We start from the raw sequence: 72,089 nt of genomic DNA on the forward strand, positions 1-72,089 counted from the left end.
AAGTTGCAAAGCAGCAAGTTTTTCCAATCTAGAAAAAAAATCTTTCCCTTGCAGTTTTGATTCATCATATCCTTGGTTATATGATTTATTGCAGGGCTATTGAGAATAAGTGAAAGAGGTCTAGCTCTAAATAAGCTTAGTATAGCCTTGAAATTCTATGGGCCCATATATTAGCAAAATATGTCCGCTATTTTTGATATTTTGAAAAGAAACAAAAATATTTTCAAACAAGCTCTTTCTCTGGTGGTCACCTTGGAATTATTTGTTTGATTTATAGTTTTAAATATTTGGTGTATGACAACTTATACTTACTTAAGATGTGACTTCCTGTCCATGAACTATTCTTTGCGGTTGATTGTTTATGGCTATGCTGTTTGACCTATGTAATTGGATGGATGAGTAGGGTTAAGACCTCATTCAAATACTTAGCTATATTAACTACTAAAGTAGAAAAACAGTCTTCCTTTCTCCTTCTTTTTTTATATTATATTTTGTTATTAATTATGTATTATTTTTTATAGTGTGTATTTTTGTGGTTAGTTTTGTGGTGTGTGTTTGTTTCTATGTTGATTTTTTAGTTTCATTATTTCATTTTGACAATTTTTTGTAAGGTTTATTGTGCACATTTAGGAAAACGACAAATTAGGAACAAATTTAGGAACATAAATTCATAAAAAAATTAAAATAATGTTTTTGTGGTGGAAGTAAGGTGTGAAGTTTATAAAATAAATAGACATGGAAATACTTTCTTCAGTGTCTTTTACATGTATGTTTGAGTCTGTGGTTAAGAGTTTTGTTCTGGATCTGCTGTGAAAATTTCATCTACTCTTGCCACACTTCCCATGTGTGCTCGTTGATCTTTCTTTAGAGTCTTTGGTAGCCTATTACTAGCTTCATCTGACTCTATACTTTCACAGAAAGCCGTCCATGAGGTTCTCTTTGCTCTCCTTATTTCCTTTCCAGGAGTTTTAAATCTAATTATAGGGGAAAGCGTGCATCCTGAATTGTAAGGGAGGAGGACTGTCTGAAAAACAAATGGATGATTTTCAACCTTATAAAGTCCTTGGAGCTGATAGTATATAACCTGTAATGCTCCAAAAAGGATGGGAGAAAGTACAAACCTATAATATTGGTAGTACAAAGAGAAGCCTTGCTTTAGGCTATGTCCCCATACATGGCTTAAGGCCAGGGGCATTTTCATGCCTAAACAGGGAAAGAGGACTACTCAAACCCTGGCCTTACAGAATGATTACGATAACCTGCTTTCAGTTGAAAGTGATGGAACAATTGATTTATTGGTTTCTGTAATCTGGAGACAAAGTACAAAACATCCAAAAAGTAAATGGGATTTAAGATAGGAGGCTCTACAGACGCTGCAGTTCACTAATTGTTGTGGCGGGTATAGCAAGCCTTAGAATGTTGAGACTATGCCTTGAGCATATTCCTTGACATAGAAGGAGCATTTGGTAATGCTACTTTTGAATCCATAGGAATGGCCATGAGGGAAGCAAGATCAGACAGACCTATTCAGAAATAGAACTTCCATATGTTCAAGAATCCAGAAATAGTTGTTCAACTAAAGGGAATAAGAAAAAATCAAAGACTATTCACAAAGAATGCCCACAGAGGGGGGGATTTCCCCATGTATTGGAACCAGGTCATGAAAAGCCTGCTGAATTTATTAGAACAGCAATCCCAATATTGCCTGGCATGTGTAGATGACCTACTATGTTTACTGAGAGTAAACTATCTGAGGATACTGTCTAAATTAGGACAACACATGCTGGACAAAATCCAAATATGGTCACAATCATAAACTTAGCATCTGAAAAGAGTGAAGTAATAGTATTTACGAAAAAAGAAAATGGCAATCTTCCTTTGCTCTAAAATATATAATCACCCATTATCCCTGAAAAAGCAGGTGAAACACCTAGGGGTAATGATTGATCACCTACTGAGCTGGAAAGCTCATTGTCTTGAAAAGGCATGGAAAGCCAGAACCTTCTTAATTCAATGTCAACGAATGGCAGGAAAGAACCAAGGCCTGACCCCCAATAATATCATGTATTTATATAAGACGGTAATTTAGACTGATTCTGTTATATTGAATAGTGGTTTGGGTGAATTCAACTCGAATTGCAAGCCACAAAACCCCCTTTATAAGGATGTAAAGACTAGCATGCCTAATGGTTACATCAGCATATCAAGGAGCCGCTATGGCATCCATGGACCTTATCCTGGTACTTCTACCTGTAGAAAATTTTCAAGAAGAAGAAGTAGTAAAAAGTACACTTAGACTACACTTAAACAGTCAATAAACCCAAAGACAGCAGAAACAAAATGAGAAAAGAAAGACCGTGTTTGTAGCTATAGCTCATTGCTTCAGTGCGCGGAGCTGCATGTCAAATGATACTACTGTCAGAACAACAAAACAGGAGATCCAATTCCAAATTTTCATGAAGGACAGAAAGGAAGTGGAGCAGGAGATAAAGCTGTTCCACCAAAGTAACACAATAATCTACTATACTGATGGTTCGTGGTTTGATGGAAAATTGGGGACAGGAGTAGTAATACGTCAGAATACTCCTGATGTAGACAAGAAGGTAATCAGTCATCACCTGGGAAAATTTGCTACAGTTTTTCAGACTCAAATGTTCGGAGTAGAATGGTCAGCTGGAAGCCTGTTGGAAATGGAAAGTATTGGAAAAGCTATTTGCATCTTTACTGAAAATCAAGCATTTCTTAGAAAATCCCATTTTCCTAGAGTTGTTGGAAGACAACAGAGAGGAGTTGGATCAATGACAGAGCAGAAAAAAATTTGGATAGGAAGATGGGATGTAAAGAAACGAAGGAATTACTCCCGAAGTTCAACCTCACTCTGACTAAACATTTTTCATGACTAAAAAGGTCTGAGAAGCCATAACGGTAATTTAAAATTTCGGGAAACATCTTACTCAAATAGGAATGGATGAATCCCCATCATGCCAAAACTGCAAGATGGCCACTGTTGAAACAAGAAGGCAACTGGTAGAAGAATGTTCAGCTAGGATTAGAAACCAGCTTGGGATATTTAATAATGTTATTGCGAAGCTGGAGGACATAGTAAGGGAAGGAGAAAGTCTGACAGCTGGCAAAATATATTTGAAAGTGGGAAGGCCAAACCCATTGTTGGTCCCTCCAACCATACGTTGAGCATAGTCTTTCGGGTATAGAGGCAAGGGGCCTTGAAGGCATTATCAATAACGTGGCTGGTGAAAGACTGTTGAGGTCCTTGTAAATTAGTCTTTATTTTCAGCAGACTAGTCAAGGACTTTTTGCCTCTAATAAAATGTTTATTTTTCGGTAGGTTCTGCGTTTTCAGTAAAGCACTAGTTTTTCTGAACTCTATAGATATAGGAAAATATTATAAGTCAGTCTATTTGAGATAGTTTTGTACGTATATATTGAATAAAGTGCAGAGTAATAACCTTTGTTTGTTTTAAATTTTAACTTTGCTCATAACTTGGTTTTTAAACTAATGTTGGTGGTTTCTATAAAACTTAAATAAATGCTAATGACGGAATAGAGAGAGCATAGCAAAAGCCTTAAGCCTTTAATGTTGCTCTAAACTGCCATCCTCTTTAGAAATCCTTGTTTTATTATATACTTTTTTTTTACATTTATAATTGAAACAACTTTGTTGGAAAATGAACTAGACTTAGGTAGTTGATCCATAAAGTATTAGAAATAAAAAATGATTTAAGAAGTAGTAAGACCTTAATAGAGACGTGAAAGAATATGGATCGAAGTTGTGCACCAACATCAAGAAGAATAAAATGCCATTAACAATTATATTATCAAGGATAATACCAGTTTCTTACTTGACATAGTAACAGTATGGAGGCCAAAAATTAATTTAATGACACATTTTTAACCAATGAGCTGGTATTTTCTCTTTCATTTTATTTTACAAGCTATAGCTGATCTAGCAAAGATCAGCTATAGCTTTACCTTTAATTGTTTGAACCTTTAAACCCTTTTGTTTAAACCTTTTTACCTTTAATTGTTTAATTGGAAGTTGTTTTATATGGTTTCATTTGATTTTTTGCTTAGGATTGGTTGCATAATGAAAAATAATTGGTAAAATTCTAGTTAATTCACTTAATACCAGTTTCTTACTTGACATAGTAACAGTATGGAGGCCAAAAATTAATTTAATGACACATTTTTGACCAATGAGCTGGTATTTTCTCTTTCATTTTATTTTACAAGCTATAGCTGATCTAGCAAAGATCGGCTATAGCTTTACCTTTAATTGTTTAAACCTTTAAACCCTTTTGTTTAAACCTTTTTACCTTTAATTGTTTAATTGGAAGTTGTTTTATATGGTTTCATTTGATTTTTTGCTTAGGATTGGTTGCATAATGAAAAATAATTGGTAAAATTCTAGTTAATTCACTTCTTGCTATCTCGAAAAGGATTTAGGTTAGGAAAATGAAACTTTCAGGGGAGGGTGTAAAGGCTAAATTATGTCCCGGGAAGGTATTTTAAAGTACCCACCTCCACTCCTTCTCCCTCTAGAGGGCCCTGAAATTTTCCCACATGACAGGTAATTTTCAGTTACTAGTTGCTTTTTCTCTGCCTTTAGTTCTAAAAATGCAATTCCTGTTATTTGAGTAGAATCTTGAGCCGTATCTATGTTTTTTTTCAACATTTAGGAAATGTATTTGCATATCTTTAAAACCTTATAAAATGGAATAGAGCAAAGTTATGAAGCTGAAAACAATTTTGCTGTACTTCAATTAAGCAGAAGATCTATTTTGCAAGGTTTTAATTTTATAACACATATTTGTAAAGGTCATCAAAGGTCAGGGCCCTCTAGAGGGAGAAGGAGTGGTGGTAGTTGCTTCAAATACCTTCCCGGGACATACTTTAGCCTGTAGACCCCTCCCTGAAAGTGTCATTTTCCTCATCTAAACCCTTTCTGAGATAGCAAGAAGTCAATTAACTAGAATTTTACCAAATAATTGAATATAAAAGTAAATTTCTATGGTCTCGGAAATAAAAAGTCCTAATATTTGGGAGTTTCGTTTGTTTGCTTGATCAATACAAATTGCTGAGAAGTTTTGGATTTTAATCAACATTTTTACATTAAAAACATATTAACCCATAGACCTCTATCATATATGGGATGGAAGGCTGCCCCCCCTCATACAAGAAACTGAAAAATGTGGTGTAGAATGGTCGCTTTGTGTTTCTACCCCTTTTCCCTTCCCTGTCTACAAAAGAGCTTCCTTCTGTTAATTTTATTTATTTTTTAAGTGGTTTTCAGACCTCTTAATGGTACATCATTTTATTTAGTATGGTTACAGGGATGGGAGATAGACAAGATAGCATAAGATCCATATTTTTGACCATTCAACAACAAATTTAATTTGTGTCATATGCTTTATGGCTTTTTAAGGATATGTATATACTATATATGCCTTTTTGAATATATCTGCTGATGATGGTCACTGTATATGTGATCAACTATCCAGTATTTTTTTATTGTTTTTTCACTGTCTAAAAAAAGATTTATCCCTATTTGAACTGTTATTTACTGTTACGGATTATAAGGAAGGAAACGCCAGCTGGCTTCTAGAAAACACTATCCTCTATTTCTGGGAGAAAGTTATATTAATGGTAGATACGTCTTTTGCTTTCATGTTAATTGTTTGTTTTATCTATATTTTTTTTTCTCCTTTTTTTCTGGCAACCATTGGTAGACATTTAAAGGCAACCATACACATAGCTGAAATAAGTGTTTCCCATGAACATGCTATCATTAGGAGAGTTGATGGTTGCTGGGCTCTTGTTGATAAAGTAAGAAAGAAATTGAAGCAGGCCATTATAATCTAGGAAGTTATTCATAGCAACAGTCATTGCTCGCTTGTGCATATAGTTACAAATGCATGTCCAATCATACCCACCTGTATTGTGGAGTTATATATATAACAACAGTAACTGTTGTCCATTAAATTATGTCTTGAAGCAATGAATGACTGCGAAAAGGCCAAAACCACCAACTCCTAAGAGATTTAGGGTTAGAGGTAATCTATTGTAAAATGGGGTTTGTCAGTTCATTAGCCCCCCTCTTTTTAAAGGATGAATACTCATTTAACTGCTACAGTTGATAGTTTTATTATTATTTATTTGTTTTCACCAGAAGTATCTTTCTTTGCGAAAAAAAATTGGCAAAAGCTATTAGATATTAAAAGCTTTATTTTTAAGTTCTTTCAGCAAGTAAGAAATATAATTGATTTGGAAGAGAACTAAAATCAGAGAGAACCATCGGGAGAAATCCCTAAGACTGGTGCAAAGGACCCTCTAAAAAAGAAGACTTGGGCAAAAAAAAGCAAATTTTTCCAACGCCTTTTTTTTTTTTTTTACAAAAAGATAAAAACAGAACCTTCATCCCTATCTCTTACCGTCTACACTCATAGATAAATATGTACCCAGGTATGTTAAAAAAAAGCAAGATACTTGAATACTGATTTCACCAATTGATCATTTATAGAAAGTTTAATGTTAAGCCACCATACATTGCCTTAAATATGTTGGTGTTTCCCTACAAAGTGGGGGGGGGGGGGTTCCCCCTGTGTGCAGCTATGACTAAAAAGTAAATAATTACTGATATACATACTGGAGTATAATGATAGTATATGTTTGACCATGAGAGTGGTCAAAGTTTTATATACCCCTTAAGTTGAAGGCCCTGGTAAAGAGTATTGATATTGTTCATACCAGTTGCATAATAGTTATTGTGCATTGAAAAAATACCGCTTATTAGGGACCTAAACCCCTACTATGCATACTTGCCCAAAGGGACACTTATATTCAATATAGGGATGGACAGTCGTACCGTAAATAATCTTAAACACAAAACTGGCAACAATTTACGAAATCGTCGGAGTAAATCTAGGCCTCTTGTTGCCTTAGATGATAAAATTTTACTGTGCTTCATCCAGTTCAAAAATTGTTTCAAAACTTGTTTAATTCTAGAAAACAGTTATTTTTAGGAAACAAGATGGACAATAATTATGAAGTCTTGATATGAATCTTCTTAAATCCTACCATGCCATGGGTTGTCGAATATTGTTCAACATTCACGTCTTACGTTCATATTAGGATATTTTTTTTCCACAAAATCTTGGCATGGGTAGTGACAAACAAGGATTTTGCTTTACCGCAGAATTGCGGCAAGGTTAGTGACATCATTTCATCTTATTTGATTAATATTTAATGGTTGATCTTCTACTTTGTTTCGAATATGTTTTTCATCTCAATCAGAATAGTATTCCATGGTAAAGTAATTATTAGATTTTAGATTATAATGTTTTTATTTAAACACAAATATAAATACAATCTTAAAAAACAACACACAGGCCTATTGGCGTACTTCAAATGACATAATTAAAATGTAATATAATCAATAAAAGTGTGCTAAAGATGCTTTTTCAGCTTCTTTCAACGCTGGTAAAGTGGTCATAAAAAAAACTTTACGTGCTACAGCTTATTTAATACTATTATTTTTAATTTCTACACTGCAACAGTTAATAAAGACAGTTTAAGTCGATTTTTGTAAGAAAAAAAAAGAATTTGCCGACTATGTGTAATACTACCATCAAAACAAACATTATTGGAGGAATTTATCAACACAACAGTATAGCTAAAAATCATGTAATTAACTTTGCTAACATTAGCATCTAGAGAACTGAGACTATGAATGTATTTAAGTACAGTAGGACGTCAGTTGTGTGAGCTACGAGATCTCGAAGGTTCGCCTCTGCGATTATTAGCCTATTGCTTATTTGAGTTATTCGTGATGACTGAAAAGTTGAAAGCGCTGAGATAGTTGAAAATGGCTGATTAAGCCGAGTGTTTGCTACCTAAAGAACTATTATCTTTGGAATGAGTGTATGAGACTATATTCTATGTATATCTTTGTGCGAAGTGAGGATCATCGTGTCCTTTCTACCTGCAGCCAGTACATCTTTCGCTTTCTAAGGAGCCTCCTGCAAAGAGGTCGAAGCTGTTAGAGTCCTATTAGGTATCTCTGGAAAAATCCATGAATCCGAGTCACAAATACTGATAGAGCAAGTGTTAATAATTTTTATATATTTGTGTGCGTGTGCATTTGTTTAATTTTATGTATTATATTATTTTTCTTTCAGAGTATGAATGGATGTGAAGTTAATGCTAGGGTAACATCCAAAGGAGATGTATTCGACTTACCAACAAAAAGTACGTCAGTCAATCTAATAAAAGGATCAAATGAGGACCATCGTATTCTTTTCCATCCAAAGTCAGTACATCATTCGTTTTCTAAGGAGCCTCCAGCAAAGAAACGGAAGTTTTTAGAGTCTAATTTGGATATCCCAATAATAGGTTACTATTCAAAGTAACCATAATAGTCAAGCAGTGATTATGTTGAAATAAAAAATGTTTAATCGATCAGCAACGCATCGAAAGCCACATTTGCAAGACTATGCCGCAAAACAACAAAAATGACAAGTAAAAAAGAAAGAATAAATAAAAAGATTTAAGGGTTATGGAGCTGTAGCTTACTCTCTCTCTCTCTCTCTCTCTCTCTCTCTCTCTCTCTCTCTCTCTCTCTCTCTCTCTCTCTCTCTCTCTCTCTCTCTCTCTCTCTGTCTCTCTCTCTCTCTTTCCATCTCTCTCTTCCCCCCCTCTCTCTCTCTCTACCTGTCTCTCTCTCTCTCTCTCTCTCTCTACCTTTCTCTTTCTCTCTCTCTTTCTCTCTACCTTTTCTCTCTCTCTCTCTCTCTCTCTCTCTCTCTCTCTCTCTCTCTTACTCTCTTTCTCTCTCTATTAGTTTACATATTACATATACATATATATATATATATATATATATATATATATATATATATATATATATATATATATATATATATATATATATATATATATATATATATATATATATATATATATTTATGCATATATATATATATATATATATATATATATATATATATATATATATATATTTATATTATTATTTATTTATTATATATATATATATATATATATATATATATATATATATTATTTATATATATATTATTATATATATTATTTATTATTTATTTATATATAAATATATAAATATTATTTATTATATTATCTATATATATATATATATATAAATAATATATATATATATATATATATATATATATATATATATATATATATATATATATATATATATATATATATATATATATATATATATATATATATATATATATATATATATATATATATATATATATATATATATATATATATGTAGTTTATTTTATAGCTGGATTTATTATTTGACTACCATGTACATAATGAATTTGTAGTCATTTATTTATTTTGTTTTTTCTGAGGCCTTGGAAGATACACTCAAAGACAAAAGCTTTGAACAAAGTGTGTTGGAAACAAAGAGTGCTGAACGCAAGAAGTTCTATGAATTAGAGATTGGAAAATTAAATGACGAATATACCGCAAAGATTAGCTCCCTCACAGAGAGAATTCAACAAGGTGAGAAGCTACAAGAAGAAAAAGATGAACTCATCAAAACCTATAATGAAGAAAAAGAAAAGTTGGAGAAGACCAAAGAAGAAGAGCGGAAAATGCTGGAAGGAAAATTGGAAATTGCCAAATGTGAAATTACCAAGTTAATCGAAGAGGAAAATAAGATAGAGCAGGAGCATCTAGCCCAAGTTGAAGAATTGAAACAAATGTTGGAGAACAAGGAAAAAGCATACGAAGAAAAGATTAGTGAACTGACTGAAAAATTGGAGAAAGAGAAAAAACTTGAAACTGTGAGTGTTTTATTTTTCCTCGCATAAACTAAGTAAATGAATGAAAGGTCCTTCCAGGATCAAATTACAATAAATGTTTAGTTGTAGTTTTGAGAAAAATAGTTATAGTTTTTGTTTATTGTGGTTAAAGGAAAGTAAAGAAAGTTTCCAAATCCTTGCTCCCAACGCCAAAAGACGTATCTGAAATCCTCATTGGTTTACTTTTAAAGTTTCAAGGTTTTCATAAAATTAAAAATATGTAGAAAAGTATGAAAAATGTTTCATAGAATTAAAAAATATGTAGAATATAAAGAAGTTTGTAGCAGAATAACTTTGTGTTTTTGTGCATGTGATCTATTCCTTTGCCCCTAGTTTTCGAAGTGGGTTTATTCTCCCAGTCATGGTTGGTCCCAACTCCTTTCTTTCTAAAAATTGGGTGTATTTCAATGGGGGACTCATGCAGATCTTTTTAAATAGAATTTGAGATAGAAAGAATATTGAGAAAGCACAGTTTATAGCGGATTAACGATATTCTTATTTCTAATACATTTTGCCTCTAAATGTTTGACGTGTTACTTGACCTAGAAGCACTTGAAGCGTTTTATTGTTCCAGATAAGTTGTGTTTCTTCCATGAAACATACATATGCACCCAGTTCCTAGTCCCAAAGTGAGAATATCAAATGACACTTTTTGGGTTCGGGGATGACTCTGGGTTTTATTCTTCTCGTATGTGCCTTTTGAAATATAGCCTCGTTTGTAAGCACCTACAAAAGGATTCTTGAAAGGAAAATATCTCATTTTTGATGAAAAAACTTGTCAAATCTGCCCTTTTGCTGTAAGCGTGACAATAGTGTCTTTTAAGCTACGACGGGTCATGTGGCTACATAATTGCCTTTCTTTGTCACTAGTTGACTCAGTGGGGTCAGTACCTGTGAGCTTTTTCAGCTTAAAACAATGCAAAAATGCAGAAGATCTTCCCTGATTTTAGAAGGAAGAAAACTCCTTTCATTTTTTGCTGTCTTGTATTGGTTTAACCAATTTATTTTATATTATTTTTAAAGAAAATCGTCTATTTGCATTCGATTTATTAGAATCAATAGCTTTTATCTCATACAAAGTAGCCAATTAATTCAGGAATGGGGGAACCCTGACTCAGGGTTAGAATTTTGCCCAAAATTCTATCGATTCTCCTTATTGCTGCTACTCATGTATTCTATGGTGTATGTACTGTATGCAATGCGTATTTTGTGAATAAATATGAGTCAATTAGAATCAAACTAATAAGCGTGGGAAGGCTCTGGTCACAGATATGGTGAAGTGACTGAAGATTGCCGGTGAAAATGGGGCTCACAAGTCAATATCTCTTTGAATATAATTTTAAGGTCCATTTGTGCTTTATAGAACGAAAGTTTGATCATCATGAAAAGAAAAAAAAAGGGGGAAACAGCAAAAGAATAAAAGCGTCAGGATATTAAAATCTCCAATCCTAAGAATTGTGGAATATGCGGGGGGGGGAGTGGAAATATTAATATGCCAGCGAAATTATGTTAGGCAACATGAGAACCATTAGGATTAAGGCTTTGGTTATTGCAGATACACCGTTTTGATTACCTGGCAACATAAAGTGTCTTTTCGTTTACCCCTCTACTTAACCGTAATAAATTTTAGTTCCCGTAGGGGCTTTTAGCGTAAAACATGTGGATAGGTTAGGGAAATAACGTATATAGGCATAAAAATTTGAGATCTATTTGGGCCCATATCACATCCTGAAAGCTTGAACTTGATAACCCCAAACCAATCCCAAGATGATGCAAACACGCAATTTCGATAACCTGGTACCAAATATAGTGTCTTTTGACTTACCTTGCTACTTAGACGTAAATAGATTCTAATTCCAAAAATGGCTAATAGTGCTCGTTTGCTTGTATGAGCCAATATGATTAAGGGTGCCATCCGCGTTGGGAATAGGGATGAAACGGCGTACCTCCATACTCTCAGTAAGGATCTGGAGCTAAAACTGTGCCCATTGAATGGTGGCTGCTAGTTCAGCACTACAGGCCTTGAGCACAACATTTAGGCACAACGTGTTTGTGCTCCAAGAGAGCAAATTTCACTGTTTGAATAAAGAGTCCTAGACTATTTTGACAGTTATTTTAATAATAATTTCCGTTATTATCGACAAGATTACAGGGAATCTGACGTTAATAATGAATAAGAGCGCCCCTGTATGTATTCCCAATTTGGGCTAGAATATTTTCCCCCCTTTTCCAGGAATTCATCCAAACTCCCAGGAGAGTTACATGAACATTGTATTGGATGCGATGGTAGGTTTCAAGACTTCTTCAAGGGATTCTTTAATCAAGTTCCCTGTCTTTAAATTATCTCTTAAAGTAAAGGAAGTTGTCTTGCTGTTACCATTACGTGTACAACGAAAGCTTTTTTTGACTTGTATTTAGCTACCAATTGAGCAGCATTTTTTCATGCTTTTAACCATTGCTGGATTAGAGGTAGGTCGCTGATAATCTGCTTTTCAATTGTTTCAATTTTTATATCCTGTAAAACAAACTAAAAGTTGAAGCTCTCCTGCTTGAATTTTGATCTTTTTAGATTGGGTGGGCACCATTTCCCTTGGAGGATAAATTACAATATAGCCGCCGAATATGTACAGCTCACTTTCTTTGAGTGTAATCCGTTGATCAATAATCGAGAAAACTAATAAAAATTTGTCATCACCCGAAGATCCCTGTTTCATTTAAAGTCCTCAGCTGCTTTCCTCTATCCCAAAACTTAAAAGCAACATGACGCAACCTGACAATCAAGATCCTGTAGAAACGATATTATGATGTACGGTCTATCATCTACGAATATATTACTATTGATAGATTTGCGGAAAATCTATGTTATTATGCTGGATTAGATTTTCAATTTAAAAATAGTTTTGTATGAAAGAAGTGTAAACAGGCTGCACGGAGACATACTCATGTCTGCTTTGGATTTTTAATGAGAGAACTTTTAGTGGGAGAAAGAGAGAGAGAGAGAGAGAGAAATTACTAAAAATAGCTTCGTAAAACTTCACCCTTCATTTAAGGTCCAATCTATTTTCTAAGGATTTAAACATGTTTCAAAATAATTCTGAGCCCCAAATCTCTCAACTTCACTTATCAATAGCTTGCTTTTGCGATCAAAATACGTATTATTCCATCATTTAAATTATTAAGAATAAAAATAGCGTTTAATGCTTCAGGAAAATCGATTGTTCCGAATTTGAGAATGGCAGTCCATAGGCTGGACGTCGATTACCATCATTTATAAAATTTATCTCTGTTATTGCCAATGTCTCTCACCTATGTTGAAGTAAACGGACCTTTAAGAGTTCGCCCAGTTGACAAAGAACAGTGAGAGTAAATGAAGTAATTTTGAGAAAATTGTTAGATAAGGCAGTTAGATTCGAGAGTTACAGGCCTCATTTGTATCTGAGAATAATCCTATGGTCAATAACAAAGGATTAAGCTCTTAATTTGGGCGGATCTGTGATATAAGGGCGTTGAAGTTGAAATCTGGCTGAACACTACAAAGATTCGACCTAGCCAAAAGCGCGAATCCTTGATTTATACAGATATTGGATGAACTTTCTTCTGCTTCCTGAGTGTAGATATAGTAAGAACTTTTAGCTATAAAAGTTGCATTATTTTTATTCCCATAGAATGGAAGTTTCCAGATCAGATGAATAAACAAGTCGTTGTTTTTGTCGCCTCTATCGACCTCTCTGTTTTTTTAGGGACTTCACAACGAATGATATTAATATCTCTTTTATCCTTTGATATAGGCAGAAGTAATTATTCTGGGGCCAGAATCCATTTCTTTGACGCCTGATCCTTGTCACGAAGTTGTGGTTTTGACCAGCGATGAGCCATCATCATCTGGAATCTGTAAGTATACGAAATAATGCTATGATCAAACTTTTTATGCATGGGTTTCTTTCTTCAAGCTATGTCCAAAGACCCTTACTTGTAAAAGCGTTACAGAGCGTTTTCAGAAATACAAAAGTATTTATGTCTTCTTCTTTTTATCCATCAACCCTTCGGTGGGACTTTGTGTTGCACAGTTGGCACAGTAGCAAGATGGTGGGGCTGCATATTGATAGGGATTTGAAAAGGGAAAGCCTGTCAGCTAGACGAGTAGAATGTACACAAATCTTATGCTAAATACAGCAATGAACTTTTGATAGAGGGGGGGGGGTGGTTAATAGAAGTATTAGAAACCCGAGAATGAAAAATATATCTCATGGGAGTTCACCTCGCGTTGGTACCTTCACGCATACCATTACCTTCGTGATTCTCACTGGCACCCTTGTAACATCATTTAGTGTCAATTTAAACTCAAGGGACTGTCGAGTGGTATGGTTGTACGACCGTGTCGTCATAGAAGCCGTATCCGAAAAAATTCTTAATTTGTATCTAGACTGGATTTTTTCGTATGTGCCAGCGATTCTTTTCAAGTTTTGAAACGGCAGTTATGAATTTTGACTTAGAGTGCTTTCAATTCCGGTTCTTCTTTTACTTTTGAAGCAAGAAAAAATATGGAATAATAAGTTTTTTCTCTTTCATGCATCATCTGTTGATTCCCAAAGACAACTACACCATCAAAAGAAAGCTACACCTTAAGGTGTGTAAATTGTATTAAAAATACAATTTAACAAAAAGTATCTGAAAATAATACCCTCTTAGATATGATTATCACTAGCAAAATAATAACTATTAGCTTTAATAGAGGGTTTTATAAAAGATTTTAAAAAGATTTCCAGAGGCCACTCTGTCATCGAATTTGAGACAGTGTTACTTTATTAGACAAAGAGCGGCCAATGACCTTATACTTATCCTCAAAAAAGGGATGGAACTAAATGGTTTGTAGGGGTGTTGAACGGTATTTGAAATCAATGTTCATGTATTACTTAGGTACTCTGCTTTCATAAAAATGAAAAAAAGAAACAAATTTAAAATTTTCGATGATACTTTTCTTTCTCGGCGTGAAACTAGCTCTAGGAGAAATTTTTTTGACAGACACTCGGGCAGGGATGTCAAGAGCTGGGACTGGCTGCTATGGACCGAAACATGTCATCTGCATGTTTACAGAGGAAGGTTGGAGGTTCTTGCTTTGGCTCCGAGCGTTCAATGTAGGATTACTGCTTAAGTAAAGCCACTTTTTTGGAGGACAAAAAGTATTAAAAGTACCCAAAAAGGCCCAGCGGGTGGTATTGCTGATTGATAACAAAGAACCGTACAGAACAATCCTCTGATCCTTTCCTGCAATTAATTAAAAGAAAATTTTTTCAACAAGACAAGTTTTTCAAAGAAAGGTAAAGAGCTCCATAAAGGCAAGAATAAGCAAAAATAAAGTCAAAACTCCTTCCAAGCATGAAATTACAACAGATCGCAATCAATAAATAAATAAAACTCGAAATGAACTGAAGTTACGATAAATAGCCGAGTCAAACTCGAAACGAGCAAAAAATAACATGAGTAGAGCTGATAACCCATGTGCCTTCTCAAGGCCAGAACACAATTTGCGCCTTACTGAAAAAAAGCAAACAAAGAAATGACCGTGGATTGTCAGTTTAGTTGACATATAGGATATTTCATCCGTAAGGTTTTGATAATTTTTCATTGATTAAAGTAAGAAAGGTGAACACATTTCAAACGTATTTTGTTTTCAGTAAAGTGCAAATTGTGTTCTGGTCTTGAGAAGGTACAGGGGTTATCAGCCCTACTCATGTTACTTTTTGCTCGCTTTGAGTTTGATTCTGCTATTTATCGTCATTTCAGGGTAGTAAAAACCTAAAAATTCTTTTCGAAAGGATGAACCAACAAATAACTCACCGAGCGTCCAGAAAACAATCGCCAAAAGTGAAAAACATTATAGAAGATATACGAAAAACTTAAAAACGGGTGGATTACCCTGTCTTTGAAGAGGGTAAAATATTAGTACTCTATTTGCTTTTTAAAGGTTGGATGGCTGTTGCTATTTCTGGAACGACTTGTTTGTTCTGGAGAGTAGGAGGGAATGTAGATGTTTGTAGTGTATTCAATACTGGTTCCCAAATTCCCTTTTGTCTTACCTCCATCTCTTAAGATTCAAAGGAATTTATTGTTTCAGTGGCTTTTTTGAATTGTTTTTCCTATATTGTTTGGGTAACTGCTAATCTTTTAACTCGGTCGAAGTGAAAAAGAAGAGAGGGATTTTCGTAAAGGTGGAATGCTTGGGTTGAAAATTTGTCACCATCTCCCAGCTTTTTTGGGGGGGTAGGCTCAATTATTTCTTCAAGTTATATATTTAGCTGGTAAATATGTAATTATAGTCATTCCAATTATTCAACAATTTTGTTGGCCTAAGAAATTATTATCCTCAGATCATGTACTAGATTCAGGTATTCTCGACTACATTCAAGCTGCATGGGGAGCTTGGTTGTGAAGACCATAGGAAGTTTTGGGGAAAAAACAACCGTGCATGATAACAATATTTTTAGTGGAATTCAGATAATCCAGAAGCCTGAAAAATATTTTCTTTGGATTACAGGCTGAAAAAAGGGCTTCAATTCTATTCTCCATTCCAATAATAAATTTGGTTCGTCATAATTTTAGAAAGATCTAAAGAAAAAAATTGCTTTACTCACTTAACAACTTTACTTCACTAAAAAAAAAAGCTTTAGAAAAAATTTACTCAAAGTTACAAAAATAATACTTTTTTAGATTAAAAAGACTTTACTTTAAAGTCTAAAACTCGCCGGTACCGACCTTTATAATAGTGTTGTTTGTTAAAATCTAGTATGAATAATCATTTATGCTCTTTTAAATTTTTTGTTTTTACAGTGTTCATTTTATCTGTGTTCGCACCTTTTTTTTCTCTTTTTTTACCGCTATTTGCTCTATTCTTGATACCATTTTTTTCAGAAAATGTTTTTATTATTGTTACTTTGTACCTAAAACAGCTTCGAAGTGCTAATTTATTTGTTTCCGAATATTTAATGTTTAAAATCAATGTATCTCTGTAATGGCATTTAGCGATGCTGTTTGTCTCATTTGGAGCCTGAAGGATAAAAGTAGCTCTTATTTAGAGAGGCGTATTTTGTGGAGTTTAGGAGCTGTAATTCACAAGGAAAATAGCGCTATAATACGACAAATAATAAGAACCGCACCTTTTTTTGTTGCTTGTGAATAGAATAGAAGAGAATAGAATTTGATTTCCAAACAAAGTACTGTAAAAAAAAGATGATTTAAAATAAATCGATAACAATAAAATTAATGACTAGTTTTCTTGGCAATCACACAACTGAACAAGACTCTTGGGATGTTTTTCATGTTTAGCGGGGATGGGAGTCAGTTTGGGGACTTTTTGGAGTTGTATACGGTATTATCTGTTGCGGGCAGGAAGGTAGGGTTTGGGGATGACGGAACATACTCGTGGAACAGACAGGGTCTTGGTACCGGAACGAAGACACAGGAGGTTCCTTCTCTCGGCAAAAATGGTGAGCTTGAACTTACCTAGTGGGTAATGAAATGGAACCTTCCCTTCACCATTTATGATTCTAAGTGCTCGATTTTGGACATTTTCAACCATATAGATGTGCTCTGAAGAAAGACAAAAATACCACACTGGACAAGCAAACTCCAGTATTGGCCGAATAAAAGATCAATAAAGTTTGGGGAAGATCCTTAGGGGGGGGGGCAAAAAAATCTAACCAAATTTCTTAGAAGGGAAACGAAAGGGGAAGCTAGTTTTAGGATGTTTTGAACATAGGCATCCCGCTTCAAGTCAGCAGTGATTGCCACTCCAAGTAGTTTAATGCATGTGACAGACATTTTGGGAGGAATGGGGCCTGTGAAAGAAGGGGATGATTTTAGAAAATTAACTGTCAATAGTGACGATTTATTAGCGTTAACTTTCATCTTCGACAAAGAAGCTTCCTGTGTGACATCATCTAGTAATGTTATAATTGAGCTTCCAATATTTTATCGACCAACCTAAAGTGCAGACAGATCGTTCACAGACTTCCATTGCTCTGTGTGGTCATTCATGAGGCTATTAACCATTATAAGGAATAAAATTGGACCCATTAGGGTTCCTGGAGGACCCCATGAAAGATAGGAAGGGGTCGGAATAAACATTTTTATATTTAAGCAGTTAAGAAAGCAGTTGCCAATTTTAACAAGAAACAGATTCACTTGAAACTCCGTCAGGTTGATTACAAGGATATTTGGTCAATTAGGTCGAATGCTTTCTGGAGATAAATTAATTTCAGATTCAATCAAGTATCAGGGTTTTCAAGATTTTTAAGAATGGTGTCAAGAAGACTAACAAGGTTGCCACTCTCCTTTAGGTTTCCAAACTGTTGTAAGTCAATAAGTTAAAGAATCTCTGTCTTTAACCAATTAGCTAAGAAATACTCCCAGATTTTTGAGAAAACTGGGGTCAAGGTAATTTGTCGTACGCCAGTAAAATCATTCAGATCTTCCTTATTTTGGATTGAGCATGACGGACAACATCCGGAATTACTAGTACTATTAAAAATACTATGGTGTTCATAGTTTATCATTAAATGCTTTTATTAAATCAATTAGAATATTGATGGGATAAATACTAGTTTTGTTTCAGTCTCTGTATTTTTTCTATTATTTGCTTTGCTGAAATTTCCGGCATGTATTTTTTGGAGTTTCAGGGATTAGATGGTTTTCCGAGAGGGGGTTGGGGGGACGTTTGCACAATGCTTGCTAGGTGTTAATTTAGCTCATTGGCTTTCTGCTCAGGCGGTTCATCCGGGAAGGAAATCACGGTTATCGAGTGATAACGACGGTTATAGAGTGACCTCCTATTTCTTTCACTTTTTCGAATCATTTCAGACGTTTGCTCTATTTTAAGCAATTTAATTTATTCTTACCATAACGAGAAGCAGCACGACGTATTTCTTTCTTTATTTACGGAGGGTTAAGGCATTGTATTTCTTTCCAAGGTGAAAAAGTTTTAGTTTCAAATATATTAATCCTTTTGTTTTTTTCATTATTGAATGAAATAATTTTTCCAGCCGTTTGTAGCTGGATCGAAGTCGAATATATGTCGGGCAGTGGGTAGGTGAAGTAAATGACCCTACAAACGAAGCGAGCGGGAATTAAGCTGTTCGGACAGGAGTGGTAATTTAAAGGAGTTGAGGATGTCTGTGTTCCGCACTATTCAGCCACCTATCGGGTATGGTTTTGCGGAGTTTTTTTGTCTGTAAAATATCTACTTCCATCATCGGTGATTGAGTCGAAGCCCAAGTTTCTGACGAGTACAACACAACACTCGCTACCGAGGCAGAGTAGATACGAGCTTGCGTGAGACGGATGATCTGAAGTTTGTGGAATATTGGTCTCAGAAGTCGGCCGAAAATGGCGTTCGCCTTTGCCATCCTTGCTGATATCTCTGCACCTAGATTTCGGTTTGACCAGACAATTGAAGCAAGGTAGTTGAACTGCTTGACTACCTCAACATCTTGGCCACATACTTCTATAATTGACAGGGTGTCTTATCCACTGGCAATATTTTGGTCTTTGTCCAGTTTACGTTTAAACCAAGTTTTTCTGCAGCAGATGCTAGTGGCTCCAGGGCAGTTTTGATGTCGCGGTGAGATTGACGCAGCAGATGTTAGCGAATCCAGGGCATTGACATTTTCGCATACCAATGCAACATCGTCAGCGAAGTCAACATCTGACTGAATTCTTCCAGCAAAATCGATGCCAAATGGATGCGCCAGCAGTGTTTTGTTGAGAACATGGTCCATGACACAGTGGAAGTGATCGGGAGCAGCAGCGCAGCCTTGCCGAACACCAAGTCTAGTTTGAAAATGTGATTAGAGCTGGCCATTTACAAAAACTCTTTCCCTCTTATTGTACAGTTCTTTGAACAGATCGACAATTTTCTTTGGTAGAAAATTGGATCAGCCACAGTGACTGTCTGTCGACAGTGTCGAAAGCAAGGCAATGTATGCCTCCCTTTTATATTCTAGAGTTTTCTCTATCAGCTCTCTAATCGTACGGACTTTCTCAGTAAAGGACCTACCTAACATAAACCCAGCTTGCTGGTGTCGATGAAGGGGATGGAGGTACTTCTTTCCCGTTTGAGGAGCAGCACGACGAAGAGTTTGTCAGGTACCGAGAGCAGATTTGTTCCACGATAGTTATTATATTCTGCTTTACTTCCTTTCTTCTTGTAGACTGGCACAAGCAACCCTGTCTTCCAGTCTGATGGTATCATTTCACAGCTCCACACAGTATTAAACAGCACTTGTAGCCAGAGGGTCATTGATGGATTGCCATTTTTAAGGGGTTTTTATAGCTTTTAGCCGAAGCCTGATTTTAGCTGCAACAAGACGATGGTCGGTGTTCCCAAGCTTGGCACCTCGGTAGGTGTGACAATTTTGTGCAGACGACAGCCATCGCTGGCGTATGATGATGTAGTTGAACCTCTTTTTCGTTTATTCATTATTGCTATACCAGGTGTACTTGGCAATGTTGGGTCTCTGAAACCATATATTTGCAATGGTAAGATTGTGGGCGAGACAGCAGTTCAGTATTCTCTCTCTATTGTCCTTTAGGCTGTCTACTGCTACGGATCCAACTGCGAAATATCACAGGCCAGAGTCATTTGAAGTGCTAGTATTCATATCTCCTAGAAGGACGAGGTAGTCATGGGGAGGTACTGACGAGAGCTCAGAACTTAAAAGGGTATAAAAGTCATCCATATCGTCTTCCTTGGCTATGTTTGTGGGAGCGTAACAGGTGATGATGGTTATTTTTCCGTGTTTACCATCGAGCTTTGGTCTCATGAGCCTGGGTGCTACAGGTGTGAATGACAAGAGGGCTGACTAGTGCTGACTCTTCAGCTTTAGGCCCACGCCTCCTCGTTTTTGGTGACCACCAGACTAGAGCAGTGTGCGCCCTTCACCAATGTACTCCTCACCGTCACCAGGTAGATGTGTTTCAGTGATTTTATCTTTTTTTTTTTTTATTCTCTGGCTAATAGAAGCTTTGAACCGGGTTAGTTCAGTGTCACAACATTCCAGGTGGTCACATTGATGCCACCTTCGTAAAAGATATTCAGAGATAATCGTTCTTGGGTTTTCCAGGGTCAAGAAGGGGCTTGAGATGATATATCCGAGGCTGAATTTCTGATTCCATTCGTAGCAATAGGAGTTTCAGGAGGCTGGCTGTCAACCCAACTCTCCCCACGTACAATCGGTTCTCCCATGGCTAGCCAGATATCCAGAGGCACATGGAGGTCGCTCTTCATGTGCCAATTTGCATGGGAACTAACTCCGGACGAGCACCATTACCTCCCTTGTAAAAATGTTTGCGCTTCCTGCTATAAGAATGCCGGCATTTAGATACTTTTTCGTCGCAAAGTCGAGAATTGCTTGCAGAGCATCATGAAAATTACGGCGAGAACAAGCATTCTGTCCGGGTGAATAATAACATGAGCGAATGACCTAATCCTGGCACATGGACAAGGGTAGGAGATAAGCAATCCTTTGCGAAAATCATTACTCTTTCTCCCTTTTTCCGCAGTGGATGGTCAATTGGGGGTAGCTTTGTAAAATCCTGAAAACCAGTCATTTAAGGAGATCTGGATCTTTTGCATGGACTATAGTAATTGCTATTATGTCAATATGGTTCAATTTTGCTGTTGCTTCTAACTCAACTACCTTTTCAAAATCAAACTTTCGGCGTTCGTAAAAAGGAAAACGGGAAATGATGACTTTTTTCTATCAAACTCTTTAACAACAGATTAAAAAAAAGTTTTATTCTGGAGCAACTTTGGCGGGGTGTAAGTATTAAAGTTAATGCTAGGAGTGGGGAGAACATCACCTAAAAGTGAAATAATATCGTTCGGGGTATTGTAGGAAGGTTTGTCGTAAGGCTCAGTTTCACCACCCCGGACCGAGAGACTACTAAACCGGTTTTGTACTGGGAGGGGAAGAGGTTCAATTTTAGAAGTTGGGGATAAATTGATAGAGCTGCGGGTAAACGTTTCCTCGTGTTACAACAATTCTGCATGATCAGTTTCTTCTAATGGCGAAAACCTGTTACTAAGTGGGACGGCGTGGCTTGTAGTCGAAACGCGGGATGCGATGTCGGTAATGAAAAGGGTTTTCATGGGCGCATTTGGGGGGGGGGGAACCGAAAAAGGGGTTTATTTGACTCAGCCGTTGGCCCCTTCGTGTCGACAAGTTTTTTGGCACTGGCCCAGGTCTAGGATTATTGCTTGAAGCATTGCTTCCATAAACAATCTGGCTATGGTTTGGCAAATTATAATCGAATACTGGATCACGGTTAAAATCATTAAAACGAGACAAACAGTCAAAATACTTAAAAGGCAATGAATGACTAATCCGACATTTTAAATTGCTAGTACTATGAGCAAACCTGTACAATTTCTTGACACAAGCCATCATAGGGCAAAGATCCACATGTTCGAAATTGCAAGCTGTTGCTTTGCACTTTTCAGTTTCTATTTTGGGCATATGTATAGAAACTTGCAGTTCTCTTTTGCAGGGAATCACAATTGAGTTTTACTGTATAATGAGACTATATCCACAATTTGTCCAATTGAGGATAATCTAATCTTTTTGATGAACAAATTGACAGAATTAGTGACTAAATATGACCCGATAATATTTTTGACAGATTTATTTATTTAATTTGTTATTATGAGTAACTTATGAAATTGGATTAATATTATAAACATAAGATATTTCATTGCACCAAATACTAATATACCGTTGCATAAAATAGCAATCCTAAAACTTTGTTTTATTAATGTAAAATAATAAATTACAACAAACTCCAACACTTTTGCCAAATTTATCCTCTGATTAAATTTCAATTATAATTTTTTGAAATGCTAGGAAATACAAGCAAGTCAATCCAAACAATTCCGGGGACTATGAACATTGCCAATATTAAGCTAAGTTTTCACCGACTGTACCCTCATAGGAACCATATCCAGAAACTTTTTAAAACTGGATACTGATTTTACTTTTTTATATGAGCCAGGAAGTTTTGAAAAGTTCCTAAAAGGTGCTTAACGTTTTTCGCTTCAAGTGCTTCCAAATGTAGTTTTCGTTGGCTTTTGAAGTAGAAAACGACTTCAGATTTTTTTGATGTCCCTTCGATTTTTGGGAGGATGTTGCTTTATTTTGCGAGGCATTGGTGTGTGACCTTACGCTAATTTTTTTGATGACCCAACATAACAAATAACTAGTAAACATAATGAATCAGTAAAGTCTATTTTAACATTATGTGTTAATACATCTTATTTATTTATTTAATGTTTTAAAGATTAGTGAATATAAATAAATGCATCTAAAATGGGAATGATACACGCACATGATAATAAATTAAGAATAAACATAAATACGTGAAAAAATTGGATAAGTGATTACATCTGGAATTGACATAAAAAGTTCACATTGTTTCTTTAATTTTTTTTTCAATTTATTGTTTGACAGGATTCCTAAATATAAATAAACATATTTAACATAAAATGAGAAATGTGCTAATAAATATAATAATTTATTTAACACAAAAAAGAAATAAATAATTAAAGCAAATTGGAAGAACTGGTAACACGATATGGTATTGAAGTTTATAATTTTTCATTTGTAAATAATTGCAAATGTTTTAACTAATTAATTAAAAAAATATAATGCATATAAGTATGTTTTGCCCTATTTTTTATTTTTCAATGTCTGCTCTTAACTGATTTCAAAGCAGAAAGAGAAAAAAATTTGGAAGCAATAGAACGAAGAGTGGTCCTTATAGTTTTTGTATGTGTTTGGAGAGTAGGTATAAATTTTTTTTGCATTTTGTGGGGAGTGTGGAGAGTTTGACGATTCGTCAAATGAATTTTACGGAGTGCATGAGGGGGAAGAGTTGTGGATTGGAAAATTGGAGGGGTGTTTTTGTTTTATTAGTAATAGGAATCTTGTTCGGTTTCTTCGTGGAGGCATGACCAATCATGTGAGTGTTCTAACATGATTGTGTTTATATTAGCTCAAATTTCAAAAAATAAATAAACATAAGAAAACAGTTACTAGTGTTTCTCTATGTCGTTTTTATTGTTGTAATGACTTTTATAATTGTTTAAGTGATATTATTTTAATTGTTTGTATATTTTTTTTGCTTTTTTCTTTCTTGGATGGCCATGGCTCTGTTGGGGATTTTTTGTGTCAAATATTGTATATTTGGCACAAAAATACATTGTACAAGATAATGTACTACTTGTGTCATGTATACTATATTATGTTAAATATACTATATAATTATACTACTATTCTATTCTGTTATGTACACTTCAGGCACCTAATCTACTCAGCAAAGAAGTAAGGCTAAACTTCTAGAGGAATTGCGCCAAGAAAAGGAGGCTCGAGAGAAGCTTGAAGCATCTATGAAGAGACACATCGAGTGTTTAGATTCGGAACTGTCTTGCAGCATTTGCAGCGAAGTATTTGTTAAGGAACTTTAGTCTTTTAGCTCTATTTCCTGTTATTTTGGTTACTTTCTCATACATATCACTCATATTAGATAGATTCTCTATGTACAATTTAAATAGAGAAGTCTTATCTATTCATTTTAATATTTGAAAAGATCTGAACTGCTCCGCTTTCTAAAATCTGATTGGGTTCTCTGTGTACAATTTTAAAGCAGTGAGAGGATCAAAAAGTTCATGTTTGACAAGATTTCGAAAATTAATCGCTCTCGAAAAACGAGGATTTTGTCGAAATCGAAAAGTAAACGTTTTAACGTTCTGGTTGGTACAAAGCCCAGACACAAGGTATATACTGCAGATGTTAAACTTAGAAATGTTTTGGTAACCGAATGGTTTGACATTTGTTCTTGTTTGTCATCACTCTCTTCGAAAAATGATCCACCAAAGTCACTTGTTGGAAGTAATTTTTTTAGAGTATTTGTTCTTTACAAAAGAAATTCAAAAGAACGAAAAATAACTTATGTAACAATTATGATCTTTCTTGTAATTACTTTTTTAATCCTATGCTCAATTATAAATATTGATGGATAAGCATGAATTGACCGTTTGAATAAATTGATTGTTTGGTCAACTTTTCAACGCTGTCTTCCATTGTATGAGAACCACCATCACATATAGCTTGAAGCCATACTTAGTATCAAGCAGTAGCGAAGGGGTTCCAGTTTCTGTCGGAGCCCTATCCCTTCGAATCCCCATCTTGACACTTTTTGAAACTTATCAAGATGCAGGTGTCTTTTACATCATAGGGAATGTTTTCTAAACGATGCAGGAGTTTGTTGCGTCATAAGGAAATGTTTCCTGAACGAAGCTTGTGTTAATTGCTAGTAGTTTCTATTTAAAAACCCTTCAGGAGCCTGCCCAATCAGGATTTCCTTGGATGTTACGTCTTAGGGTTGGGGGGGTTATGTAAAAGGGAGTGTTAGAGTCCGCAAAAACAAGCAGGGGGGGGGGCTTATTAAGACATTTTTCTTCAAGATATTTTTCAAAATGTTTCAAGACATTCCAAGACGTTTTATAAGACATTTTTCTTCAAGACGGTTTTTAAGATATTTTTCTGCAAAACTTCTCAAGGTTTCTTTAGTTCTTACGTAATAGAGAATGCTTACATATGTTAAGGATGATGCATTCACATGTGACTTTTTTCAAGGCCCCATGGGAAATCCCCACTTGTAACTGAAGAGGACAGACACGTGGGATGTTACGTAATGACGATGCACCTGCAGGGTATTACATAATACTTTATAAGCAATTTTGTTTTTCTTTCAAGGCGTTTTTTCAGGGAACGTTTATTATCTTAAGATTTTTCCCCACATTAGGATTTGAAAGGGATATTCCCTCTCAATAGAATAGAGCGCCAAAAACTTGGAACATGAAAGCCTTTCTAATACTATGACTCGGTTAACACATTTTACATGATAGCCAACTGCATGCCAGGAGAACTCCCTGTGGCCACATACAAGAATAATTGAATGAATTGCATGTTCCCATATGCCTGCAATAATTTACATGCAGAGGGGTAAAATCGATTAATAAAATTTGGTTACGCTTGGTATGCTTCTGTGTATTAATTAATGCTTTTAGAGAGCAATATCGGATAATGTTGCGTGTTGCTCATAGTGCATTTTATAATAATAGAGTCTATTACGCTATTGGAAGTTGAATGTGCTATCAGGGGGGAAATAAAGAAGAGAGAGGCTACAAGATGCTTAAATTCTGTAAACAACTCCCTATCAAGGTTTTATCCTGAAATAAGAAATCTAAAAGACACAGACTTTGTACATCCTAGTATACTAGGTAGTGTAGATACTAGGTAGTGGTGTCTACAGAGTGTCGTGTTCATGTGGAAAATTTTTCATTGTCAGGAACTATGAACAACTAGGGGAACGATTACACGAACACAAAATGTCAATAGATAAGTCCCTGAGATTTGGAAATAAAAATGACAACTTTGATTCAGCTCTGGTCCACCATATATACAAGAATCCTGACCATTTAGTTTGTTTTGAAGAGGCAACTTTAATATCTACCGTAAATGGTCTACCGCAATCTTTAAAAAGAGGAAATTGAGATAAAAAAACAAAAACACATAAACAAAAATTTGGCTATAGATAGAGACACGGGAGATATATCCTAAAGACCAATTAATAACAACTTAATATTAAAAGACTATTAATATTTTCGCCCAGTTCAATTTAAGACAGCCTGTCTGCATATCTAATGAAAACCGAAATTGTAGACAGGCAAAATCTATTGCAAGGCAAAGAATATTTATTCAATCCAATTGGTAACTTCTCTTTCATTGATCTCAAGTTGGTTTTTGTCTTTTGATTCAGTGTCTTTTCTCCTCTCGTAGAGTTCGCTTAAGAAGGTTAGATTTTGTTGTTGTTGTTTTATTCCTCTTTCTTATATTCTTTGAGCACTGAGTACGATTTGGCGGAAGTCCTTGTCGAAATATTTGCTTGATTTTCATCTTCATATTTTGGCTACTGGCTGAGAAAATCCTCGTTTTTCACCTATTTGATTTTTCTCTCTTCATTTATTTTTTCCTTTCTTGTTTTCGTACGTTTGTAGAAAACAAATTTATAAGGCATTATTAAAAATATGAAAAAAGTATTTAAGGCATAATGAAGGAAAAACAAAACATAAAAAAGCTTATAGAGGATAAAATATAAGCATAAAGAACCATGAACTAAAGAAAGACGAGGGTCCTAGCAACCACTTCCAGAGAGGTTGATATTGGAGGTAAATTTAATCCATGTTATAATATGGACAAAAAATATTTACATAATAAATGTTCCCTAAGAAAAACGCCTTTAAAGAAAAAACATCTCTAAAAGTATTATATAATACCCCACGTGAGCATCGTCATTACGTAACATCCCACATGTATCTTCCTCAGTTATAAGCGGGGACTCCCAATTGGACCGTGGAAAAAAGTCACATGTGAACGCGTCATCCTTAACCTAAGTAAACATTCCCTATTACGTAAGACCTATATAAATCTTAAATCGTCTTGAAGAAAAATGTCTTAAAAACGTCTTGAAATATCTTAAAACGTCTTGAAGAAAAATGTCGTGAAACGTCTTGAAAAACATCTTGAAGAAAAATGTCTTAATAAATCTCCCCTCCCCCCCCCCCTCCGGACTAGAGGACTCTAACATTCCCTCTTACGTAACACCCAAAACCTCATGACGTAACATCCAAGGAAATCTGGATTGGGCGGGCTCCTTAAGGTTTTTAAAATAAAAATCATTGAGCAATCAACACGTGCTTTGTTTAGAAAACATTCACCGTTACATAACAGACACCTTCATCGTTTAGGGAACATTACCCATGATGTAACAGACACCTCCGTTTCGAACATTTTCTTAAAAAGTGTCTTGATTGGGATTCGAAGGGACAGGGCTCTGACAGGAACTGGAACCCTCTCACTACTCCCAACCACTTTTTTACATTACAGGATAGGCCTCTGTATTATCTACCTGTTGTCTGTGTAACAGAGTATATAACATAAACATAGAGTACTCCATCACAGGTAGGGAATCTTTTGAAATTAATATTAGTAGTACCCAGGTTTGAAGACTGTCTGATCTTCTTGTGATTATTTATCAGTTTTAATCTCATGATTATTTAATAGATATTGATAAATATGCATGAATTGATGTTATGCACAAATTGATTGTTAAGTCAAAGCTGTCCTACCAGATATCAGCACCATCAATGCAAATTCCTTAAACGTCTTGAACGTCTAATCTAATAGAAACGTCTAGTACCTGGCCTTTTTTTGACACGGCAGAATAGGCCTTTTGGACATCTGTTTTGCCTTCCTGTTTTGTTTGTAACGGAATCAGGGCTGTATCCAGGAATATTGTCTGGGGTGGTGGGCTTTTTGGGGCTTCAAAAAACGCATAAAAATGTCTTTATATTCTTTTTTTTACGATCTGGAGAAACATTTCGAAAGGGGGAGGGGGTCAGATCAATAACCCTCCCCCTTGATACTGCCTTGGATGGAATGTATAAATTAAAAATAGAATTGTTCACCACAGGTACAGAATCTTTTGAAGCCAATATTAGCAGTACTGTGTTTGAAAACTGTCTGCGCATTTAGAAGCAAAAAGTTCTATTTGATTGACATTATACTTGGCTACCTTACCTTAAACCGTAGTTCCTCCTGTGCCACCAGAGGCACCTAGGACATCCACAAAAGGTGTTTAGTCATATCAGATGTGTGCTGTAGCTAGTACGTCTTCCTATTCGGGCTGTAGGGATGCATGTATATTTGACAAGTCTCTTCTGTGTGAACGTCTTTGGTAAGCGATTTCTGCCCGTTCTCATGATATGCCCAAGATAACGCGACCTGTGTTGAAGGATAACGTCTATTATTAAAGGTAGCTGGACCTGTTGTCTGATGTGTGTCATTTCTTATCCTGTTAATCTGGGTTATATTTAGGATTATTCTGAGGCAGGTGTTTTCGAATGATAGTATTTTTTCTGCTCTTATTGCTGATTGAGATGCCAGGTCTCAGATCCATAAAGCAGCACTAACAGAACATTGATTTAAAACAATCGTAGCTTTAGCCCCAAAGCTTGTTTTTGAAATTTCCAAACTTGTCTGAGACGCCCTAGTGCTTGTCCCAGCCTAAGTTGGACTTTTCTTGTGTTTGAGCCAGTGTTTTCGACTGTACCACCCAGGTATCTAAACTCAACCATCTGCTCTATTTGGTCATCTCCGTACCTAATATCAAGAGGAGATCTACTGGTGGCCATGATTTTTGTTTTATTTGAGTCGATTTTTAGTCCAAGTTGTGCTGCTGCATCTTTAACACTATTTTAACGGTTTTCAGAAGGCTTTTGTCATTAGTAAAATCGAGATCTCCAAGTCTGGCTGGTTCACCAATATCAATCCCATATCCCTCACATTTATTAGGATGTGTAGAGAGAGAAGACATGTCCCTCTTTACACTTATCATTATTTTAAAATATTTGGTATTCCCTTGTCCAGTCTGTACACAGCATTCTGTATCTTTGCAGAAAGCGATGATAAGTTTAATGATTTTTTTCCGGTATACCGTAATGTGAGAGCATTTTCTAGAGTCTTGCTATATCTACTGAGCCAAAAGCTTTTTCAAAGTCAACAAGGTATAATTTCCTTCTCACCTCATTGGTTTCTTCCAGCAGATTTCCAGATCTTCCAGTATGCTTCAGGACACATGTGAGGTCATTACAGGAGTATTTTGGACGGAAGCCGTGCTGATGCTCGCGTAGCTGTATGTCAAGATGTGGTTTTATTCTCTTGATGATTATAAGAGCAAAAAACTTTTGTGGCATTGAAAGTAAGCAGATACCACGGCATTATTCACACACCATTTGTGGCATCTTTTTTTGTAAGTTTTACCAGTGTGCTTCTAGTCCAATCTTTAGGCACCTTTTCCGACTCCAACAATGTCTTGAAGAATTATATCTACAAGGTCATGCAAGGAATGACAGTAGTCTTAAGTATTTCTGCTGTGTTTTTGTCTTCGCCTGGGGATTGTCCATTTTTCAATCTTTTTGTCGCCTTACAAATCTCTGTGATATCTGGAGGGTCTACGTTGATTGGGAGGCTTGGTAACGGTATGTCAGGGATCGTTGGGAGTTCTAAAGGGGGAGGACGGCTTAGAAGCGTCTGAAAATGGTATGCCCAGACTTTGCTCACATCTTCTGAATCTGTTGCAAGACCTCCATTCGGGTCTCGTACAGGACCTTTTATACTCTGACATTTCCCAACGATTTCATTGGTTAAACAGTACACTGTCTTCGAGTCCCCTCTTCTTTTAGCTTCTTCAGCTAGTTCCGCTCTCTTCTCAAGTTGGTTACGTTTGCCCTTCCTAGCACTCTTTTTGACCATCTTGTCATGATATTGTTATGTCAGGTTGCTGAACATACGATTCTCGTACTACAGTTAGGAAGAAGAAGTTTTGCCTGCTTGCCTTTTTCAATGTAGTCCCACGACTCATCCGACACCCACTGGTCTTTTCTTGAAACCAAGGAGTTGTTTAGCATCTTTATTATAATTTTTCAATTTCTTATGACACGTATGATATTATGCAATGGCGCTCCCTTGATTGTGGCATTGAAGTCGTTGTAGAATTCTTCCTTTATTTCATCTTCTGCATCATTTGTGGGTGCATAACAAGCAATTAGTGTCATCTTTGCATGGTCTCTATTTAGCCTTATAGATATCAATTTGGGATTGATAACTTTCTAGTTAACGATGTATTTGGACAGTTATTTCAGAAAGAGCACTGGCTACTCCGTGTTCTCGTTTCTTTCCAGGCCTACTGTACTTTATTGTGGACCCTCCAGGTAACCCCGGTCTACTACTCCCAGCCTATCGAACCTCTGACAAAGCAAGAATGTCAATATTGTATCTTGTCGTATTGTACCGTTTAGTTGAATGACATTAGATATAGTTATTTATTTTTGTTGCTGTAGTGTGGGCTCCTCGAAAGCTAAATTGATTAACTTGACTTTCTGGATATTATTGTGAGATTTTATTCCCAGCTCACTTGACCGACTATCATCTTTATAGACTTCTAAAGGAAATCTTTATAGTAAGGATTAATACCATCCGTCTCCCCGTGCCGAAAGCGTAATAAAGGAATAATAATACAAATATTCGTATCTGCCAGTCGATTGGGGTTTTACTGTCATGTCAACTAATGTATCCTTTTCTACTTTTCATTTAGTTTCCTTTGTCAGTATATTTCCTAAATCGACTACATGTCCCACATCTTTTTTGAAAGAAGTAAGTAGAAGAAGAAGAAGAAAGTATTTCCGTAGGACAGTTGTCTTGTTTTGCCTCGTTGAGTCTGGATTGAATCTTGTCTGAATCGATTGCTGTGATTCATTTGTTCAGTTTATATCTTAATTCTTTCAGCTGTTTTAATCTCATTTCTAAAGGAACAACTTCTGGAAAATCAAAAATGTTCTTTTTTGTGCTTTCTCCTTTTCTTACAGATTGTTATTTCCTCCTGATAACAAATAAGTCTTTTTCTTCACAAATATTTAAAAAAGTTAATCAAAAACAGCCATCCTGGCTAGAAGTTATGGGCACATTTTCGAATTATAAATGCCAGGTGAGTATGGAAGTAAACTCCAATCTTTCACACGAGTAATATTTACAAAGCTAGTCTTGAGGCAGCCCAGTGCCATGAATAGTCAAACAGTTCGTGGTAACGAACTGTAGTAAGGAGCGGCCCGGCTCAATAGTAAACGAAACTCTAAAAAAGGGAATTTCGATGATAAAAGATATATCAAAAGAATCGGATATTTATGCTGATTTTAAATATATAAGTTTCATCAAATTTAGTCTTTGTCATCAAAAGTTACGAGTCTGAGAAAATGTGCCTTATTTTGGAAAATCAGCGTATCAGAGAACCCTATAGAAAAAATTTCAAGGTCCAATCTACAAAAATGTGGAATTTCGTATTTTTTGCCAGAAGACAAATCACGGGTGCGTGTTTATTTGTTTTTTTTTTTTCCCCAGAGGTCATCGTATCGACCAAGTGGTTCTAGAGTGTTGCAAGAGGGCTCATTCTAACGGAAATGAAAAGTTCTAGTGCCCTTTTTAAGTGACCAAAAAAATTGAAGGGCACCTAGGCCCCCTCCCACCCTCATTTTTTTCCCAAAGTCAACGGATCAAAATTTTGAGATAGCCATGTTGTTCCACATAGTCGAAAACCATAATAACTATTTCTTTGGGGATGACTTACCCCCCACAGTCCCTGGGGGAGGGGCTGCAAGTTACAAACTTTGACCAATGTTTACATACAGTAATGGTTACTGGGAAGTGTACCGACGTTATCAGGGGGATTTTTTTGTTTTGGGTGTAGGATTCAGGGGAGGGGGCTATATGAGAGGATTTTTCCTTGGAGGAATATTTCATGGGGGAAGAGAAATTCAATGAAAAGGGCGCAGGATTTTCTAGCATTACTATTAAAAAAATAAAAAAAACAATGACAATATAAACATGAAAAAATTTTTCAATTGAAAGTAAGGAGAAGCATTAAAATTAAAACGAACAGAGATTATTACGCATATGAGGGGTTCTAAAAATACTTTAGCATAAAGAGCGAGGTATTTAGGAGGAGATAAATACTTCGCTCTTTATGCTAAAAAAAATTAAGTAATTTCAACTATTTATTCTACGGCCTTTCTGATTCAGGGGTCATTCTTAAAGAATTGGGACAAAACAAGATTTAGTGTGAAGAGCGAGGTATTAACGAGGGGACCAACTCCCTCATATATATAATCAAAAATATAAGAATATAAAAGTTTGTTACGTAAGTTAATTCTTAAGTTACGTATATTTTTTACTGATAAAAACGTTCGTTAAAAATTAAAAGATCTAGTTGCCTTTTAAGTAACCGAAAAACTGGAGGGCAACTAGGCCTCCTTCCCCACCCCTTATTTCTCAAAATCTTCTGATCAAAACTAAGAGAAAGCCATTTAGCCAAAAAAAAAGAATTAATATGCAAATTTCATTTCAATAATTTATGTACGGAGAGCCAAAATCAGACATGCATTAATTCAAAAACTTTCAGAAATTAAATATAAAAAAAACAAGTTTTCTGAAATGAAAGTAAGGAGTGACATTAAAACTTAAAACGAACAGAAATTACTCTGTATATGAAAGGGGCTTTTCCTCCTCGACACCCCGCTCCTTGCGCTAAAGTTTGATTCTTTCTTGCAACTCTACTTTTTAAAACATTAAAAAAACTTGAGCGTAAGGAGCGGGGTGTCGAGGAAGAAAAGCCCCTTTCATATTCGGAGTAATTTCTGTTCGTTTTAAGTTTTAATGTCACTCCTTACTCTCATTTCAGAAAACTTGTTTTTTATATTTGATTTCTAGGATAAGCAGATAATTTGGATGTTTTCCAGTTATGAAAGTCATCTATATGTTACCAGACTAAGGTTGTATTAACAGGTATGAAGAATTTTGAAATATATAGTCTGGTCACAAGAAATGCAGATTAAGACCTAAATTGTGCCTACCTACAAAACTGCTTGTAACCAATTCTGAGCCCTAATGTTTTTGATGGGTCTGGTTTCTTATGGCACTTGGTATTAACCAAGTGACATAGCGATCACAAATTCTGTCGGTCTGTCCCTGTTTTTCTACTTTAGGCACTTCCAGGTAAGCTAGGACGATGAAATTCGGCAGGCGTATCGGGGACCAGACCAGATTAAATAAAAAACAGTCGTTTTACCGATTTGACCATCTGGGGGGGGGGAGTGGGGGTCGGCTAATTCTGAAAAATAGAAAAAATTAAGTATTTTTCACTTACGAACAGGTGATGGGATCTTAATGAAATTTGATGTTTGGAAGGATATCGTGTCTCAGAGCTGTTATTTTAAATCCTGACAAGATCCGATGAGGTTGGGGGGCGTTGGAGGGGGGGAAACCTAAAATCTTGGAGAACGCTTAGAGCGGTGGGATCGGGATGAAACTTGGTGGGAAAATAAGCACAAGTCCTAGATACGTGATTGACATAACCGGAATAGATCCGTTCTATTTCGGGTAGTTGGGGGGGGGGGGGGGGTAATTCTGAAAAACTTGAAAAAATGAGGTATTTTTAACACATGAACAGTTGATCGGATCTCAATGAAATTTGATGTTTAGAAGGATATCGTGTCTCAAAGCTCTCATTTTAAATCCCAACCGGTTTTGGTGACATTGGGGGGAGTTTGGGGGGAACCTAAAATCTTGGAAAACGCTTAGAGTGGAGGTATCGGGATGAAACTTGATGGGAAAAATGAGCAGAAGTCCTAGATACGTGATTGACATAATCGGAACGGATCCGCTCTATTTGGGGGAATTGGGAGGGGCGGTTTGATTCTGAAAAATTAGAAAAAATGACGTATTTTTAACTTATGAAGATGTGATTCGATCTTCATGAAACTTCATATATAGAAGGACCTCGTAACTCAGATCTCTCATTTCAAATCTCAACCGGATCCAATGTCATTGGGGGCAGTTAGGGGGGGGGGGGACCGGAAATCTTAGAAAATACATAAAGCGGAGAGATCAGGATGAAACTGGATGGAAAGAATAAAAAGAAGTCCAATATTCGTGACTGACATAACCGGATCGGATCTGCTCTCTGTGGAGTTTGGGGGGGCATAATTCGAAAAAATTGAAATAATGAGGTATTTGTAACTTACGAACGGGTGATCAAATCTTAATGAAATTTGACATTTAGAAGGATCCTTGTGCTTTAGAGCTCTTGTTTTAAATTCAGACCAGATCTCCTGACATTGCGGGGGGGGGGGTTGTAGGGGGAAACCAAAATTCTTGGAAAACGTGAAAATTGGGGTATCTTTATCTTAAAAATAGATGATTGGATGTTGGTGAAACTTAATAGAAGTATCTTGTGTATCAGATTCTCCATTTTTGACTCGAATTGCATCTGGGGACATAGGGGCTTGGAGGGGGGAAATAGAAATCTTGGAAAACGCTTAGAGCGAAGAGATCGGGATGAAACTTGATGGAAAGAATAATCACAAGTTCTAGATACGTGATTGACATAATTGGAACGGATCCGTTCTCTTTGGAGGAGCTGGGGGGGTGTTAATTTGGAAAAATTAGAAAAATTGAGGTATTTCTAACTTAAGAACGGGTGACCGAATCTTAATGAAATTTGATGTTTAGAAGGAACTCATGTCTCAGACCTCTTATTTCAAATCCCGACCAGATCTGTTGACATTGGGGGGATCTGAAGGGGGAAATTGGAAATCTTGGAAAACACATAGAGTGGAGGAATCGGGATGAAGCTTGGTGGGTAGAATAAGCAAATGTCGTAGATATGTGATTGACCTAACCGTACTGGAGTCGCTCTCTTTGAGGGAGTTAGGGGTGGGTTTCATTGCTTTGGTGACTTAGGTGCTTCTGGACGTGTTAGGACGATGAAAATTGGTAGGCGTGTCAGGGAGCTGCACAAATTGACTTGATAAAGTCGTTTTCCCCGATTCGACCATCGGGGGGGGGGGGGCTAAAGGGGGAGGAACAATTAGAAAAAATTAGGTAATTATAACTTGCGAGTGGGTGATCTGATCTTAATGAATTTTGATATTTAGAAGGACCTTGTGACTCAGAGCTCTTATTTAAATCCCGACCTGCATGAAGCCTCTGATTTTTCTTTTAAATCAATCTATTGATTCTTAGAATTTTGCTAGAGCTCATACCATATGAACTTTTGGCTCTTGGCTCTTTCGACCTCGTCACAAGTGCCATATGAGCTCTTAGCTCTTGTTTTTAAGTGCATTTGTAAATTAGAACACCTTGTATCAGCAACTATTAATGTATGAGTTTTTTTATGTTCTAGCGGGTTGTTCTTATAAATGTCGTAGATACGTGATTGACGTAACCAGACAGGATCCGCTCTCTTCGGGGGAGTTAGGGGGTGGGGTTCAGTGTTTTGGTGACTTTGGTGCTTCTGGACTTGCTAGGACGATGAAAATTTGTAGGCGTGTCAGGGAGTTGCACAAATTGACTTGATATTTCCCCGATTCGACCATCTGGGGGGCTGAAGGTAGAGGAAAAATCGAAAAAAATTGAGGTATTTTTAACTTACGAGTGGGTGATCGGATCTTAATGAATTTTGATATTTAGAAGGACCTCGTGGAGCTCTTATTTTAAATCCCGACGAGCATTAAGCCTCTGATTTTCCTTTTAAAGCAATCTGTTGATTCTTACAATTTTGCCAGAGCTCATACCATATGAGCTCTTGGCTCTTCCGACCTCGTCACAAGTGCCATGTGAGCTCTTAGCTCTTGTTTAAACTACATCATAGCACCGCGATTTTAAGCAAGCCTGGGAAATGACTGCTAGAATAACCTTTTGTCAAATATTTCATTTCTTTTTTATTCATCTTTCAATTCTACGAAACGTAAAATTTGAAGTAACTTCGTAAGAGAAAGAGCTAAATACAAATGTTTAGTGAAACACAGCACTGCCCATCTCTCGAGCTTACTTTAGCTGCATTAATACGATGAAAATTGTACTATTTCAATATCACGAGAGCTAGTCAAATGTAAAAAAAAAAATCACCTGAGAAAAAAAATTTTCCCCATACTAAAAAACTCCCTGAAAATAGTCCCTTTTCCGTTAGTCCACTTAAACGTATGACCTATTTTATTGCAAATGGTGTCTTAGAGAAGAAATTTTGAGACTTAGTGAAAATACTATGTTTTAATTTGTGATGTAAATTTATTTTTATTATGTTTTCTGCTTAGAGGCCAAAATTCTATGTTTTAATTTGTGATGCTATTTATTCGTACTATGTTTTCTTTTTAGCCAGTTAAACTAACCTGCCTACATACCTTCTGCCAAACGTGTATCCTGCAGTGGGAACGAAACCAAAGAGATTGCCCCATGTGCAGGGCTAAGTATACAACAATTAGCCGTTCAGATAGTCTTCTAGTATGCTGCATTGAGAATCTTATCGAATCTACGTGTACTCAAGATGAAAAACTTAAAAGGGCTGAACTTGTAGCTGCGCGTGTAGGTATGTTCTTGTGACTTTATAAAACAAAAAACTTACCTGTAAATAAAGATGAAGGTACATCATTATATCTATATGATTTGTCAGAAGATCCTTCACCCTTGAAATTTTCGGAGGAATAATTTAAAAAATTATGTTTATTGTTATAATTTATTATTTTTTTATTTTATTTTTTTAATAAATAAAAATAATGATGTTTATGCCTGAGCTGCAAGGAAAGTGCTTACAAACAATTTTGTTCTTCGTTGATTTTGATGTCACGCTTGGGCTACAGAAGTGTAGAAGCGAGGGAGCAAGAGCTTATCATTATATTTAATTTTGCAATTATTGATGCTTTTGGAAATCTAATTTTGTTGCACCAAGTAACGTTGCACGTAGCAATTTTGTTGCACGTAGCAACGTTCGCTTTGAAGCTATTATTTTGTAGAAACCTCTGTAATGCAAGGCAATTCATCCCGTATTGATTTCCTAATTATGTGTTCACGCAGCTACGTGTTTATGTGAGTGCTCGGTTGCAAGACCTCTTACCGACACTAATTTGGTTCCAAATATTTTGTGCTAGTACTATGGCTTTGTATCTATTTATATTCAGCATGCAGATGGGTAAACCTCTGCTTCATGCTTCGTCTATTAAAGTTCTTTAAAAATATAAAAAATAAACTTGAAATTCTGCAACTTTCTAAAGAAAAATTCCTAAATTACAAAAAAGTTTTACAGCGTACAACTGACCAAAATACTCAACGTGTAATTTTGTTTATTGACAAGTAGTCAGGGAGCCGCATGAGAGAAATGATGATGTTTAATGGTTTGAGTGATCAGCTGGCAGCAGAAGGTTTGAGAATATGATCTGATGTAATCAATCATGCTGAACACGAAAGATAACGTTATACAGTCGACAAATAAGTGCTTCATCCCTGTTTTCCCGAATTCCCCAAAAAACTGTCTCAACTGATAAAAATTCCCTTAAAATCAATAATAAATTCCAAACTGGTCAATTATTGGTAAATTAAAGGAAATTATTAAGGTTTAGCATTTTTTTTCCAAAATTGCTTTGTCTCTTGCTTTACAATTGCAATCTTAAAATATCGACTGAAAATATACCATAATTTATTGCATTTTGGGAAAAATTTTGTTCCTTCTTGAAAATTTGCCTTCATAACGTGTGTTTCTTATTAATAGACTTGGTAGAAAATTTAGTCTTCTCCAAAATTAGTGATCTAGAAACTTTATGACCCTTTTCATTTTGTAATTATTAGTGAAGACACTATAGCCCGGATAACAATAGGCAATTATCCAGCACGAAAACGCCTGTCTCGGTGGATCTCTGTGACTTACCTGAACAGAAAAACTGTCAAAGCAATATAATTTATGGACGTGTATGCTGCTGCTGCTGGAATGGAGCCTGATGCATGAAATATAGTTACTGCTGGTAAGATTTACGTGTGAAACTTTTGAAAAGAATAAAAATCCAGTAATGGAATTGAAACGCTCCCATGTCATCTTCTAATCTTATTCAGCCAGGAAAGTGTGGCAAGATTTACCAAAAGCAAAACATGCAGGTGACAACAAAATTCAGATATCTCCTTGGTTTGCCAGTTGGTCAGAAGGTTCTCATTCGGACTTTTTTTGCGATCTGGCTTCTTTATAGCGTTGCCAACGCAGCTTATGAATGAGTCAAGTGACTCAGTAGAATCTCGACCATAATTTGGTTAAAAAAAATTTATCTGCTAAATATGACGATAAAGCTGATATTCATAGTATAAATATTGGGTATCAGCGAGTGGCTCCCCACTTTCCCTCTAGCCCAACAGTGGTGGAGGAACCCATTCAGACTTTCAAGAAAACTGTCAGAGAACTAGGACTGAGTTTCCACCGTTGTCATACGTGACCAGGCTGGATATGAAATTGAACATGCTGTCAGAGCAAAAGATCTGGTAGCATATTCTAAAGTTGTCCTCAGACAGGGTGGTTTCAGTATTTTTTTCAACTTTATGGGTGCAATCGGTTGTAGAATGGTGTGCTCTGGTTTAGAGAAGCTGATTTATGAGACCGGAATTTCACTAGAAAGAACCAAAGAGAAACTGATGTGTGGAGAACCATATTGAAAAGCCCTTGCTGCTCGTACCTTAGCTCTTGAAGTTCTTTCTGTCCATACTGGGAAGCTTTTGAAGATTTTTGCATGGAGTTAAATGATTTCTCTTGTATTACTATTATCGTGAAGGCTTACTCTGGAACGGGAAAATGCTAAAAAAGGATACTCCTGTTGATGAGAACATTCACAAAACTAGATGATTGGAATTCGATGCTATCAAATTCCAAGGCAAAGGATGATTTTCCTTTCATTTGACGATTTTTAAGAATTACTTCTTGTGCTGCAAGCAGCTTTAAGTCTCAGGCACTCTGGAGGCTTTCAAGGCCGGAAGAAAACAATGATGTTAAACAAAAGTGGAAGTATCGATACTGGATTTGAAATGCGTCAAAGTGGTACCAGAAATAGGTGGATACTAGAGTTGTGTTGCACCAGGACTGCTAGAAGGGGGATATTGGTATTGTATATGTTGACGCGAATGACACAGACATTGTTGTCCTTTTGCTTTATTATCATAATATATTCTTTGGGTACCATTGAAATTGTGAAAAACGAAAAGTTTATGTCCGATTCTGTGAATATTCAGTGCCTGTGAATCAGCTTTGCAGGAATTCATCAAACGATCTAGTTTTTTTTCATCTGCCCTCTTCAAGCGTTTTCGGGCTTTGATGGAGTTTGTTTTATGTTCTGTTAGGGAATAAGAGTATTGGCTAAGGCTCTCGAGAAATGAAGATTGCGGGAGTGGATTGCTTTAATTGTGGAAGAAATAGAGAGGTCTAGATTTGATCTTTCTGTGCAAGAAAAATTTCTTTATATATGCAGGGAAGTCATTGTCGCCATCTGTGGTAAAAATCCACACCTCCTTACTTCTCCTTACGACCTTTAAATATATTTATATCCTCTATAGTCTACAGCACAAACTCGAATATTTGCCTCCATCTGACGCTACCTTTTAAGTACTATGCTATGCGCGTTTCCCTCCAGTGGGTTATTTTTTTTTACAAGCGAACTGACCAAAGTTTGACGTTGATGTTTGGCTGGAGTTTCCCGGATTTTAAGGTTAACTCAGTTCTGTCTACCCTGAAGGTATACCCATATAGTGTAGTCCCTGAGTACTGCTCGTACAAGTGGTGTACAGAAAATTGCTCGTGTGCGGGAGGTAGACTGTGCGATTTACTTTGTGGCTTTGGTGGGAAATATTTGAATGCTTCTTTTATGCTGTATAGCTAATCTTCCTAGTTCTGTAGTTTTCAAAGTTTCTTTTATGTATCATTTAGACTCAGGTAAAAGATTTTACAAATGCTTACTGATCACCTACTAGTCACGTTTTTGGCGATTGGGTCCCTGAATGGGTCATATTATCTGTCAGCATTGTTTCCTTTTACTTCGATTAACTATAGTACAACATTTTCTAATTTTGGAAACATGTCAATTAGCTAAATAAGTTAACTTAATTTTTCATTTGCCTGAATAGAAATTATCAGTCAATCAAGAGGATAAAGAAGAAGAAGAAAGGAAATTTCTTAGGTCTGAGTCTTGTAAAGGGAGGGGGTATTGAAGAAGTTAAAATGATCCAATAACAACTTATAAAGTGGTGTTTGCAGGCAAAACTAAGTAAAAAGAACGTTCTGAGAGGGTTTTTTGAGCAATTTCAAGAAGAAACATGGTCTAAAGTGTCCGAAAATTATTATTCTTTTCTTATGAAAGTGACACTCATTTACACTCGAACATTGTCTTAGTAGACAGTGTTCGAGTGAGCCTTTCCAAAGCTTATTTGTTCTTACTGGCTGTCATACATATGCTGCTTAATGGAACTTTTTTGGAACTTAATGGAAGTTTTTATTTGTGGGCTAAAATTTAACAAAATTTGTTCTAATTTTGTCCATATTTTGTTGTAATGTCAGGTTCTTTTCATTTAATTCAATGAATTGAAAACAACCAATATTAATGTTTTTAATTCTTCAAGTGTAAACCAGTATGCATGCAAAATGAAAAAAACAAAATTCTACAAAATAAAGTCTGATGTCTTGAATTTTCTGATTTTTTCAACTTAAATCTCTATGGTTCAATCCACTAAGAAGCTACCCTGTCCATGTACTCAGGACAATTCTCAAGACGGCGCGGTAGGGCTGTTTTAAAATTACGTATTTATCAAATTTACAAATGGTGAAAGTAAATTAAATGCTAGGATTAAAATAAATCAAATTAATGTGGCAATAATTCCATTTCTGGACCAAACTTGTGGTTATTTTTCATTTTGCTATACAATAAACAAATTTTGGTTGATGAAAAACTTATATATATTTGAATACACTAGTAGATGGACTTGCCACCGGTGTAGAACCTCTTTAAGTGCTGTATTGCTGTTTAATGTAGAAAATTACTGAGGTGTACTTGTGACTGTTTCGAACCATATTGTTCTTCAGTTCTCTAAGAAGGAGATTGCACATTTGGCTTTCAAGAAAATATAGTTATAAGCTACTCATATTTCTCTGGTCTCACGCTATGATGAAAATCGAAGAGTATCTGAAAATTCAACATAGATTCTCGTTTGTTCTTGCTGGTTGTCAATCCCATACTTTTTGATAGAACTTGTTGAAATGATGAAACTGTTTATTTGAGGAACAAAATTCAATCCAAAATAATACTGATTTCGTTAAATAATTTGTCGTAATGTCAGGTATTCACCATATAATCGTCATATGGAAAATATTTAATGTTAAGATTATTTTTTCTTTAAATGTAAACAACTGTTTATGCTAAATAAACAAATAAAATTCTTGAAAATGAGTTTCGACGTCTTATAAAAGTGACTTGTCGCTCAAGCAATCTCTTTTTAAAACTTTTGTAGCTTTGGGAGTTAATCTGATAGTAATAAGGTTTATCTAATACCGTTATAATTAATGTAACAGTGTTAATCTAGTAGCACTATACAATCATTAATCCAGTAGTTAATCTAATTACGATGCAGGAGCGGTGTCTTGAGATTCGGCATTTACGGAGATACGGTACTAAAAATTCGTAGTTTGAGCTTCAGCATCGGCTGAAGACAAAGGGCCCATTCGTGAATTGCCACAATTGACCATCTTTCATCGAGAGGAGTGGACAATTTGTGATTTTAATCTGATATTTGATTCTAAACATGGTGAAATTTTCTGTCCCTTTTATTAGCGATCTTCTCAGTCAAAACGATTGACACCTCAGGGTACCAGGGACTTAGATCCAGCATTTTATGGGGGGGGGGCAAGAGGAGTCTATATCCGGATAGTCAAGGGATATGGGCCATATAATGATTATATCTCTGAATTGTTGGGGAGAAAATGGCCCCCTTGCCCCCCCCACCCCAAAGAAAGCCCCTGCAGGAACTCCTCAAGCATTCGAACCGCTCAAATGATAATTCCTTTGTACCAATTTTAACTTTTTCCTAGTATGTATGCTAGAAGACTTTTTGAGACTGCTCTTGCCTGAACTTTAAAAACGAATTTTTGTTCCTTTTAATAAAAAAAAGACGCTTTTTGAATATGCGACATTAATCAGAACTGAACATCTCTATCTCCTACACAAAACGCTAGAAGTTAAATGATTTATCCAAGATTTTTTGTAAAGTCGGTTGTTGCTTTTAGTTTTTTGTCATTTATTTGGACCTTTATCCAAGCTCTAACAGTTATGGCAAGACCACCCAAAAAAGTTTAAATAGTTTGGCCGCACAAACTGAAAAGTCTATTAGGACAAGATAGGCAATCTTTTAAGGTCATGTATCATCCTATAGCGTGAAAGTAGAGACAAGATTTTGAATGCAGGGTTTTATCTTGTTTTGGCAAAATGAAGATTTTGTTTTGATTTCTACCCAGTTTATTTTCCCTCAAGCAATTGACAGGACTAAAATAGATCAATAAAAACTTTGGCCAACATGTAAATAAATTCAATTATGTTTGCTTATTTCCTAGAGCTAGAAAAGCAATTACTCCCGTCAACGTCTGACAGCGGCCAAACGCGTGGGTCCAGAGGAAGAAACTCAGGACAAAGGTAAAAATAATATTCTCTTATATTTTTTTCTTGTGCATGTATTTTCTTTTGCTGCAATAGTGAATAGAAAAATGCTTAGTTTATAGGGAAGGTAGTTATTCTTTCAGCTGAAACTTCTGTATTTTCCCTTGTAGCCGTGCTTTCTTGCTGACGCAAAACTTCTCATGGACATCGGATGCAGGGAAAATGCACGCTGAAGTATTTATGTCAAATCAATTCACTTTTTCCATTGTAATGCCAACAATAAAACAAGTAACATGTATTTAGACATAAATCCAATTAATATTTTTAATGGATGCGTTTTCATTGGTTCAGTTGAGATATCTCAATCCAGTGTTTGAATCTCCATAGCACATAACTACGCTGCTAGAAATGAATGAACCGGGACCAAAAAAAACACAAAATAGCTGCTTTTGCCCAAAAATGCAGCTTCGTGAACCAAGTGTTTTTCTACGAGTATAGGTTAGTTGACTGTTGACCTACGTGATTTTTTCCACCTTACGCATGTTTTTTAGTGTGTTTTGATGAACTTGACTCCATACATCAAAATCCAAATATTTTTCTAAAACCTCTCCCCCTGGACCCATCCTAGGTACATTCACATCTGAAGACTGTGATTTGCCTCTGGCTATTCAAAATTATGTAGTTTTTGAGGCAGTATCACATTTACATTGTGTTGCCACGTTCAACAGTGAAAATACATGAGCAAATCTAATTAGTCAACTTGACAACACTGATACCCAAAGAGAAATAAACTTCGAAGGGAAAGTCAAAACTTCTTAAGGTGCTGGTGTCATATCTTCTTAGTATATTTTTTTTGGGCTGATTTTTTACCCACGTTTCTGTTGGTTTTTTATTTGGTGCCTGCTACTACTGAAAACCTGCATAATTTTATTAAAAATTGAATTTCCGACTTTGCTATTTTTTTTAAATATATTTGACTGTGATAGTTCCCAATTAACCAATCTCAGTAACCAGTTCTCACTTTCACTTCTTTTGTACTTCATTTTTTTAAAGCTAGACTCTGACGGGAATCAGATTTCGGAGTTTAGTCTCCCAAAAAGAAGGAAAATAAAGTCAAGAAACTTTTTTACGAAACTATGGGTGGTTTAAATTTCCAAATTAAATTTCTGAATTCAGCATTTATTCCCTAATTACTTGTTTTTTCAAAAGTCCCAATATCCCCATATTTGCGAAAACAGTGAAGAAAATCGTCAGACCTATGGTGACGAACAGCGTTTAATTACATTTTCAAATTCAACTTAAAAAATTCGATATATGTTAGTAATTAAGCTAAAAAATCTGAGTTTTATTTCTGGGCATTGTAGTAGTTTTTATGGCACTTGGTATATAACAATATACCAGTGATATATAAGCAATTGGAAATTCTGTCGGTCTGTCGGTCCCGGTTTCGCTACTTTAGGCACTACAATATACCAATTGACACATAGCAATCGCAAATTCTGTCGGTCTGTCTGTCGGTCGGTCGGTCCCGGTTTTGCTACTTTAGGCACTTCCAGATAAGCTAGGACGATGAAATTTGGCAGGCGTATCAGGGACTCGACCAGATTAAATTAGAAATAGTTGTTTCCCCGATTTGACCATCTGGGGGTGGGGAGTGGGGGGCCGGTTAACTCGGAAAAAATAGAAAAATGAAGTATTTTTAACTTACGAACGGTTGATCAGATCAGAATGAAATTTGTTTTTTGGAAGGATATCGTGTCTCAGAGCGCGACCGGATATGGTGACATTGGGGGGAGTTGAGAGGGGGAAACCTAAAATCTTGGAAAAGACTTAGAGTGGAGGGATCGGGATGAAACTTGGCGGGAAAAATAAGCACAAGTTCTAGATACGTGATTGACATAACCGGAACGGATCAGCCCTCTTTGGGGTAGTTGGGGGAGGGGGCTAATTCTGAAAAATTAGAAAAATTAGGCATTTTTGACTTACGAACGGGTGACCTGATCTTAATGAAATTTTATATGTAGAAGGATCTTGTGCTTTAAAGCTCCAATTTTAAATTCCGACCAGATCCTGTTACATTGGGGGGAGTTGGAGGGGGAAACCGGAATTCTTCGAAAACGTGAAAATTGGGGTGTTTTTATCTTACGAATAGGTGAACGGATCTTAATGAAACTTGATATATATAGAATGATCTTATGTCTCAGGTTCTCCATTTTCGACTCGAATTGGATCCGGGACATAGGGGGTTGGAAGAGGGAAACAGAAATTTTGGAAAACTCTTAGAGTGGAGAGATCGGGATGAAACTTGATGGGACGAATAAGCACAAGTTCTAGATGCGTGATTGACATAATTGGAACGGATCCATTCTCTTTGGAGGTGCTGGGGGGTGTTAATTTGGAAAATTGAAAAAAATTGAGTTATTTTTAACTTAAGAACGGGTGACTGGATCTTAATGAAATTTGATATTTAGAATGAATTCGTGTCTCAGAGCTCTTATTTCAAATCCCAACAAGATCTTTCTACATTGGGGGGAGTTGGAGGGGAAAATCTTGGAAAACGCTAGGAGTGAAGGAATCGGTAAGAAGCTTGGTGGATAGAATAAGCAAATGTCCTTTATATGTGATTGACGTAACCGTGCTGGATTTGCTCTCTTTGGGGGAGTTGGGGGGAGGGTTCAGTGATTTGGCGAGTTTGGTGCTTCTGGAGGTGCTAGGACGATGAAAATTAGTAGGCGTGTCAGGGAGTTGCACAAATTGACTTGATAAAGTCTTTTTTCCAGATTCTACCATCTGGGGAGCTAAAGGGAGAGGAAAAATTAGAAAAAATGTATTATTTATAACTTACGAGTAGGTGATTGGGTCTTAATAAGTTTTTGATATTTAGAAGGACATCGTGACTCAGAGCTCTTGTTTTAAATCCTGAACGGCGTTAAGCCTCTGATTTTCCTTTTAAATCAATCTATTGATTCTTAGAATTTTGTTAGAGCTCATACCATATGAGCTCTTGGCTCTTAGCTCTTCTTGCCTCGTCATAAGTGCCATATGAGCTCTTAGCTCTTGTTCTTCCTTTTTCTTTTACTCCATCTTTTAACCCAAGCTGGTTTTTTATAATAAAAAAAATGGAACAAAAATGAGGAAAAACAAAATCCATAATTCAATTAACACATTTCCAAACCATATAAACAACTTCAGACGTATCTTCGCCACGTCGTCTTAAGTACAAGGAGAATAGAGAAAAAATAAAAACAAGTGAGAAAAAATGAAAAATGAATGTAACAAATGGCGGGAAAATGGAAATGAAAATTCAGTCGGAATAAACTGAAACAATTGAAAAATTTTGATCAAACAAGGAAATAAAAAACATTATCGAAACTAAAAATTTAAACAAATAAGGAATCGGAAATCAAAAGGGGCCATATTCTGTATTTCTGGAATTGGAATCAAAAATTATAAACAGACCGTTTGTACAAAAATCAACTGACGAAAATCGGACTGTTTTACTGCGTAACGCAGCTGTATAAAGGATGACGAAATGTGTCATTGTCAAATCTCCTAGAATTCGCCTGTTTTTATAATACTTTAGGTTGTTCCAAAATTGTTTGTCATGTATATAGCATTAATGACACTGACCATCAAAAACACTGTCTTCAAGATCTTGTATATATTATTACATTAAAAAGAAGTTTGTATACTCATTTGAGACACTTCAAACTTCTTGTAAATTCATTGCTTTTCCTATTCTGTTGATGTTCAGAAAATCATGAAATTAGGTATTATAAAATTTGTTTACTCATGCAGGAAGGATAGAGTATATAGGCAGGGAGTAGGGCTCATGGTGAATATGAAAGCTGCTAAGTCTTGTTTAGGCTGGGAAGGTATAAATAAATGAATACTAGTTGCTCATTTTATGACTAAAAAATTCAGGATATCAGTTATAGTAGTCTATGCACCTGTTGAACCGACTGACGGAGATGCTAGTGACTCAGATAAATTTTACTTACAATTACAGGAACAAATAGACAGGGTACCAGGTAGAAATATGGTGTTTTTACTAGGAGATTTTAGCGCCCAGGTTGGTAGAAATAGGGATAGATGGTATCCTATTCTAGGTAAATTTGGTGTAGGAAAAGAAAACAGTAATGGCTACAGACTTTTGCAATTTTGTAGGTATAACAACCTAGTTATAACCAATACAAATGTCCCATAAGTTGACATGTGGAAGATGACATGTGGAATGGTTGAAATTTGACAATGTAGAAGATGAGTGGAACAATTTTAGAAAAACAATTTGTGAAGTTGCCGATGGTGTCTTAGGGAAAAAAGTTCAGACTGCAGCTAGGAATATTAGTGAAAAAGCTTTATGTTTAATAGAGAGTAGAGGAGGTTTGTACAAGAATTATCTGAGTGATAGATTGCTTTAAAAAATGATTGCTTTAAAAGGAAAAATAAAAGGAATGTAAAGAAAGTGGAGAAATCATTAAAATATGAACTAAGGAGGTGTGAAGTGAAGGTCATAGATAAAATTGCTGAGGAACTGGAAGATGCAGCTAGAGGGCATAATAGTGAAATATAATACTGGTATGTTAATAAATTGCGAGGGAGTAGTCAATCCAGACTTGTTTCAGTGAAAGATAGGAATGGGGCCACAATTAGTGATAAGGAAAGGGTTAAAGAGCAATGGGCGGGACCTCTTGAGAATGTGCTACACCGAGATACAGTTGCAGGAAAAGATACAGAGGAAAATGAAAAAGTTTGTGATATCTTGAATTTGAAGGAAGATTTGTTTCGTGAGAAAGAATTAGCGACAGTACCAAAAAGGATTAAAAAATAAAAAGGCTCCAGGTGCTGATAGCGTGGTAAATGAGTTTCTTAGACACGGTGGCTCTAAGGTTTAAAATAAGCTACTGAAGACTATGAATATGATTTTTGAAAAGGGGGAAGTACCTAATGATTTTAAGAAAACCTTAATTAAACAACTGTATAAGAAAGGTGATAAGAATGAGTGTAGTAATTATTTAGGCATTAGTCTGGTCCCTGTTGGTAGCAAATTACTTAGTAGTATGATACTTTTTAGACTGAGAGATTCTGTATACAAAGTTTTAAGAGAAGAACAGTGCGGTTTAAGAAAAGGTAGAGGATGTGTCGACCAAATTTTCACCCTTAGGTTAATAATTGAGAAGTGCCTTAGTTGTCAAACACCTTTGGTCCTCAGTTTTATACAGTATGAGCAATTGTTCGATTCTGTTGATAGAAGAGCTTTAGCAAAGGTTTTATCCTTATATGCTATACCAGACAAATGCATTGAAGTGATTAGTGCTATGTACGAGAATAATACTGCTGCGGTTAAGGTAGGAAATGAGGTTAGCAGCTAGTTTTGTATTAAATCATGAGTTAGGCAAGGTTGTGTTCTATCCCCCTTTATATTGATTATTTTGATGGACCTTGTCTTAAGGAGTACAGGAAAGGAAATGGGAGACCACGGAATCAAATGGGGAGGAAAAACTCTCCTGGACATAGATTATGCTGATGACTTATGCATATTAGATGAAAGTGTGAGCAAAATGAATGAACTTTTAGAGTTTTTGCGAGTTCAGGGTGTTAGAATAGGTTTGAAAATTAATGTTAAGAAGAATAATTCACTAAGGCTAGGAATAAGTGAAGATGAAAAGGTTACATTCGTAATGAAGAGATTGATCAGGTGGGCAGCTTCACTTTGCTTGGTAGTATTATTAGTAAAGGTGATGGGAGCAATGAAGATGTTAAAAGATGAATAGCCAAGGCCCAGGGTGTTTTTTCACATTTAAAAAAAGTTTGGAAGAATAGAAGATAAGTCTGTAACCCAAGATATTGGAAGGTACAGTGATGACAGTGGTCAAATATGGCTTTGAAGCATGGGCTTCAGATGAAAGCGGATGAAAATTTACTAGATGTTTTCCAGAGAAATTACCTTGGGATTGTTCTGGGTACCCGGCTGACTGACCGTATTTCAAACAGTAGGCTCTACGAAAACTGTTGTTCAATCCCGCTTTCTAGGGCTATAGTGAAAAAAAGGTTGAGATGGCTAGGCCAAGTTCTGCGGATGAAGGATGACAGATTGCCAAAGATTGTTATTTTCGGTCAACCTTTGGCTAAACTGAAAGTAGGTCGTCCTCGTCAGGCGTGGGAGGGTGTCATTAATAAAGATTTAACTGACATAGGAACTTCTTGGAGGGTATAAAGAGGGAGGCTTTGAATAGATTGGGTTGGAGGAGGGGCATGCTTAGCTCTGTTGGCCTCTGGCGGCTTAGTGCTGCGGTGAGTTATTAGTAGTAGTAGTAGTAGTAAACATCATTATCGGGAAATATTAACTGAAAGGCTATATTTGAGCGATTAAATTTGGCCTCATTGTTACCATTAACACACAATTTGACGAATATATTTTTTACTGTTTGTATCTAGGATGTGATTCTGCATGAACTCCAAGAATTTTTATTTTATTTCATTGTGTTATATACTATTATATAATTTTATTGTTAAGCTCTTATTTACGAGATAATAGAAACAGTTAGATTCAGAGATTGTTTATGAGCCATGACGGTAATAGTTCTAAGTTGGTACTGAAAAGGTACTACTGTTTGTGGATGACCAAAGGAACCAGTGACAAGTCCAAGAAATGGCAAAAAAAAAATTACTTTGCAGCGTTTTCGGTATTAATGAGTGCCAAGAAAATTTGCACATATTTAGTTGGACATAATCAATCTAAGAAAAGGAGAAGGGAAGTTAAAGTACATCTCCGTTGTGGGCATTTCTATAAAACAAGGTGCTCATCAGCTATTTAAGTTGAACCTTCTGCCAATTTCTCAAGAAACTTTCAAAATGTTTATCTATATAGATAAAAAGAAATGAATGTTCGTACTGTGTGTACCGTATGCATTACTATACTGTTCATTCGATCACCGAGAAACTGTAAGAAGCTATTGAGCACACTCATGCGAAAATACCCTCCCTCTTAGAGTCCTCTTAATCTTTCGAGTACTTCGTGCTGACTGAATTTAGAGACCCCTGGACACAAATACTTGCTAGTTGCTTCTGTTCACATTAATCACACTTTGTGGATTTTATTATCCAACAACATTCGACGACTAAGTTGATGATCCTAACCTAAGCTTTCGAATACTTTTAATTCTAAGAACACGATCATTATTTTACATGTGGGATAGTTTTCCAGGGGAGAATTGTCGAGACTAGTTTTAGGTGGGGAAAATTTTGGAGGGGGAATTTATGAGCAAGAATTTTTTAGAGGGATATACCGCGGGAGGGGGATTTTTCCCGGTGTTTGTTCTTTGAAATTTCCTCCGCTGAAGCATTTCATCTTATGATGAAAAACTCAAAATTAAGTTTTTATTTTTTGTTTACTCCAAATTTAACAGACTGACTAAGTCCGTGCTTAAGGATTATATCAGAGGGGAGAAGGGTCAAATTTGATGGAACCTAAATAAAAAGGATTTTTATAAACAATTTAGAAAAAAAACCGGAAAATCGTAAATTCTAAAAGTTAGATATCTTAGGGAAAAACCCAGGAGGGGTGGGATTTTCCTGCGCATATACCTGTCATTGAATGTACTCCATTTATTTTTTTAGTAGATAGTATGTAATATATTAGTAAATTAGTTGCAGAATTATGAAAGAACTCGGCTAATAAATTTTTTACATTTGAGGGAGTATAGGCTAATATTTTAAGTAGTTTAGTTCTATAGGGAATATGATTACATATCTTGTGAAATACTTCGTGCAGGATTCGAAGAAACCTCTGCTCCTGTCATAATTTGGTAATGGCTCTCAAACTGCTGGTCTGATTGACTACATTTTAAAAATATATGTACCATCCCCCCCTCCCTCAATTGTTCATTCCTTTTTACTCGTAAAATTTAAAATGTAATAAACAGAAGACAAAGTCTGCCAAGGTCTGCCAAAAACCAATAATATGGACTGCATGTATTCTTTGGTAAAAATATAGGTGTTTATTATTAATATTACTGGACAACTCACCAAACATAAGCCTTATTTTACAACTCACCAAACCGTATTTCATTAGATGTCATAATGCCTGGGACAATGAAAAATCAACAACGAAAAAAGTACAATGAAATCTCATGGTGTGAAGATAGAACAAAACTGCTAAAAGATTCAATAAAATGGCAGCGGACAGAATAACAACAGGATTACCTCTTTCCCCTGACCCTCAGAAGCTATATCCCCGGATTCCATAGTATCACTAGTTCCCCTAGGAATTATATAGGGTTTCTGATAGAAATACAGACTCACATGTACTTTAACTTCCCTTTCTTTCATAGGGGACGTGGTGTTCCTGCAATGCAGCCAGCACATATCAGAGTGGGCACTATGCCGACTACAATAGTCCAACCAGCATCTCCTCATCAAGTGCTCAGAGTTACACGCATGCCAGGTCAGCATTCATGGGCAGTGACCGCTAATGGTAGAGTAATTACTGTTCGGACGACCCGTGGAGGTCAGTGACCACCATGGAGATTCTAGTTAAGAAATATCTTCATTAAGAGAAATTTTTATGTTAATCTTTTTATCGCTCATTTGTACTTTATTGAAATATACGGAATTTATTAAGAATTTTTTTTACCCTGAAAAATGTCATATCCTTGGAGGGGGATGAGGGGTTCTTGAAACTATATCCGAAAAGCCAGTGGTGAGCCTTGTACGAACTATGAAAGGTTTTCATATCGACCCGCCTTACTCGATTGATAGAGGTGGGTAAATAAGGCCAAGTTATGTGTCTTTTATCCCAAGTTTAAGCAATTAAGCAGTCAGTTCTCTTTAGAATTATTTAGTAGATTGCTCCCCTTGTCATCGGCCAAGCTAAAGTAGACATATCATATTTCATCACTATTATACCTTTAGCTTGTAACCAATCTCTCTTTTTTCTTTTCTTTTTTTGCCAAGCCAACCGCTTATTTAAATCCAGTTGTATAGTTCCACAACTAAAAGTCATGATTTGAGGATCTGCTGACTGCCTTGGTACTGCATCTGCTTGAGCAATCTTAGCCGAGAAGTCGATATGTTAGACTAGCAATCTTATTTCCTTCGAGGAAAGAGTTCAAGTTGTGATGACGGCAGTGCTTTCGCTTGTGTTCAGATGCTGTGAGTGGGGAGCTCACGGTTAAACAAAGCCCCGTGTGACATCTGAATCTCAGGTGCCAGGCGAGTCGGAAAAACGCCTGGTACTGTTGTAAGCTAGTAATTTTTGTAAAACGGCACGTACTTGTTATGATTTTTTTTTTTTTTAACACAATCGTTTTCATGACCATAAACATTTTTCTAAATATGATTTTGTTGTGCCATTTTACGTTTACGTGGCGTCTCCATAAGGGCCATACTGCCTCAGAAACCTCTTCAATCTAAGACAATTATATTTACGTAACACTGTGTTCAAACAGCTACGTTTTTTTACACGAAAATGTTTTTTCTGCTACCCATGCTTATCAGATGCTGTGAAAAGAGACCTGTTCACATAAATTTGGTTTGTTCCATCTGCTAAATCTTGAACGGCAACACTGGAAGCATGGAATTGGATAGAAGCCATTTTTTTAATAACTTGGTTTCACCGACTCAGTTAAAAAATTTGGCCTCCTTGTTAACCCATCACGATGTATGAACAGATGTATGAACATATATACTGACAGAATATATATAAACGTCCTTTTTTTGGCGAAAGCCGTATTATGTGAAACTAGGCTATTTGTATCCGGGTTATTAAAGAATATGAACCACAAGTTCAAATTGAAGACAAGAAAAATAAATAATGCAATAACTGAAGCGCTTTCGGTTTGAAAAAAGAAAAACCGGATATTGAATTCTACATCAGAGTTTCTCACTAGCCTTTTATTTTATTCATTTAAAGTGACAGATCAAACGAAACAATAGATGTTCCTAGTGACGATGAAGATCTGTCTAGTGATGACAGCAGTGATGAAAGTGAAACTACTAATTCAAGTGACGATGAAGCTGTTGATTCAAGTGATGAATCCGAGGAATCAATTGAAGGACTACCAGGATCGTATTATTGTGGCTATGGACGATGTTATAGCTGTCGTAAGTTTTTTGAATAATGTTCATGCCATACCATAGTCACGTTTATCAAAACGTTTCAAAAAAAGAATAAATAAGTAAAAATTATAAATGTTCCGTGCTCTTTGATGATTTTAGTGTCATATTTGCAGTAGAGAAGGAAACGTTCTTAATGACAGATTAAAATATATTTAAAATGTGACATTAATTGTTCCCGGGTGTCTTGTCCAAATTAAATGTATATGTTTTGTCAAATCTACCATCACTGGTGTTTCAGGTTCTATCTTTCCTAATTTCAAAGAAAAAAAATGCCTTCAATCATCACTCTGATTAATCCATTTATAAGAACACTTGAAAGTTGCACTGAGGTTGATTGCGCGTTATTCTGTTATTATTGACTAGCATAACTATAGAGTAGCTTGAACTTGAATTGCTTACAGGTTAATATATGTATTACTAAGTTACGGATATGAAAAAAAAAATTCCATATAAAGATGGCCAAATTTGTGCAGATAGGGTATTTGTTTATAAGTCTCTCATCAAAAAGAGCATTTACAGTGATAATAAACTATTTTTGTCTCGTTTTATGTAGCTTCATCTGCGGCTTTGGCAATATTCATTCATTCTCGATTTTTCTTTTATTTATTTCTGTACATGTTAATTTTTCCTGATGTTATAACATGCCTCCGCTTCTCCCCCTATATATTTTAAGGTTTATAAAAATTAGTTCAAGTTTCCGATTTAAGTAAAGAATAGGTCTTATGCATCGACGGCCTTTATCGATGCACTTTCAAAACATTTGTGACATCTGGATGTGAAAAAATCTAAAGACAGAAATAAAAATGGGGAAGAATTTTCAAATGCACTTCAATTAAAGTCGAAGGACTCGAGTTGTCCTATTTCAGAAGGGACTGTCTAATTTTTCACCAAAGAATTATACTGGGAGGGGAATTCTCCCCAGACACTGGTCCAAGGGACCCTTCCCTCAAAAAAATTGAATAGATATGGCGTAGAAACACATTTTAATTCTTATTTAAACTCCCGGCAAAATTTATCTGACTACGTTTCTGTTTTAGATTAAGTTCCAAGCCTTTCTTTTGGAAAATTCCATTGCAAGAATCTAGGTCATGACCACTTCTAAAGGTAACATGTTAATAAAATAAAAGTAGTATCGTTAGATTCCTAATTTTATGCTCTTTGCAACTGTCATGGTCGCTTTTCTGACAATGCTACCCTACCCTGAATGTACCTAATGGTCCCAAATAATATATGTCTTCGTTGCTTTTTGTCTAGATAGTAGGACATCCTCTTACGTTGCAATATTATGCTAGAAAAAACAAGAGCTAAGACCTCATATAGCACTTGTGACGAGGTCAGAAGATCTCATGTGGTATGAGCCTTAGCAAAATTCTAAGAATCAATAGATTGGTTTAAAAGGAAAATCAGAGGCTTAATGCCGGTCAACATCTAAAATAGAAGCTCTGAAAAACGAGGTCCTTCTAAATATTAAAATTCATTAAGATCTGATCACCCACTCGTAAGTTAAAATACCTCAATTTTTCTAGTTTTTCCTCTCCCTTCAGCCCCACAGATGGTCGAATCGGAGAAACGACTTTATCAAGTCAATTTATGCAGCTCCCTGACACGCCTACCAATTTTCATCGTCCTATCACGTCCAGAAGCACCAAGCTCGCCAAAGCACTGAACCCCACCCCCGAACTCCCCCAAAGAGAGCGAATCCAGGCCGGTTACGTCAATCACGAATCCACGACATTTATAAGCGTTTTCCAAGATTTTCAGTTTTCTCCTCCAACTCCCCTCAGTGTCAACAGATCTGGTCGGGATTTGAAATAAGAGCTCTGAGACATGAGTTCGTTTTAAATGTCAAAGTTCACTAAGATTCGAGTAAAAGTTCACCCGTTCTTAAGTCCTAACCTTAATTTTTCTAATTTTTCCAAATTAACAGCCCCCAGCTCCCCCAAAGAGAATGGATTCGTACCAATCATGTCAATCATGTATCTATAACTTGTGCTTATCCTTCCCATCAAGTTTCATTCCGATCTCTCCACTCTAAGCGTTTTCCAAGATTTCCGGTTTCCCCCTCCAACTCCCGAAATGTCACTGGATCCGGTTGGGATTTAAAATGAGACTTCTAAAGCACAAGATCCTTTTAAACATCAAATTCTGATTACCCGTTCGTAAGTTACAAATACCTCATTTTTCTAATTATTCCGAATATCTCCCCCCCCCCCCAACTCCACAAAGGAGCGCGGATGCGGTCCGGTTATGTCAGTCACTTATCTTGGATTTTTGATTATTCTTCCCATCAAGTTACATCCTGATCTCTTTGCCTTAAGCGTTTTCCAAGATTTACCTAAATAAATTTACCTCACCATGTTTTGTCGGTTGCCCTAGGTTTGTTTCGTGACAGATAACAGTCAGTGTGAGTATTAGTTATCTCCAACTGTTACTCCATGAGGAATTCAATATAATTAAATTTCAGTATAACATAATTCAATGTAATATTTTTTTTATGTTTTTCAGTTTTTAGAATTTACCTAAAGCCAGCTAATTAAACACTAATCAGATACTAAAATCAGTGTTTAACCAAGTTTCAAGCTTTTAAGCTCTTTTAAACTTAAATCTGATTGGTTCAAATTTCAGAATTTGATCCCTGACTGCGTCCAGTGTCTGAAACCCAGTTAAATGCCATAACTCACCAATCAGGTGAATTTTATTATGAGTGGAACTGACTTCAACTATATGTCAGCAATAGCTAAGTTTTGCCATTAACTAAAAAAATTTGTTATAGGCATATATGTATAAGTTTTGCTGAAATTGTCAAATATGAGGTCTATTCTAGATTAGCATTAAATAGTTAACCTAGAAACCTCTGTAATTTCAAACTCTGGCTGTTACGCCCAAAGAGAATTCAAGCTAAAAAGATTGCTGAGTTCCATCTTTTCTACAGTTGATTTTAAAAAACTTTTTCCACAAAACAAGTTTTTTTTTAAAGTAAAGAGCTCCATTAAGCCAAAAAAGAGCAGAAATAAAGTCAAATAGTCTTCCAAGCATAAAACTACCACAAATCATTATCAATAAATGAATGAAACTCAGAAAGAACAGAAATTACAATAAGTAGCCGAGTCAAAATCAAAACGTGCAAAAATTAACATATGTAGGGTTGATAACCCCCATGCCTTCTCAAGACTAGAACATAATTTGCACTTTGCTGAAAAAAATGAACTTGGATTATCAGTTTAATTAACATATATCGATATTTATTTCTTAAAGTTTTGATTATGTTTCCTTTATGTAATTAAAAAAAGTAGAAACACTTAAGATGTATTTTGTTTTTAGTAGTGCTTAATTTCAATTAAAAAAAACAGCTAGTTGTGCACAAATAATGTAAAGTTAAATTGCGTCAGGAGTAAAAAATTTTTTGCAGACCCATGAGGTTTTTTTTGTGTTGTTGTCTAAGTGTTTGAGAATGTTTTAGAAAGGAGATGAAAATTTATTTCTCCGAATGAAAAATTATGCCTAGGACAAATAAGGTTGCTTAATGTGAAATGTGATTTCGCATGCCCGGAGTTTTTTTTAGACAATTTCTTTGAAGATTTAAGAAAATATGATTTCAAAGAGAAATACCAGCCTGTATTCATATAGTGATGTTGCTTGGTTCTTTTTTCTTTAACAGTCTTTGTCATCTTCTGCCAAAGCTTGGTTTCGTCATATAAATTTATGACATGGATAAAGATCGATAAAGATCCTCCAGAGCCGTTGCTGGTGCATAGGGAATCGAATTGACGTTCGATAAAGATCCTACAGAGCCGTTGCTGGTGCATAGGGCATCGAATAGACGCTCGATGAAGATCTTCCTGAGCCGTTACTGGTGCCTAGGGCACCGAATAAACGTTCGATAAAGATCCTCTAGAGCCGTTGCTGGTGCATAGGGCATCGAATCGACATTCGATAAAGATCCACCAGAGCCGTTGCTGGTGTATAGGGCATCGAATCGACATTCGATAAAGATCCTCCAAAGCCATTGCTGGTGCATAGGGCATCGAGTCGACGTTCGATGAAGATCCTCCAGAGCCGTTCCTGGTGCATAGGGCATCGAATCGACATTCGATAATGATCCTCCAAAGCCGTTGCTGGTGCTTAGGGCATCGAGTCGACGTTCGATGAAGATCCTCCTTAGCCGTTGCTGGTGCATAGGGCATAGAATCAACGTTCGATTAGGATCCTCCAAAGTCGTTGCTGGTGCTTAGGGCATCGAGTCGACGTTCGATGAAGATCCTCCAGAGCCGTTGCTGGTGCATAGGGCATAGAATCAACGTTCGATTAGGATCCTCCAGAGCCGTTGCTGGTGCTTAGGGCATAGAATTGTTTTTCGATGAAGATCCTCCAGAGCCATTGCTGGCGCATAGGGCGTCGAATCTACGTTGGATGAAGATCCTTCAGAGCTGTTGCTGGTGCATAGAGCATTGAATAGACGTTCGATAAAGATCTTTCAGAGCCGTTACTGGTGCATAGGGCATAGAATTGACGTTCGATAAAAATCCTCCAGAGCCGTTACTGGTGCATAGGGCATCGAATCGACTTTCGATATAGATCCTCCAGAGCCGTTGCTGGGGCATAAGGTATGAATCGACGTTCGATGAAGATCCTCCGGAGACGTTGCTCGTGCATAGGGCATCAAATTGACGTTCGATAAAGATCTTCCTGAGCCGTTGCTGGTGCATAGGGTATCTATCGACGTTTATGTTGCTGTTTTTTTTTGCGGGAATAAGTAATAAGGCTGTCGCCTAACCTTGCTATAGTGGGTATTGATCTCTGGGTCTCTTATTGCCAATGAAGCGGTTTACCAGAAAAAAAAAACTATGCTGTTATTTTCAGTTTTTATTTTTAATGCATTAAACCTCTCGTCTCAGATTCGCTTTAAGATCATAGGCTGTCATCTACCTGGAGGTTTTCAAATACATATTGCGGAGAAAAGTTATGTATTTTATGGATTCAAAAGAGTCATTATTCATGACTCGTGAATCTAATTTTTTTTTTATTTGTTTGCTTAATTTTTTCACCATGTTGATTGGGTATATGACATTTTAGTTGGCTTTTCAATAATTTTATTTTGATTCTCAGTTTTATCTTTAGGTCGAAGAGGACATTGGGCCCCAGGCTGTCCGTTTATATAGATACTCCGTTTTTTCTGTTGTTTAAATATTTTGTAAATAAGCTAAAGAAATTATTTTGTTTTTCCAAAAAAATTAAATGATCAGAGCAGCATCATATTGCCGTCAATTTTGTAATAAGAATGTTATATTAAAATCAAAACCTCCAACTGTGGCGAAATTAGTTAATTGATGCTAATAAAAGTCTTCCAACCCGGCTTCTACTCCTTTCCGGAGGAAAAAATTTTTCAATTCCCACTATCCTAAGTTTATTAGGCTGTAGAACCTGATATAGGTCAGCTTAAGTTTAAGTCTCTAATCAGAAAAAGAGTAAGTCTTTCACATCCACGTCACATCACATCCATAGGTAAGAATCTGATTTTTAGAAAAAACAGCGGCGCGCCATATCTTGCCGCCGATTTTTCTTATTAGGAAGGAGTTTCAACTCTGTTCAAAACACCCCGAGTAACGCATCGCTTGAACCCGAATAAATAGACGAGTCTGTTAAAGCCCTTTAGAATTCCGAAGGTACATAATACATATTGACACACGAAAATTCGAGGAAAACGCGTCACAAGCACCAACACTCAAAAATACGTAGCATTAGTGCTTTTTTTACACTATTTAATCTTTTGCAGTTTAATACACATTCGGCATCCTCATGAAATAAATCTTCCACACCCAAAGTGGCACAAACGTTTTCATTCTTTTCCATCTCTTTTCCTGTTACAATATCACGGTTTGGTACATTCTTGACATGTTCTGTTCATCTCTTTTTAGCTATTTTTTCTCAATATTTGTGGCTCTGTTCCTTTTTTTTTTACTGGGAAAACTCCAGACTGACTATTCCCTTTCAATTTATTTACATGTTAGTACAATATTTTAGTATTATGCCATCTCCCTGCATGCTCCAGATCTTTGGCAATTTTATCCATGGCCTCCACTCCACACCTCCTTAGTTCGCATTTTAATGCTTTCTACACTTTCTTTACATTCCTCTAAATTTCGTATAATCTATCGCTCAAATAATTCTTGTACTGGTCTCCCCTCTCTATTAAACATAAAGCATTCTCACTAATATCCCTAGCTCTGTTTCCGACTTTCTTCCTTAACATGCCATTAGCGACTTCACAAACCATTTTCCAAAAATTACCCCGTTCATCTTCTACATTGTCAAATTTCAAACTTTCAAGTTTAGTATTCAGTTTTACCAGAAAATTTTCTCTCAAATTTCCATCCTGGAGTCTACCAATGTCATAATTTTCCAGGGGGGTACCTACCCTTCCTAAATTTCAGTTTTAAATTAACCCTCTACACTAATAGATGGCGATCTGTACTTTTAACATCAATAACAGCACTCCTGTATACTCTAGTACCTTACATCGATCCTGCCAGTTTTCGGTTTACGATAACATAATCAATAAAGTTTAATCGCCTTGCCATCATGTGAATACAATGATACTTATGGGCCACTTTATGACCAAACACCTTAGTGGTTGTAACTAGATTGTTATTCCTAAAAAAATTGCAGTACTCTGTAACTATTACTGCTTTCTTTTCCTACACCAAATTTACCCAAGCTAGGATACCATCTATCACCATTTATACCAACCTGGGCATTAAAATCCCCTAGTAAAATACCACATTTATGCCTGGGACCCTGTCTATTTGTTCCTGTAGCTGTAAGTAAAATTTATCCGAGTCACTACTATCTCCATCAGTCGGTTTTACAGGGGCCTACACAACTATGATCGTTACCCTGCACCTGTTAGTCATAAAATGAGCGGCTAGCATTCTATTATTAATACCTTCAAGCCTAAACAAGACTTGGTACCTTTCTTATTCATCATTACCCGTACTCCCATTTATGCACTCAATTCTTCCTGCCTGAAAAAATAAATTATATATTACTCAATTTTATGTTTCTTATTCCTGGGCTATGAGTTTCTGAAACTCCTTGTAAGTCGAGATTGAAACGTTTGAATTCTTCAGACAAAATGTCAATACGATAGTTATTTTTTAGTATTGTACCATTCCAAGTTGTAATTTTCATATTGTTTATATCATTGACATTATATATGGCTCATGAAAATCAATGGTCTCAGAACCAGAGCAGGATGGGGACTAACATATCTTCTCAAGTCTACACGAAGCGCTTAAACCGGCTTAGAACCCGACAGCAAAAAGTCCGTGGAAATTCCAGTTGAATGTAGGCTTTTTTGTAATTCTTGGCCCATCTTGGTCACACCATGGTTTTCTATACTTGGCGATGCATCCCTATCAATATGATTCGTAATCTTGTATCGACATTTTCAAGTCTATTAAATCCGACTCATTATATATTCATACTTATAAATACTTTGCTACTACGGGGAGTTAGTCCATAATAGATAACATAGCTACGAAGAGGCTTTTCAGCCCGTAAAAGCCCACCAAAACAAACAAAACCAAGAATAATTATCCATTCATTCGAATCCAGGGCAAATGCTGTGTTGTTTACTTGGCTATAATTTCACGATTTTGAAATTATACAATTTTCGCCTTGTCACGATTTTCGTAAGAATAGGCCTTGACATGGAAAAAATTTGAATGCTGGAAGCCACAATGCACGTAATAGAAAGCATATGCTGCTTTCCATCTCCATTCTAGAAGGCAAGGGTACTGTAACAGAGGTAGAGAGCAGCATCCCAAACTTTTGGAGTTTTGGTAAAATTTGCACCAAAGTCCGTAGTAATTACAGCAGAATAGCTACTTAGTAGTTACAGCAGAATCTCAAAGACTCCAAGATTTTAATCCTATTTCGATACCATTTTCAAGGTTCTGTATTGAATGTCCAAAATTTCGTAGCACAATTTAATAATTCTGCAAAAGAAGTCTCGGAATTATATATTTCGTTATCTAATTTAGTTGAAGACAAATCAAAATTTTAAATCGTTATGCAGATTTGAAAAAAAGTTGAGGATTTGGTTTAATTTTGTATAAGATTTTAACGTCATTCCTCTCTTCTTTCCGAAATCCAAGTGAATGTTCTGGAAAGAATATGGTAAAATGCGATATTCGTTAACTTTACATTTTCGTAGTTTAGACAAATCGGCTTAATTTAAACCAAGAAATTAAAATCTGTTTCTGACCTAAAATAAATTATTCGCATACCGAATTATTGTTTTTGCGTTGAAAGCCACTTGAAAGACTAAAATAAGAAACGATAATTCTGCAATGAAATACGGCGGAAACCAGAGTCCATGGATGGAATGACGGAAGGGAATGACAAATTACGGCTTATGACGTAAAATAGATCTTAAAAGAGAATAGTCTTAACATATTTGTAAAAGCAAAACAAAATCTGTATCCTCTGAGCCACTTCAAATAAATTATCAAAGTATGCTGCAAGAAACCAAGAGGATCGGTGTAAGTGAGTGTAGAGTAACTTTTTATTTACAACTAGGCATAACAATATTAATCAACAAAACGTATATGCCTTATGGCATAATTAATCACATTACCTGTTACAAAGAAAACAAAAAATTATCATGCAGAATATATTTTCAATAATTTAAACGGCTACGTCTTACCAAAATAAAACCAGAAAAAAAACCGACTCTGTAAAGTCGCAACGTGTTTCTTTAATATATCAAAAAACTAAATCTTATCAGGGTTACTCTCGCATTGGTAATGTGTAAAGAGTTCCAAATTTTTGGTCCCATGTGACGAAGGCTAAGACTGGCTCTAGCTCTAGGTCTCAATTTCAATGAAAAATATGATCTATGAGTTGTGGGGCAATTATGATATTGCGAGTTTGTCATAAAAATTATAGGAAATCTTGATGGCCGTTGATCAAAAGCAAATTCATGGTAAACACGGGAAATAGAAATCAGATAGATCTGATTTATCAAACGTATACCGGAAGACCCATATAAGTGTCCTACTGAAGCTGAACAATCAATATTAAAAAGGGTCCTAAGTGATTTATTTTTCAAAATTTTTATTGGTTTATAAATAGATGCAAAATTAAATGCCCAAACTGAAGTACAATAAAGGAAATAAGGGGGAACAAAAGAAAAATAAACTGTCTTCAAAATATTTTTAGGGAAATGATGGCGCAACCGTGAACGAATCCCAATATTCCTTGATATCTTCAGTGACAAAATTTTACTACGTTCTCGGAAAGATCAATTTTCATCCAGAAGAATTCCAACGTACTTAAAATTGCGAATACGTTTAGTTTCATCATAATAAAAACAAAATAGAAAAAGAGCTGCTTTTAACTGTGCCCGTACATGAAAACAAAATATTTTGACATTTCTTTTCATTAAGAACAAGTAGACTCCTAGTATACTAATCAGATGCAGCTGAATGTGTCATATTAAGGTTTAAAAATAGTCTATCCAAACCAGAATGGGATCCGAAAAGTGCTACGTCTTCAGCAAACATAATTTTGCACAGAGGCAAATCATTTATAAAAAGAAGGAACAAGATAGGTCCTAAGACAGAGATGAAGAACACCGCGTGATATAGAAAAACAATTAGACCCAATGGCACTTCCTCGATCGAAACATTCTAGCTTCCTATCAGAAAGATAGGATTTAAAAAATGCTCAAAGAACTTCAAAAAATCCATTTTTTATTTAATAAATAACAAACGATGATTGACAGTATCAAATGCCATGGCAACATTAAGAAATATCGCCAAGGCGCTCTAACTACCGTCAAGAGCATCATTTACTTCAAGTAAAAGATATAAATGAAGATTTTATTATCCAAAAGAAAATTACGATGTTGCCTAGGCGTAATTTTATCAAGAATTTTACTAGGAACAGAAAAGAGAGATATCTTACTATAATTTGAAGCATCAGTGGGACTCACACTTTTATAGAAAGCAATAGCATTTGCCTTTATAAGCAAATCGGGGAATATTCCATTAACTAAAGATAAATTAATAATATGTGTAAGGAGAGAATAAATATTTGGTGCTACTTGTATGACGATTCGAGTAGAAACTTCAAATTAGTAGTAGAGCCAATTTAAAGTTTCAAAACAGTTTTCATCACATACTGATGAGTAATTTCGCAAAACGAAAGTAATTTTCCAAAAATAACAAAATCATCAAGATCAATGGAAATCTGGAATTGACTTTACACTAGATGCCAGCTCTTTTGATTAATAAGGTTCCATCTCTTTCTGATGTCAGATTTTTTTTTGCTATCAATACCAAATACGATAAGCTTTCAAGTTTACATCTATAATATTTACCCTTAGCTAATATAATAATAGAATTCAATTTATTTGTATATGAAATATGGTCTTGAAACAAATCCTCAATTTTTTACTGATAGATATTTCTTACACTTTTTGTTTTTAACTCAAATTTAGGAAGCAATCCCATCAGAAATCCATGGGTCAAATTTCTGTAAATAATTCTTGTGTGTAACTCGAAACGAAGTAACCAGGTTTGTTAAAAGCGAAGTTTGACTAACCAAAGACGAAAATGCTTCATTTACATTATCTGATCCAAAACAGAACACCAATTATGATTACCAATTAGCTTATTTAAGGACTGAAAATTAATCACTTCTATCTGTCTATTTTTGTTCTTTCCTGAAGACTTGTGCAGACCGGGAGAATTTTGGGTAAAATCAAAAAGAGCACTAACTGGGAAGTGGCCAGACATATCAGACAATATGAAAGACGATTTTACTGCTCTGAAAGAATGGGCAGAGAGAAATATATTGTCGAACAGTGTTGCAGTGGTTGTTGTAACTCTAGTAGGCAGAAATACTAGGTAGAAAACCTGATGAAAGTATATTTTGAAGAGATGCTCAGTTAACATTAACGTCCGATGTAAATAGGTTGAAATTGGAATCCTAAAATTTTAGAACTGGGTTTTTACACTCTACCAACTTAAAAAGAGCTTCTTCAATTATAACCAAAAATCTTGCTTGGCTACTAGAAGGAGGTGTGTAAAAGGAACAAAAGATAAACGGTAAGCATCCAAATGGAGTAACCTCAAGGAATAAGGTATTGGGTGTACCTTATTCCAAAAAGGCTTATTACTCATCACGATAGAAGACCAACCATTTCGAACATAAATTGCTAAGCGACCTTTCGCAATAATTTTCCCAATAAGGTGGAAAATAATTCATAGTGGCGATATTGAGTATGTCCTGTCAAAAAAAAAAAAAGATTTTAAAAACAGTTACAACTTCACGTGGACTCAAAGCAACTAAGAACTTTAGTTCCTTATAAGCACTTTGTAAACATTAAACATTTAAGTGTAGTACATTTATAGAAAGTTTATTCTGGCCATTCGAACTCGGAAGCTGGTGACTTTTTGTAGGAGACTCACATTTCGACAAGTCTTTAACGCTTGGTACGCAGCCGTCACTGCCAATTGTGGTGTCTAAAATGGTATCTAATTTCAAATTAGAATTTAAAAATCCTTGAAAACGGTCTATATCAGACATAGATTACGAATATAATAGATAGCCTCTAACTGTCAAAATTGTTTGTCTCAAATCTACTGCGTGTTAGTCTTAAAATATCCTGCCTTTGTTTCAAGAGCACTTTATTCATAAAAATTTAAGAACCTTTCAGGTTCATACGGTTTTAAAAAATATCAACCAACAAAGTCTTTTATGCCACTGCCTCCTTTATCTATAAGCGGTTATTTCCACTTTTTTGTTCGAAATCAATACTGATAGGCTTTTACAAAGTTACCTAGCACGCCAGATTCAACCAATCACTGCAAAAAACTTAAGGCTAATTATGGACAGATTTACGTAGATATAAGGTAAAACTTGGCAGCGCACCACCAAAACTTTTTCCACGCTGGTGCATCTTTCAATGGCGAGCCATCAGGGTTTAGATGACATACGGGATCCATAAACATGACACTGTGAAGTCGTTTTAAGAAGGACGAAAAATTTTGCGGAAAAGGACACTTTGCAGTCTTCTCAATTCTAAATGTTTTGCCGCTTCGCGGCATGCTGAGTCACTTGAAACACCTGAAACTGATAATCTCAAAATTTAAAAACGGAAATTTTGCAATGAAATACGCTGGAAACTAGAGCCTATGGATGAAATGACCCATGGAAAGATAAATTACATCTGACGACGTGTAATAGATCTTAACTGAGAATCATCTTAATACATGTATAACAGTAAAATAAAATCTCTCTTAGAGAGAATTTTATTGCTGTGAGCTACTTCAAACAAATTACCAAACTATGCTGCAAGATATCAAGAGGATCATGTTTCTTAAGTCGGGTTTCTCAGCGGAAAATACCTCCATAGCAATTTTCCTTTATTGCCGTCTAAAATAAATATAACTAATCTCAGAAATCAATATTTGAAAATGAAAAATGTAGAATTCGATTATTTTGTTTCTGAATCCAAACAAGGGACTGTTAGGACAATTAGATTTAATGGCTAGTATTTAAGATTATTTGTCCTAGTTAATAAATAGTATTTAAACTATTGCATGGTAAAATTTAAATTTAGAGGCCTTTTGCTAACCTAAATGGAGAGGAGCTTCAAAATTTGAAGCCTCAGAAAATAGATCTAGAGTAGGCCTACTGCTTGAGTGGGATGAGGTTTATAATAATAGACTATTCAGATAGATATAGAAACTTATCACTAGTATCAGATATATATATATATATATATATATATATATATATATATATATATATATATATATATACATATATATATATATATATATATATATATATATATATATATATATATATATATATATATATATATATATATATCTGGTAAATTCATAGCAAACAGTATTACTGGCTTTTGTATAAAGTGAATATACCATTTGATGCCTTTTTTATGCTCTTTACAAATATAGGTTAATTTACAGCAAACAGTATTACTGGCTTTTGTATAAAATGAATATATCACTTGATGACTCTATCACTTGAGTAATCTGCTCCACAAACCTACGAACATTCAAGAAGGAAGTTGATGAATATTATTCAAGTGACATTTTCTCCTTATGCAAATTTAGAAGAAATGCAAATTAAGATTTTTGTTTTGTAGAGGCTTAACGGCCTGCCATCAAATTTGCGAATATATTTATTTATTTATTTGATACCCTTTTTTATGCTCTTTACAAATATATTAATTGCTTCTACCAGAAATTCAGATTTAAGCACTTTTTGAACTCTTAAAAATGATCTAAATATGGGGTATAAAAAATGCTTAAAACATTGTTCTCAAACTTTATAACATTGGACTCAAACTTACCGTTTCATTATAAATCCATTTTTTTATGTTATATTATCCATAAACACTGATTTTCCATGATTAAATTGGATAAATGAATTTTATCAATGCTATGGTGTTTTCTTCTTCCTTGTTGCCAAAATTTCAATTAAAGCATGCGTTTTCAGTCGTTTTTTACAAAATAATAGGATATTTGAAATTGCAAATCTGTAATAGTTTAGAAACAAATTTGGGCTATATATTTGCACATCAGGGGGTGGGGGTAAAGCATAGCATATATTAAATACATAAACTAACGATTGCTGTTTTTAATATAGACAAATTTATAGCAAACAGTATAACTGGCACTCATAATAGCCAGTTTTCATATTTTCAATCAAAAATGCATGCTTTTATTTAAAATTTGATGTCAAGGAAGTAGAAAATGCCATAACATTGATAAAATTTATATATCCAATTTAATCATGGAAAATCACTGCTTGTGAATAATATAACATTAAAAAAATAGATTTATAACGAAACAGTAAGTTTGAGTCCAATGTTTTAAAGTCCGAGACTAATGTTTTAAGCCTTTTTTATACCCCATATTTAGGTCATTTTTAAGAGATCAAAAAGTGCTTAAATCTGAAATTCCAGTAGAAGTTATTATTATATTTGTAAAGACCATAAAAAAAGGCATCAAGTGGTATATTCACTCTATACAGAAGCCAGTAATACTGTTTGTCATAAATTAACCATATATATATATATATATATATATATATATATATATATATATATATATATATATATATATATATATATATATATATATATATATATATATATATATATATATATATATATATATATATATATATATATATATATATATATATATATATATATATATATATATATATATATATATATATATATATATATATATATATATATATATATATATATATATATATATATATATATATATATATATATATATATATATATATATATATATATATATATATATATATCAGAAATTAAAAAAATTGGAGAAAGTCAAGCTCATTCTTAAATTGTAGAGACACGGAAGAAAGATTCTCTGTTTGGCCATTATCGGGATTCAATAACAAAATTGAGCTTCCTGTCTGGAAGATCTCATCCTCAATTTCTGAAAATATATTATGTGTTTTTTCTTGGTCTTGTTGAGATATTGATTTGTCACCCTTTTGACAATATTCATGATCGATGTTCGTTTTGATTTAGTTCAGCGTTCGTCTAAATGTTCCTTGAAAGCTTTAGCTTAATGCCCTCTGCTTATAATATAGCAACATTTGTAGTATGAGTAGTAAACATAAAAGTAAACATACTTAAAATGAACTAATAAACATCCTTCTGTGATCTTCCTTCTGGAAAAAAAGCACATTTTTGTATATAGGAGTTTGGAACCTTTACAAGAGGGTTCTCTGATATCCTGGATCTGATGGTGTGACTTTTATAACGACCATTGGATGCTTTGGCGTTGTTTCCTGTCATTTTAAAAATCAGGCAAATTTTCTAAGGTTCATAACTTTTGATGGGTAATAATAGATGTAAGTTTTATTTCCATCATATTATTTACTCTCGTAACGCATTGTCTGACGCCTTGCCATAATTACTAGTTAAATGTTCTTTTTTGTCCGTCCAAGTAGGTATCCTTATCCATTTCCTTTCCATCCTTTCCCTTTTCGTTGTGGTTGAACTTCTATGTTATTGATTGAAATTGTGTCTGTAGTTGCTGTTCTATCTGGCTAAGGCTTGTAAGGATTTTTTTTTAAGTTAAAACGATATTTTTAGAGCAAAAAATAAAACACAATATAAGAATAAAAGCAAGGACATCTTTGTAGAGCTAAAAACGAAGGATGGCCAAAACAAACTTCATTTTCTAGGTTTAATTTTAGAGCTAAGCAGTAATTCGTAACGAACTCTGTGGAATCGAGATAATCTTTGATCCTGCTTTGCTAAAATTCTTTTTCTAGTCTTTCACCGTCCAAGCGAATGACTAACGACTTTATTTTTTTATTTTTTTGCAGATCAACTGAACTCCTGCTATAAAAAAAATCCACAGAATCTTAATGGAAAACTAGGAGTGTCGTCTAACGTACTCCTAAATGTTGCCAAAAATAGACCATTAAAAGAGGAGTTTTTGTAGATAGACTATATTATTCAAACAAAATATGCATATAAATCTTTTTTTTACTTAATGATGCTTTTTTGCTCTATTTTGAAAGTGTGCTTATTAATATTTATGGTCTCATATTTTAAGTTTTGTTTCTGGCAGTTTGTCTGGACGTAGCAAAGTTCTTACCCTCTTTTTAACTATGGGGTTTCTGTTCCCTATATGATAAGTTGTTCTAGCTATTACCTTGTTCTCTAGCTCCCTTTTGACATTTTGTATCTTTTCTAAGCTTTTTACCCTGACCAGAATTACTTAGCCTTTTCCTGTCTTAAATACACATTATACTATACTTTTCTAGGGCTTCTCGGCAACACGAGTTGCTTAACTCAGTAGAGTTCTGCTTGCTGCCCAATTATTTGTTCTTGCTTAGCAAAAGACGATAAGATCATTTTGACCATTTTTTTTTTGTCCTCCATTCTTGTTCAGCATCCACCAATGATCCTCTAGTGAGGACATCTTAGTAGAACTAAAAACGAAGGATGGCTGAAACGAACGCAGATTTTAATTTTGTCCTCTATATATAGGGTCAGTTTTAAGTTTTAGAGCTGTTCTTCTTTCTTTTTTATCACTTTTTATTTGTCTTTTATCTCCAATCGATTGACATCCTTTTTCTTTTCTAGGTTAAATTTTAGAGCTGAGCAGTAATTCGTAACGAACTCTGTGGAAGTCTGTTTTCTGTTGCCGTCTTTTTGTGTGATAGCATTCATTTTCACAGAAAAAGGCGTTGCAACATAACAGACTTCTAGTAATTGTAAAATTCAAATAAAAATCAAGAGTTCTTAACTTTAAATTCATTAAATTCTCCGTAAAGTTCTTGTTTTTGCTCCTTTCTCTCCCCTTCTCACATTTTGAAAGAAACAGAACCCTAAACATTTTTAATAAATTATCTTTTTTGCTCTCCCCTCACTAAACGAATTTACTGCTCATCCAAGCTCTTCTGCTCCTTGTATAGCCTCTGCTCCTCATCCAGGAAACCGCTTTCAGATTCAAAAAACAAGAAAAATATAGAATCCATGACATTTTATTTTCCCTTTATTTTAATAAAAATTGAAAAACTTGTTTAACTAAGTTAGGTTTTATGGAAGAGACCCTAATAAAAAGATTGAATCAATTGGAAAGACGATCTTGCTCATAATCCTAATTCTAGAATTCGTCATTGTTTTTTATCTTAGAAAAAGAAGTGACGTGTCTTTGTGCTCGTTAATCTATACTGCTAAATTAATAGAAAAATAATTATAAAATAAATAAAATAGTCAATACTTCAAATATAATTATAGTGCAGTCAATCGGTTCTTTCAGTTTGATTACCTAGAAGAGTGCATTTATGGTCGTAATTTTTAAAATTGTGCTTCTTTATGCGGAAAAGAAAGCATTATTTTAATTTGATGGATTTTTTCTTTTTTAAATGGCATTGTATTTGTGTATACAGTGCTTTTATGTTGGCGATAGAATTGGGTATACGGAGAAGTGTTCAAAGCTGGAATACTTGCTGTGTTTTGATGGGTATCTCTAGGCTGTTTTTAGAAGGCCAGAGCCAATCAAACAGTTCGTGGTAACGAACTGTAGTAAGGAGCGACCTGGCTCAATAGTAACCGAAACTCTAAAAAATTGAATTTTGATACCAATAATTACATCAAAAGCATCGAATTTTAATGCTGATTTTAAATATATAAGTTTCATCAAGATCAGTTATATGTATCAAAAGTTACGAACCTGAGAAAATTTGCCTGATTTTAGAAAATAGGGAGAAACACCCCCTAAAAGTCATACAATCTTAACGAAAATCACACCATCGGATTCAGCGTATCAGAGAACCGTACTGTAGAAGTTTCAAGCTCCTATCTACTAAAATGTGGAATTTCGCATTTTTTTGCCAGAAGACACATCACAGATGCGTGTTTATTTGTTTTTTTTCCCAGGGGTGATTGTATCGACTGAGTGGTCCTAGAATGTCGTGAAAGGGCTCATTCTAACGGAAATTAAAAGTTCTAGTGCCCTTTTTAAGTGACCAAAAAAATTGGAGGGCACCTAGGCCCCCTCCCACGCTCATTTTTTCCCAAAAGTCACCGGATCAGAATTCTGAGATAGCCATTTTATTCACCATAGTCGAAAAACCTAATGACTATGTCTTTAGGGACGACTTACTCCCCTGCAGTCCCCGTGGGAGGGGCTGCAAGTTACGAACTTTGACCTGTGTTTACATATAGTAATGATTACTGGGAAGTGTAGAGACGTTTTCAGGGGGATTTTTTTGGTTTAGGGGGGAGGGGGTTACGTGGGAGGATATTTCCATGGAGAAACTTCTTATGGGGGAAGAGAATTTCAATGAAGGGGGCACAGGATTTTCTAGCATTATTTGAAAAAATAAGAAAAAAAAATATGAAATGTTTTTTCTACTGAAAGTAAGGAACAGCATTAAAACTTAAAACGAACAAAAATTATTACGCATATGAGGGGTTTACCTCCTCGTTATACCTCACTCTTTACGCTAAAGTATTTTTAGTAATTTCAACTATTTATTCTACGGCCTTTGTGATTCAGAGGCCATTCTTTAGGTATTGGGACAAGATTTCAGCTTTACTGTAAAGAGCGAGGTATCGAAGACGGTTGAACCCCCTCAAAAACGTAATAAAAACATACGAATATAGAAGTTCGTTTCGTAAGTTAATTCGTAAGTTGCGTATATTTTTTTACCAATGAAAACGTTTGTAAAAAATTAAAGGTTCTGGTTGCTTTTTTAAGTAATCCAAAAATTGGAGGGCAACTAGGCCTCCTCCCTCGCTCCTTTTTCTCAAAATCTTCCGATTAATTGCAATTAATTAATATACAAATTTCTTTTAATTATTTATGTGCGGAGAGCCAAGATCAAAACATACATTAATTCAAAAACGTCCAGAAATTAAATAAAAACAAGTTTTTTAAATGAAAGTAAGGAGCAACATTAAAACTTAAAACGAACAGAAATTACTCCGTATATGAAAGGGGCTTTTCCTCCTCAACGCCCCGCTCTTTACGCTAAAGTTTCTTACCTTTGTAAAAATAGAGTTAAGAGAAAGAGTCAAACTTTAGCGTATAGAGGGAGGCGTTGAGGAGGAAAAGCCCCTTTCATATACGGAGTAATTTCTGTTCGTTTTAAGTTTTAATGTTGCTACTTACTTTCATTTAAAAAAAAACTTGTTTTTTATTATTTAATCTCCAAGATAGAAACGCCAATGAAAATACTATAGAAGAATCTCAAGTATGCTGCAAAAGAACTCTACAGAATCTTATTGGAAAACGAGGAGTGTCCGGCAACGTACTCTTAAATCTTGCCAAAAATCGACCATTAAAAGAGGGCTTTTTATAGATAGACTA

General features: G+C 35.4%; 1 protein-coding gene across 2 annotated transcripts; it reads left to right on the plus strand.

The window, feature by feature from the left end:
* The first annotated feature begins 9,388 nt into the window (after positions 1-9,388).
* LOC136038523 (E3 ubiquitin-protein ligase rnf8-like) lies at positions 9,389-51,669 on the plus strand. Of its 2 annotated transcripts, XM_065721630.1 has the most exons (6): positions 9,389-9,863; positions 13,670-13,772; positions 24,230-24,375; positions 36,758-36,968; positions 43,002-43,080; positions 51,378-51,669. In XM_065721630.1, exons 3-6 carry the CDS (start codon positions 24,319-24,321, stop codon positions 51,559-51,561), a joined length of 531 nt encoding a protein of 176 aa, XP_065577702.1. In that variant the 5' UTR covers positions 9,389-9,863; positions 13,670-13,772; positions 24,230-24,318; the 3' UTR covers positions 51,562-51,669. The 2 variants fall into 2 exon arrangements, 1 of the variants encoding a protein (XP_065577702.1); XR_010620231.1 differs by lacking the exon at positions 24,230-24,375 and having other exon boundaries at positions 9,393-9,863.
* Positions 51,670-72,089: the final 20,420 nt, after the last annotated feature.

Source organism: Artemia franciscana, chromosome 18 (genome assembly GCF_032884065.1).
Source record: "Artemia franciscana chromosome 18, ASM3288406v1, whole genome shotgun sequence".
Taxonomy (NCBI): domain Eukaryota; kingdom Metazoa; phylum Arthropoda; class Branchiopoda; order Anostraca; family Artemiidae; genus Artemia; species Artemia franciscana.

Coding starts and splice junctions, on each gene's coding strand:
- LOC136038523 (XM_065721630.1), top strand. CDS start 24,319: ATGAAGAGACACATCGAGTGTTTAGATTCGGAACTGTCTTGCAGCATT. Junction 36,969..43,001: donor ACTTGTAGCTGCGCGTGTAG/GTATGTTCTTGT, acceptor CTTATTTCCTAG/AGCTAGAAAAGCAATTACTC. Junction 43,081..51,377: donor GGAAGAAACTCAGGACAAAG/GTAAAAATAATA, acceptor TTTCTTTCATAG/GGGACGTGGTGTTCCTGCAA.